The sequence below is a fragment of the Blennius ocellaris genome (genome assembly GCF_963422515.1).
Source record: "Blennius ocellaris genome assembly, chromosome: 1".
Lineage (NCBI taxonomy): Eukaryota > Metazoa > Chordata > Actinopteri > Blenniiformes > Blenniidae > Blennius > Blennius ocellaris.
This window is the reverse complement of record NC_137650.1, coordinates 29,682,178-29,748,954: the sequence shown is the minus strand read 5'-3', so window position 1 is coordinate 29,748,954 and position 66,777 is coordinate 29,682,178. Positions and strand designations below refer to the sequence as shown.

General features: G+C 41.0%; 6 protein-coding genes across 6 annotated transcripts in view; 4 read left to right on the top strand and 2 right to left on the bottom strand.

The window, feature by feature from the left end:
* The window catches only part of LOC308131310 (gastrin-releasing peptide receptor-like), a gene marked incomplete at both ends in the record, with an annotated part of 9,099 nt that extends 3,282 nt beyond the window's left edge, over nucleotides 1-5,817 (bottom strand). The window contains one exon of the mRNA XM_080498007.1: nucleotides 5,510-5,817. Coding sequence (XP_080354133.1) covers nucleotides 5,510-5,817 — 308 coding nt within the window. The remainder of the gene's footprint in view (nucleotides 1-5,509) is intronic.
* A 7,437-nt stretch (nucleotides 5,818-13,254) lies between these two features.
* Nucleotides 13,255-19,010, top strand: gpa33a (glycoprotein A33 (transmembrane), paralog a). The gene is made up of 7 exons (XM_080497467.1): nucleotides 13,255-13,423; nucleotides 14,664-14,830; nucleotides 14,913-15,129; nucleotides 15,714-15,878; nucleotides 16,408-16,524; nucleotides 16,643-16,769; nucleotides 17,464-19,010. The coding sequence occupies exons 1-7, from the start codon at nucleotides 13,372-13,374 to the stop codon at nucleotides 17,849-17,851; spliced, it is 1,233 nt and encodes a 410-aa protein (XP_080353593.1). The 5' UTR covers nucleotides 13,255-13,371; the 3' UTR covers nucleotides 17,852-19,010.
* Nucleotides 19,011-20,920: 1,910 nt separating this feature from the next.
* LOC308130207 (immunoglobulin-like domain-containing receptor 2) lies at nucleotides 20,921-34,719 on the top strand. The gene is made up of 10 exons (XM_080496428.1): nucleotides 20,921-21,016; nucleotides 23,668-24,048; nucleotides 26,364-26,483; nucleotides 29,486-29,542; nucleotides 31,337-31,483; nucleotides 31,600-31,767; nucleotides 31,967-32,095; nucleotides 32,450-32,795; nucleotides 32,879-33,593; nucleotides 34,633-34,719. The coding sequence occupies exons 1-10, from the start codon at nucleotides 20,962-20,964 to the stop codon at nucleotides 34,666-34,668; spliced, it is 2,154 nt and encodes a 717-aa protein (XP_080352554.1). The 5' UTR covers nucleotides 20,921-20,961; the 3' UTR covers nucleotides 34,669-34,719.
* A 4,545-nt stretch (nucleotides 34,720-39,264) lies between these two features.
* Nucleotides 39,265-46,627, top strand: ildr1a (immunoglobulin-like domain containing receptor 1a). Its single transcript, XM_080499455.1, has 9 exons — nucleotides 39,265-39,427; nucleotides 40,109-40,279; nucleotides 41,083-41,232; nucleotides 42,103-42,222; nucleotides 42,355-42,501; nucleotides 43,062-43,178; nucleotides 43,293-43,474; nucleotides 44,841-45,467; nucleotides 45,620-46,627. The coding sequence occupies exons 1-9, from the start codon at nucleotides 39,382-39,384 to the stop codon at nucleotides 45,656-45,658; spliced, it is 1,599 nt and encodes a 532-aa protein (XP_080355581.1). The 5' UTR covers nucleotides 39,265-39,381; the 3' UTR covers nucleotides 45,659-46,627.
* A 1,512-nt stretch (nucleotides 46,628-48,139) lies between these two features.
* On the top strand, nucleotides 48,140-60,561 carry tmem39a (transmembrane protein 39A). Its single transcript, XM_080497073.1, has 9 exons — nucleotides 48,140-48,323; nucleotides 51,842-52,058; nucleotides 52,749-52,971; nucleotides 53,568-53,651; nucleotides 53,749-53,903; nucleotides 54,560-54,917; nucleotides 55,039-55,226; nucleotides 55,315-55,435; nucleotides 56,766-60,561. The coding sequence occupies exons 2-9, from the start codon at nucleotides 51,946-51,948 to the stop codon at nucleotides 57,003-57,005; spliced, it is 1,482 nt and encodes a 493-aa protein (XP_080353199.1). The 5' UTR covers nucleotides 48,140-48,323; nucleotides 51,842-51,945; the 3' UTR covers nucleotides 57,006-60,561.
* An 84-nt stretch (nucleotides 60,562-60,645) lies between these two features.
* On the bottom strand, nucleotides 60,646-63,828 carry LOC308130662 (serine protease 23-like). Its single transcript, XM_080497086.1, has 2 exons — nucleotides 63,507-63,828; nucleotides 60,646-62,662 (listed from the first exon to the last, which is right to left on the bottom strand). Exons 1-2 carry the CDS (start codon nucleotides 63,533-63,535, stop codon nucleotides 61,483-61,485), a joined length of 1,209 nt encoding a protein of 402 aa, XP_080353212.1. The 5' UTR covers nucleotides 63,536-63,828; the 3' UTR covers nucleotides 60,646-61,482.
* Between the last annotated feature and the right edge of the window lie 2,949 nt (nucleotides 63,829-66,777).

Genomic DNA, 66,777 nt, shown 5'->3' with positions numbered 1-66,777 from the left:
ATTTTGTTGTTACAAATCATGCATTGTAGGCTAAAGGCAATGTCAGTAGTGTGCTAACATAAACAAAAACAATGCATCACAGGTCTCCGACATGAAAAAAATAATCTTCAAACATCTAACGCAGAGGAAAAACACATTAATTGAATACAGAAGCAAATGAAATATTGATATGATAAATCAAATATAGTCCATTCATTCTGTCCTTTTCAGCCTCAGAGGGGTTCTGCAGGAGGACTCAGTCAAAGTGGCTTCTGGAGCCTCTTTTCTTCTCATTCTGCTGTCCTGCATTATAAATAGCTCTGGATCAATTTCTTGTCCAATGGATGCAGGAAGCATACGTTTATAATTAGTAGAGTATATTATGTGACATACGCTGCACTTTAGAAAAAAAATTATTAATCAACAATCACCAGTCTTTCCATCATCCCACCATGACTGCAACAGCATGGACGGAGATCAAATTCTCAAAACAAATGTTATAATGCTCAAAAACTAAGTTTCAATTTAACAATAAACTAAAATCTCTGCATTAGACTGGTACCACTGTTCAAGCCAAGGGTAACAGAGTGTTTTTGTTTTGTCTCCTCAGGCTTAAATAAACGACAAACCCATTTAAGAGTGTGCAAACACATTTTTCCCTCATTACTGGGAAAATATAATTCCCCCATGTGTCATTTCAAACTTTACTGTCCTATATGTCCCATTTCCATATCCGGAGCATGAACTCAAAAAGACGAGAAATTATGTGTAAATCCATTTATTTGTGTTTCTGCTTCATCCAACTTAGAGTTGAGACGAGTTGTAGCTGATTCCAGCGGACAAGAGGGAGAGGCAATGTACAAAATGCCACTCTACCACAGGATAAACACTGAGAAATAGTCATTTACACACAATTTAGAGTCAACAACCATCTTTGGACTGGGGAACATGAAAACATGCAAACTCTACACTGAAAGGCCCAACAATGGCTCGATCCACCAACAATCATGCAAACTGCTAAAATTGTCATGATGCCAAATAAATGGATGCAAAATTGTTTTTTTTTTTTTGGAAGGGCGGTTTGGGTGTCTGAAGAAGATAAAAACAGATGGCTAATGAAAACAGAAGATGTAATGTTAATCGCCGCAGCAACAAAATGTCTAGATCACATTCTATTTTGAAAATGGCACACAAAATCAATGTCTGAGATGGCAGATGAGGCTTACTGAAGAAAATGAGGCTTATAAAAGATTGTCTGTGCCCACTGGCATAATCCTCTTCAAAAGACTCTCATCAGGACATTTGTTTGCACTGTTGCAATCAGGGAATCTGGATGATAAAACCCCAGTGATTGTGGAAAAAGGTCATCATGGACATTGTCAAAGTTCTGTCTGAGGATTTGCTCAATAACAGTGAGAAAGATAATGGTTGGATGTGTGAGGAGGTTGTAAAATGCCGCCTGTGAGACCTTTTCTGTGGTGCTGGAAACTAATGACGCCTCAGAACTCTGAGCGCTGAACCAATTTAATTGGAGCAGATGTCATAGAAATTATGAATGCTGCACTCTCAAGTGCAGAAATATAAGGGAACACGTCATTGCATCTCATTTCATGTCTGGGGAAAAAAAAGGCCCAGCAGATCATCCAAGGGAAGGGTGGAAGAGGAAGCGCCGATTGAAGGTCTGCCAGAGAGAGACTGTAAGACGTCGCGGTCAGTCTTCCATGATGATCGAAGTGGGAGCAGGAAAAATAGCTCAATCGATTGTGGAACAGGTGAAGGATGCAGATGCTGCTGGTCTGCGTCACACGGCTACTGAAAGGGTTATAACACAGTATTACCTCTTATAATCAGAGCCCTGTCCTCTTATTAACCTCTGTCCTCACATTCACCTCAGGTACTTTCGGTTTGAAGAACCGGCTCAAACCAGCTCTTGTTTACCCCAAAAACTTTACCTTTGCCATGACGTATGCATTGACTCATGTAGAGACCACTATCTGACTGTGACCAATCACAAGCATGAAATACCTTCTGAGACCAAATAAGGGGTCCGCCGAGGTCAAGAGGTCAGGCTCAGCTGTATAAATCTTATGCTCCGTCAAAGTACGAGGCTTCTATTCTGTACTCTTGTAGTGCATGTATGGTTGCCCTGAATGCATTCAGTACAATAAAGACTCCTGCAATTCATCCAGACAACGGTTTGACTCTTCTTCATAACCAAACGGACGCGCGGAATTGATGATAATTCCAACACTACCAAAACAGTTAAACTCACCTCCGCCAGGGAAGTAGGGTAAAAGGAGTGTTTTGTGAAGGGAGTGCAGCGAACTCTTGTTCTCAACCGTGTCTCCGGGAGACAACAAATTCTACCTGCAAGCCTCCAAGGAATCAGCTCAGCCACCCTTCACCAGTATTCACTCTAAGCTTCATGATAACGAAACAAAAAGTTTGAAAAGCACATTCGTGATTTTCAAGGACAATTCCAGTGATTAGGTTTTTGTCTCCGCCATACAGCTAAATTATCTGCAGCATAACTACACCACAGAAATGACGAGGCCACCGGTGACACGCGTTGGCAGGGGAACATGTATCAGGGTCAGTTTTCTTGCTCAGAAAACCGTACAAGTACGACAGCATACAGGCTTGGTGTGGCATTTCATCCAGCTTATGAACTCGTGGCTGAATTGCCAAGCAGAAGGCAGGGTGCAGTCGATGATGAACATTATTTTAACTCACCCATGATGATTACATGAGGTCAGTGGCGATAAGACTGTTCTGTTGAAGCACAAAGGAGAAACTGAAGTAAAAAAGAAAAAGAAAACAGCCACACACTGGGACTTGGAGAGGGAGGGAAGTAGCCACAGAGGTTGCAGGTCGGCCGTTTATTAATGCATCACAGGCGACAAGAAAATCTGCTTCTGCTTGTTCTTCTATTGTGTGAATAAAACGCTCAGCATTACCATTACAGTTAGAAGTTAAAGAAGGAGGAGCTTGCCTCTTCTTTCATCTATTTCTGTGTCTCAACAACAGGTGGAGGAAGAAGCAACAATCTAGTTTAAAAAAGGTTTCCACTTTTTTGAACCAATTTGATTTCTTAATTTTTTTTAACTAAAGAAGTGAAATAAATAAATCATATATCTTAATCATATTTGTGGACCCCTTGTGGCGATGGATGCTTTAGAACATGTGGGAGTTCCTTTTCATATTGTAATTTCTATCACTTCCGTGTGTTGGAGGTAGTTTGTATCATGGCATTTAGGAGCAGCTTCACTGTTTTTGATAAATGATCAAAGCAGGATAAGCAATATTCTTTTTATTCACAGTAACATCAGGCAATATTGATATTCAATGAAAAACAACTTGAGCATGAGTCTTGAATATGTCTTATTCCTGTCTGGAAGAAAACAATACATATTTCATTATGGGCTGTTGAATTTTGCATTCAAGACTCAAGGTGTTAATTGTTATGTACAGCATGTATAAACACATCAGTTGACAGCATGCAGTGAAACTCAAATCGCCTCTCACCTCCCGGCATGCAATGATGCATAAGAAATTTAGAAATTGTACAAATAAGGTGCAAAAAATAGAAATAATACCTATGAAAGAGGTAATGCAAATGTATGGTAAATAAATATGGACAATCAATGATGTTGACAGTTTATGTTGTGCTCACTGATGTATGTATTTTCTAATGACTGTTGTCGGCTCAGAATATATCAACAGACAAATACCACAAGAGGACTGTGTTAGTACGATTCTTATACAGTAAATGGATTTCACTTATTGAGCACTTTTTCCATGGTTGCTGTAACAGCCGCCAAAGTGCTTTATAATGTTTGCTAAATTCACACACCATGGAGGCGACTGCTGTGAAGCTGCTCCGTCCACAGTGGGAGCAGTTTAGGGTTCAGTGTGTTGCTAAAAGACATTTTGACATGCAAGAGTCAGACCTGCAACCTTCCAGTTGAGAGTCAATGTGCTCTACCAATTGAGCTACAGCGGCCAATACATCGCCTAAATACAAAACACACCACTCATACGAGGAATTCACATCTCTGTAACCAGAATATGCGCTGTGTGTGTGGCTTCACTTTGTTCAGCGTGGATAAGACAGAAAAAAACATATATTTAGATCAAAGAATTGCTCTGATGTTGTAAAAAGATAATATGATGTGTCTCCTAATGCTTAATATTTTAATATTGCATATTATCGTAATGAAATTTTGCTTACTGCCATGTTTTCATTCAAGGTTTGTAAAGTAAGCACGTCATCGAATCCTGTTTCACGTGTTTTAATCTCAAACTGAAATGGTATATTTTCAAAGCAGAAATTACTAACGCATCTAAATAATGGGAATGCTTGAGGCGTTGTGGCTGGCACTATTCCTCAAAGTGTCCCTGATTACAGATTAAAACCTATAAAAAATGTACCACATGGCTGGAAAGAGAACCAGCTCAATTATTGATTTTATTTTTCTAATCATGGAAAAGACAGCCAGAGGCACATATTCAAATGTAAAAAAAAATTAAAATTTACATTTAAAATTGTATGAAAGGATGAGATCTTATAGGGGCAGCCTGTGGGTGTAGTGGTAAAAGGCTCACTTCATATCAGGTAGGAAGAAGGTACTCAATTTTGCATCCAGGGTGTGTTTGGGGGGGCTTTTTGAGAGCGGTCTGGTTTGTGTGCTCTCCTGCATGCTTTGTTTTTTCTCTATACACTCGTCTACTCTCTGGGTTCAAAACTCAAAGGTGATTAATTGGTGCGTGTGTCAGTGAAGCAGTTTAGAAGGTGAATGGATTGACGGCTGGATGCACACGTTGACGCAATGTTCAGTCCGTTCCTCCCACCAATCCAGCCAATAGCATCAACCCTGAAACCTGCGCTTGTATCCATTTATGCTTGTTCCTTTAATGCGGACTCAATTCACTGAAACAAATGCACTTACTGCAAAACAAATGCACTTACTGCAAATATTACTCGTCCTATTCCAATTAAAGAAAAGAAATTGCTCGTTTTTTAATGTTTCCCATTAAACGTATTTATTATGATAATGAACTCAATGCAACATTAGTTAAAAACGCATAAACATACAGGTTATCCAAATATTATAAACAAATGAGGCTTTAAAATGTTTTATTTAGCCTAATGTATTGTATATCCTGACGACTGCAAACATTACTTTAACCAAGTTAAGCAAACCAAAGTTTTATTGTATTATGACAGGTATTTTTTGATTATTTTTATGGCTCAGGAGTTCGTTTATTGTTTCCCCACCAGCTGACAGCCCTGCACAGAATTAGCTCTGCCGCGCGTAAAATTCCACTGATCGATACGCAAGTTCATATATTTCGTGCATAAGACCGAACTTGCTGAAAACCTGCCCGTAAAATGCATGAAGAGATTGATGCAGGAGCCAATAAACAAAGCATCCCTGACTTTATTGCATTAAAATGTTGTTTGTTTTGTTTGATTTTTGTCTGTTTGTTTGTTTGTTTTTATTTAGAGAAAAGTTAAGTAGTGTCCTACCTGTCAGCAGAGAGGGCTGTGAGCGTGAATACAGACACACCAACAGATGTGAGCTGGATGAACGGGATGATTTTACAGCCGAGCCTCCCGAACAGCCACTCCTCCGTCAGGTAGCGGCTCGCATCCACCGGAGCGCAGGTCACCAGCAGTAGCACATCTCCGAGCGCAAGGCTGGACATGAACAGATTGGGCACATTGCGGATGGATTTGGCAGAACAAAACGTCCTGATGAGCGTGATGTTGCCGATCAGCCCCAAAACTATGATGATACAGTAAACAGAAGCGATGGCCAGCCCGGTGTACCACATGGTCCGCGCGCGCGCTCAGAAGAAGTGAAGGCGCCGCTGCGCGACGCGCCTGGTTACGTAGACGCTGCCTCTCTCCCACCGTCAACTCGGGGGGGTATTTTTGAAAGCTCCTCGGAGAAGCATCCCACGAAATGTGTGGATAAAGGGCTGAGTGGGGAGTCCCAGGGGTGGACGCTGCTCTGAATTATGAGCACCAATAAAAAACGATCAATTGTCCCATGTGTGTCTATTATATTGGCTTAAGGAAAACATGAGGGACGCAGAGCATTCTGCTGGCAAAGTATGGACAATTGGTTTTTAGTGAAACACCTGAAAAGAAAACATGCTAAAATACAAATTAATGGCTTTTTTTTCTGACTCAAATTTGATTAATGCTGCGAGTGTTTAGATGCATGTTCTCTCAATGTATGTGACTGTTTGATGGAAATGGGTCCAACATGGGTAGATTGGTAAATCATAAACGCTGTCTATATAATTACAGAACTTAAACAAAACAATTGTTTGTTTAACAAACAAAAAAAATCTGTATAATAAAAATGTCTCACTCCTCATTTAGGTCACAATGCTTTGTATCTAGTGTTACAGTGTTACATTTCTAGCGAAGTGTGTTACAGGTGTGAAACAAAATACACACCCAACACCTTTCTGCTTTATTTATTGATTTTTTTGATTAATAAAAAAAAAAAAAAAGCAATGTATGCCATCACCTTTGTAATCAGACTACATTTCCCCCCTCTATCACATCACAGTCTTTGTGAAGACTGTGAAGACCAGAGCAATGTATAAAAGCCTAACCATTGGCTTTTAGATCAGTGTCATCATCAAGCAGTTTAGTTTGTTGGAGTTTCTCCCGCATGGTCGAAGGAGTGGATTGTGGTAATACTGTAACATTTTTTAGTATTTAAAATAGAGCCTCAATGATGTTCAATGTGACTGGGGGAATAATATTGAGAGTAAGATCAATGAAAAAGTGTCTGACAATAAATAATTTGGATATGACCAGGGAGATGCACTGTGTTCTAATATGTATGCTTGTTCTATTTTATGATCCTTGACTTCTAAAAGAACAGATAAGGGGAAACTTTTGCCCCAAGTTAAACATTTTCCCATGTCAACTTGAGAAACAATGACAGGAAGTGATCCCTGCAACGTAGGGCAAGGTAAATATCTTTAAGCACTTCATTAGAGTGAGAAAGAAGTTTTCTCAGAAATATGTCCGATTTGTTGCTCATTATTTCCTCTGCAGGATATATTCAGTAGAAGGATGTGAGTGGATTTTAGGAGGTTCAACAGCTTCTGTGTCTTCATGAATTCTCTAGTCTTACCTTTGCTTCATATCATTTTTATCAGTCGTTCTGCTGTGCCAGAGCAACTGCATCAAAATTTAATTTTGATGGAATGACAAATAAAGTCTGTTTTTATCCTTTCCTGTTTTATTTTGAGAGTTAAGCCTACCTCTGTCGCTGCACATCTGTCCTCCCTGTATGCTTTTCATCTTCTCCTCAACTGATTTCCCTCCCCAGTGTATAGATACCCTGTTCCCTTATGTGTCTGTTTCCAGATCATCCAGTAACTTTCTTAATTTGTCCTCGTGTTTCTTCATGTTTTGGACTTTCTCATGTTTGGACTTCAGCTCATCTTTGGATTACTGTTTCTTTTGATCACCCTCTGTGTACTTTTGCCTGTTTATAAAAAAAAACGGACTTTGATAATAAACTCCTTGAGCCTTTCTTGCTGCATGAGTTTGCTTTTGGGTTCTGCTGTGAATTGTGACAATAACAGAGCAAACAACACAGAGAGAGACGGATATTCACACCCAATTCAGCAGCAAATGAAACAAGTTTTATCCCCAACAAAGCCCATTCAAACACAATTAGAGGACACGAACCCGAGTAGGAGAATTCTCGCTGAAAATGCTGACCTTCCCTTTATTAGATCAGAAACCAAATTATGTGAAATTTGAATTTTGAGCAACAGGTTTTCCTGGATGCAACATAAATGTAACACAAAGTCACTGAAGTTGATCCTTCGGAATCTATGAATTCATTAATTCTAATACCGCCATCCATCCATTGGTTTAAGCTGAGGCTGAGCCCAGCTCGGTAAAAAGGCAGACTCCATCCTAATAAGGTCAACAGCCCACCAATTCACCCAGCCAGACATGTCTTCGATGCCTTTATATTCTGTAAGAAGATCAGATAAAGACCCACTCATACACAGGAAGAACATGCAAACGTCGCACACACGCCCTATAATTACAAATATTATATCATGAACTATCGTTAATATTATCAGTAATCGCCAGGGTCCTGTCTGGGCCAAGATGGAATTGAACGGTGTCTCAACAATTTCTCCCATTTCGTTACTAAGCTCTTCAATTCCTGTGAGTTCACATCCTCAGATCCTTAACCCTGTGCTAAAACATTCCCTTAAAATTTGGTTTCAATTTAGGAAACATTTTCACATTACTTATCTTTCCTCATTCTCTCCTTTATCAAATAATCACCTCTTTTTACCGTCCCAAATTGACTCTGCATTTCAAACTTGGCATAAATCTGGTCTGATTTTTTTAAGAGACCTTTTCTTCAAAGGGAATTTAATGTCATTCGAAACGTTACAGAGGAAATATAATATTCCTAAATCAAATTTTTTCAGATATCTCCAAGTCAGAAGTTTCAATAACAAACACCTTAAACACCCACAATCATTTAATGAAAGTGTAATGGATGAAATACTAGCACTACATCCTTACACAAAAGGCAATATTTCAAAAATTTACATCAAAATTCAGAATATTAACCCACCATCTTGGGCCAAAACTAAACTATCCTGGGAACGGGACCTAGGTACTGAAATCACAGAGAAGTCTTGGCAACTTAGCTTAGGACGGATTCACAGCTCTTCTATTTGTATTAGACACAGCCTAATTCAATTTAAAGTGTTGCACCGCCTACATTACTCAAATGAAAAACTTTCCAAGTTCTACCCTAATGTTAGCCCTGCATGTTTAAGATGTAAACTAGGTCTGGCTACTTTGGGACACATGTTCTGGAATTGTGAATCTTTAAAAAGTTTCTGGTCAAGAATTTTTGAGGTCATTTCTCAGTTGTGCAGGAAGAAAATTCCACCTTCCCCTTTTGTGTCAATTTTTGGGATTCTTCCCCCTGGAATCACTGTTTCTAAATTACAAGGGAAAGCACTTGCTTTTGCAACCTTAATAGCGAGAAGAACCATTCTTCTTCAGTGGAAATCTGACAAACCTCCATCATTTTAGTGCCTTTGTTTCTTGTTGTTTTAACCTCTTATGTTTTGTTTATTGTTTTAAACATCTTATTGTTTTTATTGTTTTAAATGTTTTTATTTTGCGACTTATATTCTTATTTATTAACAATGTACAGCACTTTGTTTCAGCTGTGGCTGCTGAAAAGCGCTGTATAAATAAAGTTGATTGATTGATTTAACAACTGGATAAAGGAAATGCTCTCTGTGCTGCAGCTGGAGAAGCTGAGATATAGCAGAGAAAACTGTCCGGAAAAATTTTGGGTGATCTGGTCTCCTTTTTTTGACTACGTTAAAAATCTGAGTCTAAACTGAAGCTAATGTTATTGTCTAAATGATTAAAGGAGTTACATTTATTTTCATTTAACTTTTTGTTCTTTTGTTTTGCTTTTTTTTCAAGATTGTTTGTATTAGCATTTTACTTTTCTTTTGTCTGTGCTGTTGTGTATTTGTGACATGGGAGGGAGGGTGGGTGAGGGGGAATGATGATGTGTGTGTTCGTACTTGTAAAATGAGAAATCTATAAATAAAGTTTAAAAAAAATATATATATATTATCAGTAATCAGCAACTGCAGCTTTCATTGTCCATCATGGCCGCTGGCAGCTACAAATTGTGTGCTCAAGTCTTTTTTCAATCTGATGAAAATCTGTTGACTTCACGCATGTGGTGCAAAAGCGGTTTAGCTGATTTCATGGGGGACTGCATCATGTTCTCCTCCTGTGAGGCGCGTGAGACACTGTGTTGGTTGGATGAATATACCTGATCTCCTCTTAGCTCCACATCTGGCACACAGCATGTGTCTGAAGAAATGAATACCCGTAAGGACCCTTCATTTCCTCAAGATAATGGGACTTTTCATGTTGACAGAGAAATAACAGGCAGTCAGCAGACACTGAACCGGTGAAAACGGTTTGTGAAAGACCCCTCACACTGCATCGCATGGTCTTCACAGCGATCTCAGGCACAAACACAAAGAAACAGATAATCCATCAGGGTCTAATATGTCAGGGAAAAAGAAGTCCTCTAATCCCTGTCAGTCTCTGTGGTTAGTCGTAGACTGTCACTCAGTGTTACATGAAACAGCAAACGGAGTCTGTTGTGAGTTCTGAAGCATCACATGTAGGTGAGGACGAAAACGAGAACACAAAAGACTGAAGTGGTCACAGTGTTCAGTGCAGGCGAAAATAAGTGGGGATACTCACAACCAATGTACGCACACACAAACACAACATTACATTGATGGAAATAACAAGAGCAAAAAAAATCCCTCATCATTTGTGTTCTGCACCATTTCTAAAGAGGATTCCGGCGGAAATCACTATCGAGAAAGGTGATTATTTTCCAGAGAAATGATTGCACATGAAGTCCAAAATGTCACGAAAATATCAAGCAACGATGCTGTGATTCCTCCACTACAATCAGCCACTAAGTGCCTGACTGCATAACGAACACACATAGCACAATTATCTTTCATTGTAATCTCCAGTCTCCTGCCTGTTAACTGGAGGGTCACGTAATGCCACATTGGACTCCTTGCACACCTGCAGACGGTTGCACAGAATTCCGTGCCGTACGCAATAATTGCACTGAGAGTTGTAATTTCATTGGAGAGATAAATAGTCAACTAGAATGTTGGGTGATGAGATTAATCTCATTCATGATGAGTGCTTCATCTAAGCCACCAGTGAGTGAAGACACAGAAAGCTGCTGCTTTCAGCGTCAGATTACTTTTTCTTTTTAATCTTTAAAGAATAGGTCAACTTTTTCCAATTAGCATACCCATAGAGTACTGTTGAAGGTGGTGAAAGTGCACATCACTTTATGGTGGCGATTGTGTCAATAACATCACTTTTCTCCCACATCAAAGTTCATTATATTTTGTACTACAGTACATTATGACTGGGACTGAGCCAGGAATAGTGGAAATAGTAAATATATGTCCATTACTTGTCATCAGAGTAAACCTCTGTACCTTGAGCATATTTCATTCAATAATTTGTGATCACAAACTGTATTTTGACTGGTATTTTAATTTTTTTTGGAGTGCTGCAGGTATGGCGTTGAAGTGACAGTGGAAAGTCAGAACACACATCTTCTGCATTGGTAGAACCCAATGTTTCTCCCTCTTGTTAAAACCCTTTTTGTAACTCCCTGGGTAGCAGTTAAATCTAATTATGACAAGATTTAATGAGAAAAATAATTTTTAAGTCAAAATTCCTGAGATTTATGGGAAGTTCTACCACTGTACTGAAAATCTTTAAAAGTGTGTTAGTTTGACTTTGAGTTTAAAAGTACATGATTCTGGGATCTACAAGTCTGTGAAGGCATCAATATATCAAGTTACTTTGCTCATCACGAACAGAAAATTGGAAGAAAAAAAAAAAAATTAAATTGAGAAATGTGTCTATCATAATATAAGAGAATGGATCATTTTACATGTGGCCTTTTTTCCCCTTTACCTGCCATAACACAAAACACAAAGTGCAGAATAGAACAATCCGACTAGTACATCAAACACAATTAATAGAAAACGGCCTTGAATAAAATGAATTGCTCGTCTAATAACAGGAAGAAAAGGTATTTAGAAAATGAACTTCAGTGGATGACGTGTTTTATTGCTGTTCATGTTAAAGCGTGAAAGCATGTCCATACAACAGCAAGAACAACAGCCTGGCCAATATTCCAAAGAATATTCCAAAGACACGCCTCAACGTGTTGCTGCGCAATCAAAAAGGTTACCTGACAAAAGAGGATATTCAAGGAGCCAACGTCAGTTAGGTACGTTGAACTTTGCTAAATATATATTCAGTCCTGGGATATGTATTGCCATTGAATTCATGGAAGTGGTTAAGACCCCTCACATCCCGAGAAGCCAGAGCACGATTTTCAATACACTCCACACAAAGACAGGCGGCACAAGAGACAGCCAGAGGAATACTGCATTATGCTTGCTTGTCATATTTAATTAACTGGATCATGCACCTTTCAGTGCTGATGTTTTTGTTTGTTGTTTCACAAATTGCAGCCACTTGTCTTGCTGCATTATACATTTAAACAAAAGACTAAATTGGATTCATTGAAAGAAGAAGTAATACTCGGGAATAAAAGAAAAAAAAAAGCTTTTAACTAGGAAAAGTGAACACAAATAAAAATATTTCACAAACTTGTTCCATCTCACTAATTTAAACAAAATTAAAACTAATTTAAACTGAGTTTTCAGTCAGCTGGGTGAAAGGTCAACATCACATTTCACATAAGCATTAATGATCACAGCAGGGATTGATTCCGCCGCTGACTCTCAGTTTGGCCACATCATGCATGTAAGTGTCCACAAGAAAGGCCAAACAAAGTGAGGAGGAAGAGGAGTGTGGTTTCATGAGCTCTGGTGCAAACAGAGGAAATACATCTCTGACTGGTCATACGTCGGCTCCTCAACAGGGTCAGAAAACCACACTTTGTTATGGTTTAAAACATCTCATGTTGCAAATTATTCTCATTGAAGTCATTTTTACAATAAAGTTGGAAACCATCATCAGGCAGAAGAATGTGGATCCTGTGAAGTTCAGGGGAGGCTCAAACATGGTTAATTTGTGAATTGTCTTTAAAAAAAAACAAAAAGAAGAAGAAGAAGAAGAAAAAGAAAGTGTAGTTGATATTTGTGACTGTGTGTGTGTGTAGGCCCGCGCCTCTAGGCCACATCCACAGTCAAACCAGTCTGACCGGAATCAAAAGGCTTTTCTTTTAACTGGCGGCGCTTGCAAGTTTTTTTCTGCTCCTACCTGAAGTCTGTCAAACGTTTGGTTTACTCCTTTACCCCCCTCTTGTTTCCCTCTTACAAATAAAATTAAGAAATTGTGCGAAATTAATTATTCTCCTGCTGTGTGTTTGTGATCAAAAAAGACAAAGCTCAAGCGAAAGAAAAAAAAAGAAGTATGTTTTAAAGGAATAGATTTACTGTTTAAGACATAGCAACGAAAGTCTACAAGAGTAGATTCATTGAGTTGCTCTTCCTGGAAAAAAAAAAAAAAAAAGCAGGTTAAGACAAGTCCGGTGGGCGGAACAAAAATGTTACCTGCCAAGGGTGGCGGGGATTGGCGGAGAGAGCTGTCAATCAGCGCGTGACAGCGGACCCACCCACCGGGCTCATCACCGGGTTTCGACTCAAATGTTCACCGGGCGGCTCACCTTTTTTTTTTTTTTGGAAATACTCTGATAGAAAACAGCCGGAGCCACAAGAGTCCGTGAGTTTCATTTATAAAATAGAAAAAGAAACATGTTCACGATGGAGAGGAGGATGCCAGTCACCTTGACGCTGCTGTGTGCGGGTGAGTAATTTAATTCTCTCGTTGTGTTTCGTCTCTGCGCCCTGCGGAGCTCAGCTGCCACACCTGTTTACGCAGCTTCAGGTTCACCTTTGCATAAAGAGCAGGCCTGAAAAGGGCCTCCTCTCGCTGGTGATCCGTCTTGTCAGCTCACCTTCGAGTTGTTAATCGTCTAATTTCACACTGAAAGAATGTTATTTCAAAGACGAACATTGCTTTATATAAGGACTGTGCTTCGTCACTGACGCAGTGAAGGACGTTGTGGTTTGCGTTGAAATGTGCGTCTTCCGTGATTGTTACCCACACGGAGAAACTATTTAAAATGTTTTGTGATCAGGCTGTGTGATTGTGATTGTGGGGGTGGGATGTTACTCTTTAATATTTAGATTGGTAAGTATTAACTTTCTGTTCAGTTAGTTTAGGTATCTTTGTTTCATTAATTGGTTAAGTTCTACTCTGTTCTACTCTTAACATGGATCCTCAAATGAACAGACAGCCAGTGGATTGAGGCTAAGGTGTGTGCAATGGGCTCATGTTTAAATTTTTCCAGTTAAAAGACATTCTGCTAAGGCTTAAAAAGTCCACCCAGCTCTTAATATCTAGACAGTGGAGCAGTGGCTTGGTACTACAACAGTCATAGTTCTTGAGTCCCCCCCCCCCCCCTCCAATAATGAAAATAACAATAAATACATTTTTAAAAAGCCTCACGATCCTTCTGACTTTTTGGGTTTTAAGCAGGAGGTGTCAGAAAAGTTACCACAGGGATAACTGGCTTGTGGCGGCCAGGCGTTCATAGCAACGTCGCTTTTTGATCCTTCGATGGCGGCTCTTCCTATCATTGTGAAGCAGAATTCACCAAGCGTAGGATTGTTCACCCACTAATGGGGAACGTGAGCTGGGTTTAGACCGTCGTGAGACAGGTTGGTTTTACCCTACTGATGATGTGTTGTTGCAATAGTAATTAAGTCTCGTGAAAGATAAAAGATAAGTAGATAAATAAATACAGGCAGACCAGTGTTGAATTGTGCAAAGAAACTGTCGATACAAGGCAACTGGCCATTCCGCAGCTGGACAGCCTGAGGGAAGAAGCTCTTCTTGATCCTCTCTATGTTTTGTCTTCAGGCAGCCGTAACGACGCCCTGACAGCAGCACAGAGAACAGTCTATGCATCTATTTTCTGAATGAATGATAGGTGACCTCTTTTTATACAGTCCTGACTATTTTATTCTCCTTCAATGTCCAGTGTTGACGGGGGTCGGTGCCCTCAATGTGGTTATCCCTCAACAAGAATATGAGTTTGCCAGGGGGGACAACATCACGCTGCCCTGCACCTTCACATCCAAATTCAACCCGCCACCACAGGTCCTTATCACATGGTCGCTTGAGGGGATACAGGCTGGTGCTAAAGAGGTCAGTATCTCTTCAATTTCTAAATAAGGGGCACATTTCCATCTTTCAGTCTTCCTCTAATGCTGCCATTTTCCACCAACAGACCGTGATCCTCACCTACTACCATCTTTCAAAAATAACCGACATCAAACAGATCTATGAAGGTCGTGTTTCATTGGACGTTGACGTCGCAAAGGGAAGAGCCAACCTGAACCTGCAGTCCATCACGCTGGCAGACAACAAGAGGTTTGAGTGCCGAGTCCAGATCCCGCAGGACGACGAAGGAACGCCGTACGACACTGCACGTTTGATCGTTCTTGGTAATAAGTGGTTCAAACCCTTTAAAGAAATATGATGTTTATAAAGACCGGGATGATGTTTACGTCTTCACATAAGTTTGACAGTGAACGTTGAAAAGAAATGAGTCGTTATCATTTTAGAACACCAGTGTCTTTCAGTTACTGATTTCTTTAACTCTCTCGTAAAAAAAATAAAAAAATATTTTTAATTTCTACTTTCATATTCTGAAAATTATTGCATTTTTGAACCTAAAGTCTTGCAAGCAAATGTAAGCACAACCATTACAACTCACTCTATTAAGTTACATTTGTATGATCTCAAGTTTAACGCCGTCATCTCTCCACACTTTACATTAAAATATCTAGAAAAACGAGCAAACTCAACCCTCTACATTTGTACATTATTTTCATGAATGAGTTGTTTTTTCCTCTCACGGCTCAAATATTTAAGTAAAGACTTTAGTTAACATGCTTTTATCCTCGGTATGAACGGCTGCATGTATCAGCAGTGTGATTGACGTGTTTTCCATGCGTAAAGAAGATTGTATTTAAAACGTTCGCCGGCTGAGAAATGCATCACGGGTTGTCTTATTTACACTTTGTAGTGGCTCCGTCGACGCCCGTCTGTAACATTCAGGGCAAAGCGGAGTACGGCCAGAACATCAACTTGACCTGCCACTCGGAGGAAGGTTCCCCACCTCCGGAATATACCTGGGAAAGTTTTGACGTGCGAAACCAGCCCCGTCGTCAATTCCCTGGAGTCTCGCCCAGTAAGTACCACTGACTTTATTTATTTATTTTTTTAATCGTTAATTGATTATTCACCAAGCGTGGCTTTCATCTGGGTCACAAATTGATTAATTTCTTTTCTTATGTTTTCCAAAAGTGCTCAATATCACAATTCTTTTGTCACTGTCCCTATTTATTTATTTTTTTAATAATGTAACATTCACAGAAGTGAAAATCATGATGCCATGATGTGGAGACGTAACTTTTAATATTGGTGATATTTTGAAAAAGTCAATATTCTGTAGATTTGGAGGAAAATTCCTTGGATGAAAATCTACATTTGGACTTTACAACATTATAGCACCAAATTTGTGTGTAAACTACCTTACACAATCTGTTTATTTTCTATTTCTGCATCAATGCTTCGTTCTTGAAGACTCTCTTAAAAGGCCTCTTTAAAATCCTACTTGATTATTTTCAGTGTACTTTAGGACTTGCAGAAAATGAAATGACTAATGCCTGTAATAATACATGTGGACAGTTCATGTGGATTCCCAACTGTTTTTTCAGGGGGAGCCATTAGGCCTCTATTAAATATCTCCAGAGAAACGTCGGGATTCTTCGTGTGCACCTCAAAGAACAAGATCCGGTCTGCCACCTGCAACTTCACCCTCTCGGTTATGCCACGTAAATAAAAACACAGAAATAAAATTTTTCAACTTTAAAAACACTTTTTTTTTTTTACAGAAACTTATATGGATCCTTCTTTTGTTCTCTCTCGACTCGTGTTTTTTCAATCCTGCAGGGTCCATGAACATTGGTTCCACTGCAGGAATCATAGCTGGAGTTGTCGCCGCTCTAATTGCGGTCGTCGTCATCGTTTATTGTTGCTGCTGTCGAAAGAAGAAGGAAGACAAGGAATATGCCATGGGGTGATTATCTTGCAAACCACACACTTACTGTAAGGTTGACTGAGCTGGTCATATCAGACCTTTACTTTATAGGAAGAAGAGCTGCGTGCTGTCCACTAGTACCCTGACGGAAACGTTTTTTTTTTTTTCTCGTACAGTTCATTGTTGTCAAAGGAGAATTTGAAAAAGCAGAATTAATTAGGGATGCTTAACTTGCATAAATGGGACTGATAGCCACAAGTGTCTTTTTTAACAGAAGTTCTGATGAGAACCTCTTGACGCAGAAAGTCAAAGTTTTAACTTTTAGTTTAGTTTTACAGCCGTTTGATTAAACTATGTTATTCAAAGACACCGAATTCTACCAAATGAGAATATGAATCATCAAGTATCCTGGAGGTCATGTTACTCCATTTTAATAAAAAGGGATTTTTTTCAATTTCAGAGCCATTTACAAAGCTCAAAATCTAAGAGTTTAAAACGCAAGAAAGTAAAATTTTTCATACACTTGGTATTCAAATGTGTATTCAGCATTTTAATGCAACTGAAATATACCCAGACACACAGCGGTTGATGAGCGCGGGGCTCGAAACTGCATCCAAAGTGTCTCAGTCCACCACATCTATGAGTAAATCGTGTCTGCCTGTCGCGTATTTGGCGGAATGAATGCCGAGTGCTTCATAAAGTTCTCGCCGTCTATCGTGTGTTGAATTTCCAGAGTTCGTCAGGACGAGTACCACGACAAAGAAGCGGACGTAAACGGCGAGAACCGCCGGCCTGAGAGGGCGGAGAGCACACAGGACTACGAGAACTCGGAGGCGAGGGGCGCCAGCGACCGGCGCGACGAGTACGAGGACAAAAGCGAGCGCGACTACGACCGCGGCCGCGACCGCGACTACGAGGACCGCGGGCGCGGGTACGACGACCGCCGCAGCGACTACGATGACCGCGGCCGCGACTACGACGACCGCCGTAGCGACTACACCGACCGGCGTAGCGACTACGACGATCGCGCCAGTGACTACGACAACCGCCGCGAGCGCTACGATGACGACCGCCGCTATGAAGATGAGCGGCGCTACAATGACCGCAGAGATCAGGATTAGGCACGACTGAAAACCTGATCGCACGTCCAGTTATGCCGACGTTGACTCAAACGCCACCTAGTGCCTATATTTTTAAAAAAAGATTGCGATGTTATAATATATTTTCCCAATCAACTAAAATGCCCCTTCAATTAGGATTCTAAAAAGTTTCTTTTACAGGTAAATAGTTTTAAGTTTAACACGGCAGGAATCCTCGTGGGTCGTTAAAGTGAAAAGTAACGTACAGAATACTTCTTCATAAAACGGTGCCCAGGGTAAGTTCGCGTGCAAAAGCCGTTGTAAAGTTAGATTATTTGGCACATTTGGCTCCGCACACCAGCTGTTTAATTTGCACTTGAGTCGTCTGAGCTGAAATGCTCAGACTCATAAAGAACAATTTCCAGATTCCATTTTTCTACCTTTTTAATAAATTGGGGATTGCTGTCATATGAAAAAAAAAAAAAAGAAGAAGAACTTTACTGTGTAACCAGATTTCCTTGCTACATAAAAACAGGAAGTCGTGTGACCACATTTACTTCTGTAACTATAATTTGCCTGTAAACTGGTTTGGTCACATTCTCCCGTGACTCGCGTTCAAACACAAACTCAGTCAAAACAATGCAGCCGTTTTGATCGCTGAAGTTCTGAAATGAGCCGAGGAGCTCATAAATTGTTTCAGCTTCAGTTTTGTTTTTTTTTGTTTTTTTTTAAGAGTTTGTTTTGTCTCAATTTGTACTTTATTTGTTTTCTGTTTCCAAGTTTTCTCCACTTTTTTCACTAAAATGAATTTGCTTATAGACTTGCATCGTGTCTACTATTGTATATAGATGAAACTAGACCAGCTTCAATGGGGTTTTTAATTGCATCGTTCCATTTTAAAATCAGAACTTCTCATTCTTTCATCTTAACAATGTTAACACTGATATCCAACTTGTAATTTTTGTGTTTTGTTTCAATTTCTAAAAAATGTTTAACCTTTGTCTTTTAACATTTTAAGTCTCATTTGACCTTTTTGACCTTCAAACATGTTTTCTTGTATTCAATTATTACAGAAATGGGCTGTTTGTGTATTATTATTTTCACACATTTGTGGGCTTGGATTTGCGATTATCAGAACTGTTTGTGCTTGTGAGAGATGCTGAAACAATGTCTTAAACTGAAATAAAAACTTTGAGTAACATGGGTTTGATTCCTTGAACAATCACATTAACAGATAAAGAAATAAAGATAACAAAGGTCTGTAGCTCGTGAACACTAGATGGCGATACAGGGATGGAAACCAGTTGGCTGATTCCCCTACGACTGCACTGAACCTGGTACCAGTCTGCCAGTACAATTCCGAGTTAAAGCTGCATTATCATACAATTTTAAGCAAATGTGTATTCTTTATATTGGGAATACACAATATAAATATTGGGAATAAATATCTTATTTATTTTACATTCTGCATAATCGTCAGATTCTCCACTAACAACCAGACAAGGATTCAGTTGATGAAGCTGAAAGCCTATATAAGTTACTCAATTACATTTACACACATACAGAGATCTGGGTAAATAAATGCAAGAACTAAAGAAATATAATTGCTCTGATTTTGTTTATTAATTTGTATTATACGAGCTAAAACAATTCAAAATGTCAGTCAGCCGGCGGCTGACTTTTTCAACTGATCGCCAGCAGGTGGCAGCAGAGCTCTGTCATTTTACTGCTGGGGTTTGATAATTATGGACAGGTAAGGTTCAATACAGAACCACTCGCCGTGTACGTGCTGCCACCTAGTGGACGTGGCTGGTCATGGCGCACCCTTGTGTGAACTGAGGAAAAATGTTAACAACTTTAAAGTGTTGATGACTGATATATGGGGGTCAAAACAGAGAGTCTTAATTTTGGAGTGTTGAGCTCAATTAAGTTTATCATTGTGCTTTTTTTTATGTTTGAAATATTCGCATCTGGGGACTAATATGGGATTAATAAATAGTTCAGTTCAATCCATCTCTAATGCCCCACTTTTTGATTCAGAAATTCAATTTATAGCGCACGTCCTTATACACATATTATCTTTTTAGTTCGTAATTTGCTTCTTACGTGTTGTGATACTCGGGCTGGCAGAAGCTCACCTGCTTCCTTTTGCCCTTGTTTTAGACTTTATTTGGCCTCCAGCCTTCCTTCCCTACATCTCCACCACCGCCCATTGTCTGTGGATGCAGAGCTCTGCGAGCCAGTCTGCAGCATCAAGTCACGTCACCAGTAGCGGATGGGAGGACGTCAAGCATGTCAAAATAAGACCATTCACAAAAAATCTGCAAACAATCTATTGGCAGTGGAAGCAACAGGGACAATGTCTGGCTGTATTATGTTTTGTAGTCACCAGACAGCCACTGATTTGTTGACTAAAAGACGACAGACTGATAATGACCGATTTTATTTGTTCAAGGTTTGAAACACACAAACCAGATTTCATTGAAATTTTCTTAAAAAAAAAATAAAAAATTCAGCATTAATGCTCCATAAAAAGCAAAGACGAGTATCAGAAGAGTGAATATATAGATGTAAGTTTGAATTCAAAAATCACCAATCGTTTTAATGCTAATTATTGTGGGAGAACTTTGAATAGTTGAATCCTTCCAAATCGCGTGCCACACAATTACCCTTCAAAATGCTGTTCAAAACATTTACTTGCACAAACTTTGCTTTGTTATTTATGTTATACAATTTGAAAGATGCGTGTGCTTTGGTTAAAATAATTCCCGCTTGTACATGGATAAAAATATTTAAAATAGATCAAAATGGAGTGGTTTTTATGTAGTTTGTGTTTTGAGAATCAAAATTAGAACATCCTTCAACTTTGTTTTAAAATATATCATGACAATTAATCAATTATATTTATTATTGAAATTACGTATCAACCTTTTAAATTTGACCTACAATGCGATACAGCGACGCCTGAGCTCTTATTTTGAAAGGTCGTATCCGGAGGCAGTTACTTTATACTCCGGTGAACTTGACTGCTGGTTCAGGCGTCCCGGCGCCTCCGTCCCGTTATGTGTCCGTTAAACCGTCCGACGGAGATGAAGCGAAAGAGAAAAGCAGACGACGTTCACCAGAAAACACCTTTAAAACTCGTCTGCAGCATGTTGACGGTGTTTTGGAGCCAGAAATGGTGGATTTTCACGGTTTGCGTAGCAGGTAGGTGGAACAGGTTGTTGTTGACTTCAGGTTCGAGTTTAGAATAACGGAAATGTTCCTGCTGATCTGGTCCACCTTATTTATCAAGTTCTAACCTGTTCCTTCACACTTGATGGTTAATCGCTCTCTTTTTTAAATGTGCTAGTTGATGTTTAACTTGCTTCTTTTTTTTTCCTGCTTTGTGCCCGGTGGGCTGACAGATTGGATTTAGTCATGTGTGAATAATCCCACCAGAAGCTTTGGGGGAGTTTGGGATTAGGATGTGTAATTTCAGACAAATTTAACTGGATCTCAGAGTAAAAGGAGTTTTTCCCTCCTGGTTTAGTTTTGAGAGTCAAAATACAACACGAGTAGTTTGAGTCACTTGTTCTTTATAATCAAATTTGAGTCCAAATATATGTGTATAGTATACGTCTGTATAATTCTACAACATTCCACATCCATTGATACAATATGATTTATTAATCATATCACTGAATGATTTACTGTCTCATAATAAATCTATAAATGTGTATAGACTCAATTCTATAAAAAAGTTTGAAAACTGTAAACAAGTACAAAAAATATTTAAGGCTTCTTTGTTAACTATATTAAAACTGCTAGATCCACCCTCCTCTACAAGATTTGTTAATTTGTTTGAAAACTGGGAAATCTTTTCTGCAGTAACAACATTCCAGGTGTTGTTCTTGTGTAATTCTCAATGAAACGTGTCATAAATCTAAATTAGAATTAAGAATTAACGCATTTCTCCAACATTTCAAGCACTTTTGTCAGCATTTATATGTGAAAACAATATACATGCTTGTGGGTCGGTTTGGTTATATACAATATATTCCCAGATCTCTGTGTAAATTAACAATGGATGTTTTCCTAACAGACTTCACTCCCGTCACTGTACAGCCAACATCCAAAACAAGGATCCGTCCTTCGCTCCCTCCTCCACTTTCAATTTCTCCTGCAAAAACTAATAAACCCAGAATCACTGCACACAGCCTGTGATCCCAGGAAGACCAACCCTGAGGGGCTTTTTTTGTTGTTGTTGTTTTTTTTAGCTCCACTTCTTGAAAGTCTGAGTAACGATCACCATGAGGGATTTCTGTTTTAGTGGGCTTGGTTTGAAACAATACTGCAAAATCGAAGACTTTTTATAGTGAACCGACGAAGGACTGAGAAAATAACAATGCAATGAAAACATTCAAGTAAAGTAAAAGCATAAAACTGATTTTCAACAATGTGTGTGGTCAAGCGTCTATAAAATGCAGGTACATTAACACTTAAACAGACCTGAATCAGCAAACACTGTTAGTGTATTTCAGTTTACACTAACGTCGTTATGAGAATATGAGGATTACACCATGAATCATAGAGGTGAGATTAGAAAATGTTTAATCTCTCAAATCCAACTCGACGGCTCAAATGTAAAATAGTTCTTGACTTCTCTGAGGAGTCTGTTGTTGGTTCATTCATCGTCAATTAGATAAGATGATTCTAAAAAAAAAAAAAATAGAAATGTAATTGTGTGTCTACAAATAGAGCAAATGTAAGCATGGCATTATGTTCACTGTAGCTTGTTGGTATTTTAATGAAGTCATGCTGACATAGCTGTGGAGGATCCTCACCTCACCCCGGGGGCGAGGAGAGACAGCTCAGTCACACCTTCCGTTGCTTGGCCCGGACCGCGGCAGATGTTGGTGGGTGTGTTCAGTTTTTCAACACGGTCATTCCTTAGCAGTGCGTTGCTCCTGAGCTCCCGCTCATCATGTGACCAAGAGTCCCGCAGCCCTCGGGAGCTCCAAAACAAGTTGAGGTCAAGTCGAGCTCCACAGCCGGACTTCAGCGTGCAGCTCAAAGAGTCTGACCTTCATTGGTCTTCTCAAATGGAATAATGTTAATTTTCATATCTGCTGGCAGGAAAAATTAATAATATGTTCTGGGATTCTGAATTGTTGGATGTTCTATGAATTACAGAAAGAGTTTCGATGCGAAATGTTGGGAACACGTTGGTTATTCACAACATGAATTAATCCAGACGACACATGTGGATCTTTACAGCTCAGAATTAAGTTTTCTTTTTTTTCTTTTGAGCATTCTTTTAGCAGTACAATGGCTTAAGGTGAAATAAGTTCACTTCTGGCCTGTGGGTGGAGGTACTCATTAGAGGCTTTCACATCAGTCTGGAAGTTTTATAAATGTTCTCACTGCCTACTGATACATGTACAATTACTTACAGTGTTGTTACAGTGTGAGGCTTTGCATTTGTTTCTCCCTCAGGCTGATCTCCTGCCTCGCTGTTGTAGCTGTAGTTGTCGTAACTCACGGCCATTAAAAAGTATTTGTGATGCGGTATTTTAAAGCCTTTAAACGGCTTGATAGCAATGACCTATAGCTGGTTAGTCATCAGCCCAGTATGATCAATAGTCGCTGTTCATTGCGTGCTTCTGATGTTTGAAACACTCTATTCCAGGAAAAAAAAAAAAATACCAACTTACATTCAGACCCATGGAGATATGAATGTCTTTACAGTGTGCAAGTTACCCTCATTCCGACATACTGCCTCGGTATCATTGTCTCGAGTCATCGATCGTGTTCTTGACACCAAATCAATCACTTTAACGTCTATAATAATGCTTCGTTTTTGTCTCCCGGCGCAGGTGTCTTCCCTCCGTCTTGCTCTGCTATCCACGTGTTTGTGAGAGACGAGAAGAGGTTCGCCGTGCTGTTCCAGCCGGTGGTCCTGCCGTGCCAGTACAACAGCGTGTCCACACAAACCGCCGTGGTGCAGTGGGTGTACAAGTCCTACTGCCGGGACCGCACGCGGGACTCCTTCAGCTTCCCCGACGGAGGCCTCGGCGGCGGCGGCGGGATGACCGGTGGCGGCGGCGGATCCGGCGGGAGCTACGAGACGGGAATGACCGCGAGTTACCTGGACTGCTCCGACAGCGGCAGGACGGTCCGGACCGTGGCCGCCATCTCCGGTTCGTCGGTCACGCTGTCGGAGTACTACAAGAACAGAGACATCTCCATCATCAACAGTAAGACCTGCTGCCCACCCCCCCACACACACACACACACCCCCGGTTGCGTTTCTCCTCCGATTTCTTCAAATGGCTTTTTATCACATCAGGCCAACACATACTTTCGGGGGTTACAGGCTGAATCGGAGCTTCAAGCAGAACTCTGGCTCACCTGCTTACAGTTAGTAGCTGGACAAACATAAAAGCGCAGTGTCGGAGGCATGTGAGGTCTGAAGCAGTTCATTTTTTTGTATCAAATGTGGAAAAACTTTTTTTTTTTTTTTAAACATCTCCATAACTCACTGATCCACGTTTTCATTTCTGCTTCCAAATGTGCCATATTTTTTATCGAGACACTGCATCGAGTCACCTTAACCCACATATTCTTTATTGTTTGTTGAAATAGTCAGGTGTACATACACAGACTAAACGCAGACTAGTGGTTTATGACTGTAATTTAGTTTAACGTTATTTAACGTTTATATCGGTTAGAGTTTACAAAACAAGTACACGGTTGAGTATCCACGCCAAAAAGCTTATTTTTGCTCTAAAACTCCCTCTCTTCTGTGCTCACATGACTTTACTGTACTCCCCTCATGTCTCTCAAGGATCAAGTAGAGGACACTACTGTTCCTACATATATTGATGTGTGTGTGCGGTAGTTGCATGTATGTGTGTGTGTGTGGGTGCGTGTGCATGGTTAAATAGAAAGAGGTAGTCTTGTTTGCCGGCTTCAGATTCATGGAGCTCTAACTCTTTGCCAAAGAATCAACCTTCTCTTCACACGCCAGCGCCGCAGACAAAAGCCACGGTTTTCATGCTGTCCTCTCATTCATCCTGACCTCTCACTCCTTCCCTCTGATGTTCCTCAGTGTCCCACTTTTAGGTCCCCCCCCCCCATCTCTGCACATCCCACCATCCAACCACTCATTCTTCCTCTATAAGACTGTGTTTGAATTGTGTTTTTTTTTTTTACTGCATCTGGACTTGAAGCAGGTCAGTGTGGTGTTGCAAGTGTACACAAAGATGAAAGTTTTGACCGTGTTGCCTTTGGAGACGCCCAGTCATCCATACTCATGTAATCCTATTCGGGATCATGTGGAGTTTTGAGTCGGCGCCCAGCATGCCGCTGGTCAGAGGTTGTCCTGCTCGTCACGTGGCTGAAAAACAATTAAACCAAATGCGGGTACAAGACGCAATCTGCGGAAATTTGGCCAACATCAAAAATGAGCAGAGGAGAGTTTAATTAAGAAAACAGAGACGACGTGTGCGATGCATGAATAGAGGTGTCACTTTGGTGAACGTGAGCCGTTTGAGCCTGGATCTCCTCCTCATGGAGCGAACAGGAAAAGGAAGTGAATTATACAAACCCACTTCCCGTCGGCTGTATTTCTATGCCTGACCCTCCTGCGGCCCGGCATTGTCTTGCGTGTTTTAATCTGGTACCAAGCTACTTTTAAACTATAGTACTACATTCACGTGGAATGCAATCCATCGGGAACGTTCTAGCTTATAGCCCAAAAATAAGAAAATAAATCATGAAATGCATGTTTTTTGAAGAGACTGACAAAGTTGAATCAACTGGGTTTACATGACAACTAACTGCACAGTTACCAAAACTCATTAATTGAGAAAACAGTTTGAAACCAGTGGATCAAGGTCAGATCAAATCTTCTTTATTCCAATGTCTTTATCGGTGTGATTTTTTTAAAGGTCATGTTTAAGAACATGGGTAGCCTACACTGATGATTTATCGTCGCTCTGTTGTACAACTTTGGGAGGTAGTTTAACTTTCTGGGAGTCGGGCCTTATATTGAGGGTTGCTGTACTCCCAGAATGAAAGCAAATCTTTACAGCGATGCTCTGGGATTTCTGATTAACCACAAGTCTATTTTCTAAACTTGCCCCTGAAAAATACCTCAAAATTGTGTTCTTCTGTAAAATGGATAAGTCTGACTGGATAAGATAAGAAATCACTCCCTTCTCACCCCGAGACAGTCCCCAGTTGGACTGAGTCTTTCTATGTAGTAGTTGCCCAATTAGAGGTTTACTGTCATTTTTAACACTCGAATTTTTTTTTTTTTGTCCCTGGTCCATAGATGTTCAGGACGGAGTGCCTATGCTTGATAGAATAGGACATTTTGTATTTAGAATAGATACCGACTGGATGTATAGATATAAACATAATAATGTATAGATGCACCATTTATATGTTTTGAAAGAAGTTCCATAAATATTAATCAAACGTTTGTCGTCTTCTTTCTTTCACAGCAGCTGGACACATGTCAGCTTTGGCCTCTCGTATGAAATTTCTTCCTGTTTGTGTCACGCAGAGGCAGACCTGCGTATAGGAGAGGTGCAGTGGGGAGACAGCGGCGTGTACATCTGCAAAGTGGTTATATCTGATGATCTGGAGGGACAGAGTGAAGCCTCAGTGGAGCTCCTGGTTCTTGGTAAGCCGTCACAACTTTCCTCAATGTTTGAAGTCAAGATACTCCGCAATGGGAGGTCAGACAACCTGGCACCTTTCATTTATTTGGGTGTTTTTTTTTTCTTTCTATAATTGGATTAACCTGATAGAAACAGCGGTGCGACTGACCCTGGATGTCCCACCAAACACACAGCCAAAGACTGAAAAGCAGGTCTGACTAATGCTTTGTGTTTACTTAATCTTAAACACAAAGACACACGTCATTTACTGTAAATTACATTTCCTTACAAGCCGTCATTATGTAAGCAGGTCGTTAATCATGGCCAACGTCACAGTACCGTCTCATTAAGAGCTGATTTATAATGAGCAGTGGTACATTGTGGAAAAGTTCTGCCTAATCGGTGTCCATGGCGACTCCAGGCGCCGTATGTGACGATACCCGAACAAGGTTTTGACACACCGTCGCTGATGAATAACTTGTTTGACATTTGTTTGTATGTGTTTCATTTAAAACGCATCAGTGATGTGGTGACGGTCTGCTTACCTTCAGCTCCAAATGTCACTGCAGAAACTGCTGAGAGGCTATGTTGGCGCTTTGTGGCTGAACTTTTGTCTGGCTGGCCGTTGGAGACTTATGTGTGCGCGTGCGCACACACACACACACACTGAGGAACTGAGCAATTAGCTTTTACAGTGTGAGTAGAATGAGTTCCGTTGCTGCCTCTGTTGGATGGGATTATGCTCCAGGCAGTCGTCCAGATTCTGCTGCATTGTTTTATTTTTCTTTACTGTATTTAACTTTCAATGAGAAACCCTAACGCACCGTGCATTTCCTGGTCTGAGTGTAGCTAATATGGCATGTGAGGCACTTGTCGTGTTTCCATAACAACAGTTGGGGCCGTGGCAAATGGCTCTGGGGGTCTTTTGTCTTTTTCGCAAACGGTTTCGCAAGCAAAGAGGACAGGGAAGATTTAATGATGTGGAGGAGGGACGACCAAGCACAGTGATACAATAGATGGAGGGTGATGCAGTGTGAGGCACTCGACTCGAGGAACTGTGAGAAAGAATCCCGCATTTTTGCAGTGCCGTGCATTGCTCAGGAGCTCTGTGTTGCATGGCACAAAACCTGAAAAATGACTCAAATGTACACAAGAAGAGGAATCTGCCAAGCAGAGTGCTTTTAATTCATATACGACCTATTGTCATCCACGGTTATATTCCCTGGGAGCTTTCTTCAAACGCTTCAAGAAAAGTTTGGGTTTTGCATGTTTCTGCAAACAGTTTCTGGTTTACCATGAACAGAACATTGTCGATCTTTTGCAATGATCCAAATGATAGTTTTAGAACCTTTTATGTAGAATAGTCTTTGTTCCCATATTCAAAGCAGAGACAGCCCAGGCTGAGTGACAACATGACATTTTCTGGACTGGAGATTTTATGCTTTATATCTGCCCAAGCACATATAAAAGTATTAATTTTAATATTACACAGAATGTTTACACTGTTGTGTAGATGTGCTCACTTGCTTTGTCTGGAACGTGGCCTTGGCTGTGTTTTTACGGTAGGTCTGCGTCAGGATCGACGACCTATTCCCTAAAATGTGTGTGTGTGTGTGTGTGTGTGTGTGTGTGTGTGTGTGTGTGTGTGTGTGTGTGTGTGTGTGTGTGTGTGTGTGTGTGTGTGTGTGTGTGGGAGTAGTTCGCTTGGTGTATGTGGCGGTGTGCAAACATCCCTCACGTGGATCCCCATGCTGTGTCAGCATATTTGACAGTAAATCTCTGTGACTCACCAGGTAGATGAAATCTCACAAGTGAGCTCCCTTCAGCTGCTTGAGCTTGAGATAGACAAAGCTACAGATAAGCAAAAAAATTTTTTTAATTATAGCTCCTGTCTGAAATGACCATAAAACATCTGTTTATGGAGAGTCCAGTGTAGTTAATGGAGGGATAGAGCCACAGAAGATAAAACTGGTTTCTTTCTGTTCCCATATGCAGAAAAGAACAAGTTTAGCCTCCGAGAAAGACATTGAGGTATGTGCTCTGTCAGCCACAGTCAGGGCAACACCATCTATCGTTTCTCCAGCACCACCCTTCTCTTTTCAGCAATCACAGAATCAGTGAAACAGCCATATCTCACAGTCTTCTTCTGGCCTTTTCAACTTTTCGCCGTGCTCTACAAAGCTTGTTCATGTGGACAAATGCACCCAAATCAAGCACGGTTATGCACATTTCTTTGCACTTGCTTCTTACACACCAACCCCTTATCTGTCCACTATGTTTGTGTTTCTTCCAGTGCGTTCACCTCCCTAAAGCTGCGTTAAAAGACAGATTCAAGAGACAAAGGCAAAACTCTTATGAGACACAAAAACATCTGTTCTTCATTCATTTTATTTCTGTTGATTGTGAGTGCTATTTGTTAGGCTTGGGATTGTGGTTACTGTTATTTATTTTTCTATAGAAATATTTGATTTAGTCATAAAACACATTTAAAATAAAAAAAAATGCATGAACTTAGATTCAGTCGACCGGGCATCTGGCAGTTGACATATAAAGCAGCTTTAACACAAATAAAGTGTAATTATTCAGCAAAACAATGCAAATAACATTATAAAAACACTTTTACGCATCACTTTTGTCATCAGTAAAATTTGCTCAAAGAAATGCAGGATCACTGAACAGGAATCAGAGGAACAGGTTGAAGCAGGTTTTGTTGGCCCTGAAAGTTCTTCTCGCCTGTAATATTTTCCTGGTGAGATGAAGAATCTGCTCATCTGTTGCTCTGATATGGAGACTCTCTGGAAGGAGCCCAGAATGTCCTACCATGCATGCTTCTCTTGACCTCTTGATCTTTTTTATCTATCTTTCTCTGTTATTTGCTCAGCGAGTGTCTTAATTCTCTCTCAATGCATGCCGCAGCACCAATAACGCCCTTTCAATCAATCATTTCATTTTATATCGACTCCATTCCCTCTCCTCTCCTCTCCTCTCCTCTCCTCTCCTCTCCTCTCCTCTCCTCTCCCTGCAGGTTTCTCAGGTGTGCCAGAAGATCTCCTACCAGACTTTGATTTGAGGATTATGCCAGGTAGGGGCATAATGTACTTTCACCTTCACCTGCTTGCCTGTTTTCTTTCATTCATACTAACCTTACTGTCCTGTCCTGTCCTGTCCTGGCTGTATGCAGCAGTTTGGTTGCTGCTAGAGGCTTACATCTATGTTGTTTGAGTATACTGTTAAATTTTGAGGTGACTCTTTTTTTAGCACTTCTATTAGCAGGTGATTGAGCTTAGAAGACACTTTACTGTAACAGAGCTGTTACAGTAAAGTGTCTTCTAAGTTCAATCAGTTTTGTGTTTTTTTTACCCGACAGACTGGTACACACCCATCAAATAATGAGCTGGTCGTTTCTCCCACGAGAAACAGTCATTATGGTCATTATAGTTATTTATGGTTGTGGTCAACGTGTCATATCACACCATTTCAACACGAACCACGAAAAAGACAGCTGTCAACAGGGAGGTAGCTTTATTTATATCACGTCAAAGTCTTTGTGTGGATTTTTGGAAGTAACTTCTTTAATGGCTTGGGATGATTCACTCCTAAATGATTGAGTTTATCTCTGGTGTTCCTGGTGCAATAGTAACAGTTGTTATTCACAACGCCCATAATAATCTGTGTGTGTGTGTGTGTGTGTGTGTGTGTGTGTGTGTGTGTGTGTGTGTGTGTGTGTGTGTGTGTGTGTGTGTGTGTAAGAAGTTCTTGGTTGCACACAGGATCACATTACAGGCTATTTTGTTGTCACAGCCAGATCTACAGTGTCTCTTACGCAGTGTAATCTGCCCCTTTTCCTTCCTGTACAAGAACAGATATCCTGCATGTGTGTGTCTCTGTATGTGTGTGTGTTTTATCTGTGTGTGTCTGAGGGTAAGTTTTGCCCTTGGTTTTACATTGTTTAAAATTTCCTTATCTGCCCCCTCCTTCCCTTTCCTTTGTTTTGTCCCCATAGACAGATGTATTGTCTCTTTCACCACGTTGTTGGAGCAATATGTGTTACAAATCTTATCTCGTTATTCGTCATATGCTATTCAAGGTTTCTCTCAGTCAGATATGTCAGGTTCCGTGAAGAAATGCTACGTCCTTAGAATAGAAGAAAATGACATTGAGACTATATCTGAAGGCGTGGTTCACTTAACCAGCTTTTTTCAACACATCCAGTGTTGGATGTTTGCAATTTGTCTTTGTGTTCTGTTCATCCAAAAATCCTGTTTCTGAAGGATATATGTCCCATTGGAATTTAAATCTCTTTTTAGCTCACACTTGTTTATAAAATGTTACCTCTTATTTCCTGTGATGGTATAATGGCAGTTTATAGAGGCAAACCGTCAGTCAGGGATAGACTTCTTGTATTTGCTCTGCTAAGCAGTAAATCCGAAATAGTCACGAAAACCGATTCAAGTGTTTTTTATTTGTTTGTTTTTCTTGCTTATTTTTTCCTATTTTCTTTGGTGGGACTCCACAGAGTTGACACACTATTATGTATTAGATAATTATCATCATATACCATAAGACTTAACATTCTGTGGGATTTACGCTATAACGAACCTTGTAATCATCCGAGTTATTTAAGGGCAATTTAAAGTCACTAATTAACTATAACTGCGTGGGAGGACACCGGCAGAAAATCCATACACATACATGGAAACATGCCGACTCTACACAAAAAGATTCCCTATGAAGTGAGAATGCTAACTGCCACTCCACTAAGTGAGTGAAATTTCAGTTTAACTGCATGGAGATCAAATCAAACTGCAATTGTGATGAATGGTGTGAGTTTTAATTTACATGTCGGACTCTGTTGTCTTTTTGTGTATTTCTGCAGAGTGGGTGTTTGTCGTGGCGGTGGTGCTCGGCAGTGTTTTATTCCTGCTGCTGGTTGGAGTTTGCTGGTGTCAGTGTTGTCCTCACTCCTGCTGCTGCTATGTTAGCTGCTGGTGCTGCCCCGACACATGCTGCTGCCCCCGACATTGTAAGTTTACACATCATGTCAGCGGCACAAAAGATTGAGCTCCAACAGAGTGTTACAGTTTTGTTTTTTTCCTTTTTCCTAAAGTAGAAATTAAACTGTTGCTTCTTTTTTTTTAGTGTATGAAGCTGGAAAGGGAATAAAAACGGGCACTTCCACCCCTCAGACACCTGCCTACCCTCCCTACTTTGTCACTGGTGTCCCCAGCATGGTCCCTATTGCCCCTCCGTCTCTGGTGGATAAGATGTCCTCTGTCCCACCCTCCGACGGCAGCCTTCTAACTGCAGGTGGGTTTTTTTTTTGCTGTCAATAGTTTTACCTTTATTAACCGACCTTATCAGAGGAGAGTAAAACAATGGGCCTCTTGCAGATCAATGAATGTATTTAATGTTTAAGTACTGTTGTTATATTTGCAAAAACGCCTGTGCGGTAAATCCAATAAACACGGAAGTTCTCCTTGGTGATGAGTCAAGTGTGTATCTCCAGTGCCAATGCAAGCTGTAGGGCTTCCCTACCGCGTGCCCTCACCTCAGGATCAGGACTCTCTCAGGGTGCTACAGTATGTAGAGAAACAACTGGCTCACTTCAACCCCAGCAGGTCCACCAGCCACCAGTGTAAGATTCCTCACCTCCCTCCGTGGCTTTCCTCTACTCCCTGAAGCATGCTGGTGATGACGCTGTCTCCACTTTGGTCGCGGCTTCTCGGCTTTTTATCCTCTTGTCTTGGCATGCCACTCTGCTCTCCAACTCTCTGCCTTCTGAATCTGAATACTTCTATAGTTTGGATGTCATAATATAGTAGCAGGTAATTATATCTAAACACCTGAAAGACCATGTTTTAGTCCGACGCTTTGTGTGGTTTCTTCTTTTCTTTTTGTATTCAGTATTTTGATTTGGAAGGAAACATTTCTTGTCATCTAGTTTCAAGCACTGAATCACGTTACTGATCACTTCTTTGGACTTTTTCAGCTTGTAGCATGTCTGAGCTGAGTTCCCTCCACGATGGAGAAACTGGCTTCCGTCAGACATACCGAAACGTCCAGAAGAAAGCCCTGCCGGCCATCCCTGATCAGCACAGTCAGCCTGAACCACAGCAACACCGGGAAAACCGCAGCCCCGAGCCGCAGCGTTACCATGGCAGTCCGCCATCACCCCGCCGTCACCGCGAGGAGCCTGACTCAGATCCTCGCCGCTGCCAGGACGAACCTCTTCCTCCACGCCGACACAGTGATGACCCTCCGCCCTCTTCCCAGCCGCGCAGGCCCGGCCGGAATCAGAGGCAGCAGAACCACAGTGACGAGGAAACCCACAGCAGGTACCTACATTTCTAGATACGCAAACACGGCACATTTAGAGACACAAGGTCGACACGCTCTATGATCCTGTGTTGTGTTGCAGGTGGAACCCTCGATCAGAACATCTGCATAGGAAGACGTATCGCAACGCAGAACGAACGGGCTCCCTGGACGAGCTGGAGGAGTTTGCTGCATATTACAAGCAGAAGAGGGGGAGAGGAGCAGAGAGGAGAGAAGACGATAGGGGAGAATACGAGATGGAGCTTCAGGATTTCAGCCGATACCCTTCCTACCGCAACGGTCCTCCGCAGCATTACCACAGTCACGAAAATGACAGCAGTGACCATGAAGAGCAATCCAGACGGAGCAAAAACAAAGCACACAACATAAGCCCAATTCCCTCCCCCACAAAGAGGAGGGGCACCTGGGACAACGATCGTAATCCCCCCCCTCCTCCCGCCGTTGGTCCACCATCAACCTCTTCTCAAGAGAAAGACTACGATGCCACGTTCCTGAACAGTCTGCTGGATCGTAAGGCGAAGTTGCGAGGGTTTAGCCAAGGCAAGAGTGGAGGTCGAGGTGAGGAAGACTCGGACACGCCCTCTAAAGGCAGCTCCAAAAAGAGCAGCGGGGAGTCAAGTCGACACTGCAGCCACTCTCCGAGCAACAGACCGGAGGTCGACTCACCGCTCCATCACTCAGACACAGAGCGAAACAGAACTGACAGGCCTTCTCCCCGGCCGCTCGCGGTCAACACCCGACCTGCTCATTCCCTCAGCAGTCGCAGGGACGACCCCAGAGACAAGTCCCGGAAAGTGGTGAGTATCACTACTACCTCAACCTGAAATTCCTTTATACCTTTCAAGGAGGCCTTAATAGCCACAAATTGAGCCGAGTTTCTTTATCAACTTTTCCTGGAACAGTTTGAACAAAGAACGTGTCGAACAGTTGAACTATAAATCTAAAAACTTCATTGGGATGAAAAAAAATTATTTTATTTTAAACTACAGACAAAAGGTAAGAACATTTGTATCCCTCTCCTGCACCAGTACTTCTTGGCCATAAATGTTATACAATTGGATGGCGTCATTAGTTTACTACTAAAGGATGCCACGTTTGTATATTTAATTTGATTTAAGTTGCTAAACGTCTTATTTTAACAATCATCTTTTAAAAGTACCAGTTAAACTGAAAATATTTGAAAATTATAGTTTTTGGAATGAAGAAATATGTTAGGAAACTCAAATTTAATTTCCTTGCAATTTCTGCTGTATTTACATGCTCTCGTAAAGAGCTTTAATTAGGCTTATATTGTTATTTGGTTGTCTGTATCTTTGCTGTTTACAGAATTATGTGAGAAAAAGATGCATAAAGCCTCCTTTGAATGTGTTGTTCTAATAAATAGAGAATACCTAACTTATATATTTTAATGTGGTCTTTATGGTGTATGAAATTTTGGATAAAAGGGTTTTATAGGTCGACAGTAAGTCTTGTTGTTGTACTTTTAACAGGTCAGGTTCAGAAGCTACCACAGTGAAAACTAGGTAGAATACTCTGTTTTGTATCCTACTACCTCCTGTAACCATCATAACTTATTGTCTCCCCACTGACAAACCTGGGCCAAAATGGGCTTCAACATTAAAGACCTTCTCTACAAAGTAAACAGTGAACTCACGGTCAGATCTGCCATTTAATTTAAACATTAAAAGGTTGAAATACAGTTTTGTCCCAGGTTCCACTTCACCACGATAACCCTGTTTGCCTAATGTCTGCTGTCGCCCGACAGTCTCACTCTGCTGAACAAGCAAATTTTTTGTTGTTGTTTTTTTTAAACATCCTCTCCTTTTTCCTTCACAGGGAACTCTTCTCAGCCGAGATTCACTCATCGTGTGATGGACTTCTAGTAACAGAGACTAAAATCTTTGTGTGGACAGTTCTGACATGGAAACTGTAAAAAGATGCTTTACGATCAAATGTACAGAAGGGGCTGGACAACTGCGAGCAACACGAGAGCGAGATGGGTTTAGAAGAGGGCAAGAGACAGGCCTCTCCTGTCATTTCTCCTTTCTGCTGGGACTTTTCCCCCTGTGGCGTCACTGAGAGATGAAGTCACCGGCCGTGTCGTACAGTCCGTATCTCAGCTGGACTAACACTCCACTAATGTGAGCAGGCTGTGTGACCTGGACTGTCCCTCCCTGCAGGATGCTCTTAGTGTCCCCCTTGTCCCTGTAGAAAAAGGCTCTGGAGCGTGACTCTCCTGCCTCACGCCTCCAGCACAATGATCCCATTCTTTTCTATTTTGACGAGATATGCGACTTAAAGACGCGTGGTTGTAGAATAGACGGTAGACGACAGTAACGGTACAGTAAGAGTCCTACTGTGGCCGCGGTTCTGAAACCACACACACACACTGTGTCAGTGACTGACACATGAGCTCTGCAAGGCTGAATGGTTTTGGAAGCAGGAACCGAAATGTTTTTTTTAATTATGGAGCGCAATGAAGTTTGGCCTTTGTATGTTGTTTTTTTTAAGTGACATGAGATGGAGACGGTGACGCAGTGGTTAGCTCTTGCCTCACCACAAGAAGGTCGTGGGTTCAAATACAGGGCCTTTCTGTGTGGAGTTTGCATGTTTTCCCTGTGTGTGGGTTTCCTCTGGTTCCCCAATGGTCCCAAAAACAAGGACAGTACAAGGACAAACTTGTAAAAGAGACTATTAATCTCATTGTGGTTCTCCTGACTAAATAAAGGCTCCAAACTAATCTGGTTGAAAAATAGAAATGTGCATATTTAACAGTTTTCAAGTCATTTCTACAGACACTTCAAAATATGGCCACACAGTGTGTGTGTGTGTGTGTGTGTGTGTGTGTGTGTGTGTGTGTGTGTGTGTGTGTGTGTGTGTGTGTGTGTGTGCGCGTGTGTGTGTGGGGGGGGTTCTCAAGGTACTCTGGTTTCGTGACACATTCAAATTCCTTCAGGTTTGACTGTGTTCTTGCCCTGCGATGAACTGGTGACCTCGCCAGCGTGCATAGAAAATTCAAGCAAGGATTAACTTTAAAGAACTAAACTTTTGTTTTATGAACTAACTCGCCCACTTCACCTCTGACCGTTGCATTAGCATGGTTTTCTCACTCTGTATTGGCGTAGAGCTTTTTATCTGCGTTCTCAAAGAGAAGAAACATGAGATTATATGTATTTTCTGGTGTCTAATAAGATTTTGACGTGCCACTTGCCTTTAAAAGATTTTTTTTTGTACGACGGTGTGAATAATTTTTTTTTTTTACCTGTAAACTCAAACTGTTTATGCGTGCTGTGTAATGTGACTGTGATTTGTAAATGGTCCTGTTTGTCTATGCTTTCAAGTACAACAAGATAAAGTGTCTTTGATTCAGTGAAGGGGAGTCAGCATGTGCGTGTTGTTGCTGCTGCTGCTGCTGAGTCGACAGCTAAACAGCTACTGAGTGTGTTAAACGACAGCAACATAAACACACACCACCGGCCTGCTACTTATCACATCAGTCCTTTGTTATTTACCTTGCCCTAACAACAAACTGTATGAAATAGTTCCTGATTCAATGTTAAATCAATTTTAATTATAATCCCAGTGCTTTATTCTCTTCTGGGTTTTTTTACTGAAAAGTGTGTGTGAGAACGAAAGAGAGAGCGAGAGAGAGAGAGATGACTCTCAACTTTTCAGTCAAGGAGACAATGTGTGATTGAGAATGACTCATGTCTTTGTTCATTGTTGTAATCACAGACTGCCTGTCTTGACTCCACAGCTGCGTCACAACTCACATATATATCAGTTCTCGTCCACATAGAGAATCTGTAACAACACTTTACTTTCTCGAAGGTTTTTGAAAATATGGACTCAATGTGGGGGTGAGATGGCGCCAAGGTGGCAAATATAATATAAACACCACGCTCGGCGGTGTTTATCTTTCTCGCAGCCAATAAACCCAACAGAAGAACACAAACGTTTTGTTTTCATGCTGCTCTTAAATACATTTTAAAGGGATATGTTTATTTGTTAGCCACTGAGGTATAGTGGTTAGCCCTGTTCCCTTCACTTTGATTAAACCCTGGTTTAATTCTGGGCTCAGAACCTTTCTGAGTTTGCATGTTTCCCTGTGCATGTGCAGGTTTTCTCTAGCTACTTCAGCTTTGTCCAAAACAGAATAGATAGGATATGTTAATTGGTAAGACTCAAATGCCTATAGTGTGGCTGTTAGCTGTGTGATAACACTCTCTATCTATCCTTAACGATTTGAAACTTCTTACATTTTAATCTATAAACAGTGGTTATCCAATAATACATAACAAGATACTGTATTTTGCAGGAGGGGGAGATTCTTTTAAAATTTTAATTCCTGCTCTTGAGAAACATCTTGAATGGAAGACTTATTACCTTTAACTGATATTTGAACACCTCCTCCACCAATGAAGATATAATTGACAGTGAGGAAAGCGCTCCCCCTGTGGGTCTCGTTTTATAGGTTGCATGCTTTTGCAGGGAGCGTTCAGTTAAAACAACGGCTGCTCGCAGTTGGACAGTAAGTGAGGAATGTTGTTGGGCAGCTCTCGTGTTTACAGGAGCATCAGCAGCGGAGGAAATGACATCAGCATCCAACAGAGAATAACACGTTCAAGTTTGTGCTTTCCTGATTGCTTTAATGAACTTTAATCAATATAATGGATGGGCCAAACATTCTGGTGTTCCAGTCAAATTCAGCTTATTTAATGAAATTTATTTCTATTTATTTATAAGGGAAATTTGACAAAACTGCAAATCAATGTATCCTCTCAGCAATATATTCTTATAAATAACCAAGCTATGCTGCTGGTTTCGTGGTCAATATTTCTAATTTACAGAAATAGTTACAGTGAATGAATGATTTGAATGAATGAACTCTATTAATTCTGAATGTAAAATAAAATATCAAACAAAACAAACAAATTCTTTTTATTTCTATTTTCTATTTATCCTGTTTTTAACATAATTATCTGAAAGACAATATAGGTTTCTATTGTTGTGCAGACACTGTCAATGTTAAAGTTACAATATTCTCTCAGATAAAAGCCCCCATCTTCATTAGTTTGAACATTTGAATGGTATTTGGTATGATATGATTTTGGCCTTACTCATTGTGCTGAGTCATTCCTCAACGTCAATGAATTTCAATAACTTTGACTTTGTTTGTGCTCTGCCTCTTCAATGTCATGAAGTCTCTCAGGTTCAGAATTGTACTTTTTTCTTCTGTGCGGCATTATAGGACAATGTTTGTTATAAAAATATTCAAATGCATTTATGAATATGAAAGAAAGAAAGAAAGAAAGAAAGAAAGAAAGAAAGAAAGAAAGAAAGAAAGAAAGAAAGAAAGAAATCTTATTTGATACAGTTATCATTTGCAGAGTCCTCCTCTGTTAAATAAAACTGTTAATGTTCATTAAATTTTTATTGAATGCAGTTCAGTACTAAAAATATGCAAGTTTGAAATATCCTTCCAAGGACCGGATATGACTCCTAAAGTGGGTTCATCACCATAAGTCATCAAAACTATTGTTTCCTACTAATTAAAATCTATACTTTACTTTTACTTTTGTTCTTGTTTCTTCTATTCCTAACATATGTTGCGCTTTAAGGACTCGGCAGAATAAGAAGCTCAGAGTGGATTGCAGCAGATGTTTTCAGTAAAGTCCTGTGAGTGGCTGTAGGTGCAGGGTGGCGTTCATGAGAAAGAGAAAAAAAAAAACATATTTCAGGAATTGACGAATTTGAAAAGATACTCTGAACTATAATGGAGCTTAGGCTGACATCTAGCGGCTTTAGGACAGAATTGCTTATTCCATGTTGCCTCATATCAGGTGTTTTATTCCTGCAATCGTGTCTGCTTTACACATTCTGCATCTGTTCACTCACGTTTATTTATATATTTATTTATTTATCTATTTATTTATTTATTTATTCATTTTATTTTTTTTTTGCTAAGCTGCATGACAGACAGCTGAGACAATTTGTCCTCGGTCAAAATGCATTAATTTTATACAAGCCTACTTGTGTACCCTACTGACCCAAAACTGGTGTCCCACTGTGGCCATGAAGCCACAAAAAGAGGTTATTGACTTATTAAAGTGAAAGAGTGACGATTCATCCTCATGCACAAATAATAAATAAATAAAAACAGCCTATTTCTTTTTACATGATCATGACAAAAATGGAAACAAACAAACAAAAAAAGGAAATACGTAGGAAAAATGCATTTTACCAAAATATCAAGAGAAAAATCCCCTCCTCCATCTGAATAATTTGTCTGCCGGACTTCTGTACGCCTGCTTACGTTGTACGTCAGGATACTCACCTGTTTACGCGGTGCGCGAGGACGAGCGCACCTGTTTCGGGGCGTGGCCACTGATGAGCTCCGTGAAGCTCAGACTGCATCAACCACAGAGATGAGACGCTCCTGCTGAAGCAACGGAGTGAAACCATGAGGAGTCCTGTCTAGTTTCACGTTACAACACAGTGTTGCTGTCTTGCTTCTTCGCACTTTGTGTTTTTTCTGTCGCGTGACTCGGGGTTTCTGTGTCGTCCTGGGAGCGTTCGGTCATCATGTGGAGACGATATGTCCCACTGCTCCTGCTGTCGTTTCTGGAAGGTAATTTGCTTTTCATTTACATACCGGCTTCTCGATGACTTAAAACTTCTGGATGTTGTTGTTCTTTCAGAAAGAAAAAAAAAAGCTTTATTTTTAATATCGTCGGCGAAACCAGCTGGAACTGAAGTCTCGATCACGTGGCTTTTTTGTGTGGACAAAAATAAGCATTGAAAACATTGCTATATCATTTCCACCTGTTAGATATAAGGCTTTTTTATTTAGATTTTTCAAATGTAATCAATTCCCATATCTTTCAAACAATGTTAAACGTTGCTGGTGTCTTTGGCAAATTGTTTATATAGTTAGCATATCTTTATCCGGGGAATTGAAGAACATTTTCCAGTCGTTTTACATCAACTGAGCGAGTTTCATTCCACCCTTTCAAGCTGCGGTTGGTAGTTTCACAGTCGGCCATCTCGTGGGTCTTTCTCTGTATCACCTGTTTTTCTTGTTCAACCACTTTGCTGTGTGTTAAAGGAAGTACACACACACACACACACACACACACACACACACACACACACACACACACACACACACTGTCATTCAAACCACTCTTTTTTCCGGGTCATTGATAATAAATGTTTCCTATAAATTCCTGACAATTCTTCAATCTGTAAGAATCTAATAACCTCCTACATACACATACCTCACATTATCGCTGTTGTTATTTCCCCACAGTGTCGGTGTGTATTCAGGTGAATGTTCCTGAGCAGGTGCGCAGTACAGCGCTGTTCGGCCGAGTCATCCTCCGCTGTGATTTCTCCACCTCTGCAAACCTCCAAGATGTCATTCTCACCTGGAGGTTCAAGTCCTTCTGCAAGGATCCGGTGCTGGATTACTACTCCACAGGTCTGAAGTCTTACTGATGCCGCTTCTCATTGACTCCTCACAAGCTGTAGTGTTGCCGTGACTACTTGCAAGGTTATGGTTGTCTTCTCATAAGTGAGAAATATTTGAATGCTGTTGACAATCAAGTCATTTTGAATCCAGTTTAAACTTGAAGATTAAAACCAATATGTGAGCCAAACTGGAGCGTTTGCATAGATGTGCATATTTATTTTGTATGGTTTTTCCAGAATTCTAATAATTATAATTTTCCATTTGTGATTTTCATTGGATGTAAAATGTGTTACAGAGGGGGGGTGCACATTTCTCATTTTGTGTATTTGTAGATTAGCATTAAATAACATTGTTTTATTATTGGACTTACTGGAACAGCACTGTATGGAGTTACTCACATATTGAAGGTGTTTTCCTTAGACTTCTTACTACACAATCACAGTTATACAATTAGTTTTGCCGTTTGCTATGATCATTGTAATGCACCTCATAAAAGCCACAGGAAATCAACGGAAATGCCACATGTATGTCAGTATTTTCCCATAATTCTTCAATACCTGGCAATTTTTTCAAGAGGTTTGATGTGCTCATCTGATAATTAGATGACAAGGTGCTTTTTTTTAATTCAGGTATTGATAATGATCTGTTGACATTGTTATTATGGGTACCGGTAGTTTAAAACACAAACAGCACAGATCCAGTGTGAGCAGTTTTTGCACAGGCAGGTCTTGATGTTTTGACAATTGTAAGCAGCCACGCTGGAATTTACTACATTAATACATAATAATAATATAATAAAAATGCTTTTCCAGCGTACCAGTCTGCCCTGCAGTTGGGACAAGACCCATCAAACGACTGTCCAGATCGTCAGCGGACACTTCGGACCGTGATTCAGAAAAGGGGGAGCAGTGAGCCCATACTGGGACCGGAGTACCGGGAACGCAAGATCACCATCCAAAACAGTGAGTTCTTATTTTTCAAATGCCACTTTTTTGTTCCTAACTTTTCTGCTGCTCTGGTTTGGGTTAGGGGGTGGTCAGTTTGAAAAGGAGGCACCCAAGACGGAAGGGAACAAATAAACAAGTTGACATCAGACGGGAAGCTAATCCACCTGATGTCGACTTGAGTAGGGAAGGAGGCTCAGATCGGGACCTCATAGTTCTACTACTAGAGATCCTGCAGGAATGTGTAGAAAGCAAGGGAACAAAGTGAAGAGAGGGTGCAGACTCCAGGAGAAAGACATAATATTATTGACATAAAATGGATATGAATATGAATGTTTGGATAAAGGGAAAATGATGAGAAGATGGTACTGTTGAGGTCTCCCGGTAATCTAAACCTTCTGATCTAAACAGCTTAACTAGAAAATGGTCCAGAGGAAAAAAAACATCAAAATATTATAATCCCATTTGACTTTATGTTCAGATAATTTGTCTGTAAAGTGCCAAGGGTCAAATATAAGAACCTCTCCTCCATCTGCGTTCAGGGAAAGAAAAGTACGTCTTTGTTCAGGCCTCATGTATGTTTGCAACAGGCTTTTATTTTGACTAACTCAATGGGATCATCTGGTTTCATAGATAACTTGCTATACGATAAAACGCAAATCTACTGAAGCTAATGTGGTTTTTCTTCAAAGATTTCCTACTACAGGAAGCATGTATAATGTGACAGCTATGGGTCCTGACACAGAACCCTGCAGAACTCCATGATAAACATTCTGAGTTGAAGGGTCATAATTATCATAAACACCAGAACATCAATCCAATTGGATTGTTTGAAATAAAGGTAATCTGAATAGTGTCAATTTGGCCTGTTTTTGTGTGTCTGTACAGGTGCGGACCTGGTGATCAATGAGGTGATGTGGTGGGACAACGGGGTGTATTTTTGCGACGTTGACGCTGCAGGAGACACCACCGGAGACTCCGACAAAGAAATTAAGCTCATCGTCTATCGTAAGAAACACAAGCAAAACGCGGGATTGGTGCTATGCAGCCTTTGCTGTGAATCTTTATTCACTGATGTCTTATACTGGAGATTTTTTTCCCTCTCTCTCTCTCTCTCACACACTCTCTCTCTCTTTACAGACTGGTTAACAGTGTTGGGCATCATCCTGGGCGCGTTGCTTCTCATCCTCCTGTTGTGTGTCTGCTGCTGCCAGTGCTGCCCTCAGATATGCTGCTGCTACGTTCGCTGTCCCTGCTGTCCGCAGAAGTGCTGCTGCCCTGAAAAAAGTATGTATCGGTGCTTTCCGGTCCTGCTCAGATCCTCCGACAACCAAATCGGTATCGTTTGGAGGACCGGTGGTCATATTTAATTACTCTGCCTACATGTACGGTTTGTGAGGTATTTCACACCCTCCAAAAAAAGAAGAAAAAAAGAAATCATGTATAAAGCTCCTCTGCTACGCATGTTTGTTCAGCTGCTCATTAGATTTTGCCACAGTGGTTTGTAGATTTGCACGATTATAAAGTAAAATGTTAAATATGTAAAATACAGTAAACCAAATGATAAAAAGAAATTGGGAAACACTTCATCAAATAAATCATGATGGTTTAAAAACATCTGTCCATTTAGTCATATTTTACAAGGATAATACAAGTGATATTGAATAATTCTTCAAATGCTCACGGTTGTTTCTTCCATCCGAATGATAGCTATTAGTTTGTTAGAAGTGTACGTGTTTCACTGTTGTTAATTTAGGGCCCTGATCATCAATTTTTAACAACCTACATATAAAGAATCGATGCCGTTAGAAGACTGTTCTGTATTAAGAAGTGTTGCCATTTCTCAGTGGTGATGCAGCATCGTATGATGAAGGAGGCTCAGAGGGCCATGAACCCCTGGTTAGGAGGACAACCTCTATATGCACCAATGACGGCCTCCTCCCAGAACCCGCTGCTCTATGCAGGTACTCAAACACAAAAACAACACATGCACATTACATACGCGAAAGATTCGGCTCATTGCAGACCCATCAACTTTTATACTTGTCATCAAAAGTAAATCATCCTCCTGTGTCTAGGGTCCGTTTCAGGGAAAGGCATGCCTTTAAAGCCAATGCCCCTCCCGCCACCTCACTCTTCAGCGTACAGCATGCCCCCTCCCAGTGTCAACGGCTACCACCCTCCATCACACAATGCTCAGATGCTTGACTACCTGGAGAGTCAGGTGAAAGGGATGGACATGGCCAGCCCTCTGCTGCAGGTAGGTTTTCAGGTTTTTATATTATTTGAGTTCACCTATTCAAACACATTCTCACCGATGGCATGAGCTGCCACGCAAGCCACTCCATTGGGAGAATTTTTAGTGTTTTGCGCAAGGGAACCAACCTGTGGCCTTGCGGTTGAAAGGATAAGCTGCTGTACCAACTGTATGACAACCGCCTCTGTGTAGACAGAGGGTGACACATAATACACATATAAACCCTTGCTGCAGGCATTTCAGTTTAGTTCAGTATCATAGCATTTGCTTGGAGGGATGGAATGTGTCTTTCCCAGTGCGGTTGCTTTGGTTCAGGGATGGGTCGCATTATTACCAGCTTAGCCTGAAAATCCACTTGAACTATGCTTGGAATTAGGGTTTTTTTTTGCCATAGGTGGGAAGTAACCAAGTACTTTAGTGGAGAGCAAATAAGTATTTTGGGATAACGTTTTACTTTTATTGCATATGTTTGAACAAAATGACTGTACTTTCTTGTATTTATTTCTTTTTCATTTGAGCATCATCCAGAATGGCATTGAGTAGATCAACTTAACAGACAGCAAGTTATTCACATTGAAAGTGGAAAGATTAAAGAAATAATTACATTCCAAGACTTTCCGTTTCCGTTCAAAGTGAAAGTTTTTAATTGGAATACATAGTGTAGTTTTTTTTGTTTTTAGTAAAACCCAGCCAATTTGTTACATTGTATGTCTTTTGAATAGTTTCTCAATCAAAAAGTGTATTCATTTTAAATCATGATTTGTGACATTGCTGAAAGACAGTATTATAATAACAATAGTCATAATGTGTGTGTAGCTATGTGCATACATGTTCATGTGCATAAAAGACATAGTGTATCAGTGAAGTTAAAATGGGTATTCAGAAGCTGTATTTTTTACTTTTACTAGGGTGACAAAGATTAATTGATAAGTTTATCAAACGCAGGATGTGACAACTTTTGCCAACTCTGGTTTATGCCCAATCAGAACTGCTTTGTGAAAAACTATTAACTTTGATTTGTTATGGATTTTAAAATTCTGACGATTGTCACAATTTTTGAACAATCATTTCCACACCATGATATGATGGTAATGCTGTTGAAAAATACCTGGAAATGAAAATCTGACAAATTGTTGTCGAAGGTAAACACGAGTCATCTTGATCTCAAAGTTTTTTGCCCTAAGCATGAATTGATTATGTTGATGTTGTGAACTGCAGCATCTCTTAGGCCATAAGAGCTACAACTGCATTTAGATTTTCTTCACTGATGAACAGAATTACTTTAAGATGTTTGTCCCTCTTTGAAGTATTTTAGTTTCAGTTTTCAGTTGTTTATGAATGCCATCTCCTGTCATTTTCTTCCGATCAGTCCCAGCCACCTCCACCTCCACACATGCAGCACATGCAGCACATGCCCCCTCCTGCCCAGCACATGCCAGTCAATGTGGCATTTTCTCCTGGCCCTCCCAGCATGATCTCTGCCCTTGATGAGGGCCCGACAGAGCGCCGCATCATTACACTTCCACCGATACGGGAGCAACAGGGAGGCAGATTTCCACCTCCTGCCCCCAAGACACGCCCCCCGAGCTCCAGTGAGAGCGGCCGTAGTGGGTACAGCCGAACTGGCCCGCGAGGATCTGCGGGGAGACGTCGTCCCTCTCCAACCAGATCTCGGGGTTTTTCCCGCAGCCACAGCCAAGACTCGTTGGACGGGCGGAGTTACAACGGGCCAAGGGGAGGCATGGACCACCCTCGCTCCCGTTCCAGGGATGACTTGTTTGACAGTAGATCCAGAGGAAACTACTCTCCACCGGCATCACGATATTCAAGGAGAGGTTCGTGGAGTTCAGATGAGGATGTCAGCAGTAGGAGAGGAGGAGGAAGGAGAGGAGGAGGAGGAGGAGGAGGAGGTGGTGGGTGGGGTGAAAAGCCTCCCAGCTACACCGAATACGAGCCTGGACAGAAACCAGGACCGCGGAGGAATGAACGCTACTCTGTAAGACAATCCCTGCTTTAGCTTATCAACATATACAACTACACTTTTACACATTTACACCACACCCAATCCAAAACGATCATAACCTCACTCATTTGAGTAAAAACTCTGATTTCCACTGAATGAATCTAAAGTTAGTGTGTCTCTCTCAGGACAAGAGTTCTCGTGGTGGCACCAGCGTCGTCATCTGAACCCTCCGGTTGTGAAACTTCCTGTGACTTCCGTTACAGAAAACAGGCACACCTCATTAGCCTTGCTTATTGGGCTACTGGTAAACCTATTCTAAAAAGCCACCATTTGTATCTGATGAAAAGATTATTGCACAATACCTCTGGTATCCTTTTAAAATGGGAGCGTGGAAGATCGAGACATGTGGAAGAATCCTCAGTTACAAAGTGTGCAGGTGGTTGGGGAAATACTTAATGTCAATAATGGACCGAATGAGACACCTTTCCAGCGCTCCAATTCAGGAGGGCCTTAACTCTGACTGCAGAACAGATTTTAGGGTAATAGTCCCCTCTGGTGGCGTCTCCGTGTCAATAGAATGTCCCAAAACTATTTATACTTAAAATGATGTTGCATCTGTTAACCGGCCTGAAGTTTTTTTCCACTTGAATCTTCATTGAGTTGGGATGCAGTTAAGCTTTCATACCATAACATCATAATAATGAAGTGCATAAGAAGTGACTCTCAGGGCCATTAAATGAAATTAAGTTCTTATTAATAGCCTCGAGCTTATGAACCTACAGAGATATCTAAAACTGGATGAATCCTATGTGAATCTTTATGTTGATGTTTTTTTTTTAATCTCTTCTGAAAATTGTTTGATTACTGGTTGTTTTATTTTTTTATATATATATATATATATATCCTGAATCCGTTGAAGGGGCTATAATGGATTTGTTGCGCCTATGTTTTAAAATAAAAAGTGTGAACTAGAAACTGCTGTTATAATATAATAAATTGTATCTGATAGAAATGTACTAACAAGTGCTTATTAATAGCTGTAAACAGTGTATAAATACATTCTCGATAACCGTGATGAAACATGACGTTTTTACAGTTGACAAATATAGAAAATATATGTTGTGTTGCTTTTTTTTTTTTTTGGTGTACTTTTCCTGCAACTATAATCCTGTTTTTAAAAGAAGGCTTTTATCACATAGATATTGAATTGTTTGTAAGCTGTACAGTCAGTTTGTGTTTATTGAAATTATTGTGAATAAACTTGATCCTTTGGGTATCATGTCAGTGTTGTACTTATCCCAAACGTGAAGAGACAGACAACTGCACACACTCACATTCACACCTCAGGGCAATTTAGCATCACCAATTAACCTCACATGCATGTTTTTTTGACTATTAAAGCAAACGAGATTACAGAGAGGAAACCTACACACAAAAGATAAATACATTTACATGCAAAACATCTACTGATTGTAAGGAAATAGACGTGACAATTGTTAAAATGGTCATTAAGAGGATTTCAGAGCCACTAACATACATCTGTAATTTATCATTCCGAATTTGTAAATTTCCAGTTAAAAATAGCCAAAGTTGAGCTACTGTACACGGCTGGGGATAGACACCGCCTCACCAATTACTGCCTGTTTCTTTGCTTCAATAATTCTCCAAAATTCTAGAAAATATATTAATTAACAGAATAGATACATTCTTAGACAAATGTATAATACTTTCTGACAGTCAATATGCATTTAGGCAAACAGTTCAGTGGAATTGCTCCGGGTGAAAAGTTACTTAATGGACAGGAAACAACTTCGGAAGCTGGGACAGCGTTCATCGTCGAGCTTGGACATTGCTTGTAGTGTCCTCCAGGGGTCAGTATTGGATCCAAAGCTCTTTTTGTATACTGTTACATGTAAATGACATTAACAATATAATAAAGGTTAAACAAAAATATATATATATTTTTGCGGATGACACAAATATTATTCTTTTCAGGGTGTGATTGAGTGAAATGTGCAAACTAAAAAAAAAATTGGTTTAACATAAATCATCATTAAACTAAAAACTAAACTAAACTAAAGGTAGATGGAGTGCACGAGAGAGTTCATGAAAGTAAATGCATTGGTGCTATAATTGATGATCAAATAAATTGGAAACCGTGAGATTGTAGAATAGATTGAAAGGGGGATCATACAAGAAGCATGACCCAGTTCAAAAAGCTGCAAAAAACTTTTTTTTTTCCTCCAAAGTACAGGGAGGAAGATGGACTTCGGCACAGGGATTATAATGATTTATTATTTGCTATATATATTTACTTTTTTTTATTAATTTGGAGATATTTGTTTTTTGTTTTCTTCATTGACCAAAAAACAAATAAACCAACAACCAAACATATACATAAAACAATACAATACAATACAAAGTTCTGAATGAAAAACAGCAGAAGGGAGATAAACATCAAGTTTGTACTGAACTTCAAAACAGACTGTGTAACGAGGTGCAGCGGTCCAGTAGATGATTTATTGAGTTAAACTTTAATAAATTGAAAGTTTTTTGAACCTCAGACCAAACTGCGACTGTGCGGTACGCTCTGTTCGGGTCGCGCACCGATGACGTCAAGGAGAGGAGGTGCGGATCTGCCACGTCGGTTCTCTGTGCAGCGAATTTACACTGTTGCTCCTCCAGCCCCGGGGCTAACTTTTGGGGTTGTTTTATGGTCCCAGTCGGAGGGAAAGCGACCCCGCGGGATCGTAGCTCGTCGCCACATCGGTGCGGTCCGGGATATCGAAGCTGAAAGGCGGAGAAAATGCTGGCTGCTGTTGGGACTCGTCACACAACTGACTGATGCATCCTCGTCCAGTTCAGCCCCCCGCATGTTGTCGATGTTGTGTGAGTAACGACGGCTTTAAATAGCTTTTTTTTTTAAACTCTCTGGGTTTCTTCTAACATCGTCGCGGGTCCCCAAGCCCTTTTCCTTCCACCCCCTTGAAGTGAGCTTCTAAGTTTCCGCAGTGTAGAAATGACAGCGCTGCCAGATGTCATGATTCAGACGTGCAGCTTCGGTTGCATGTCTTAGCAAGTCGCTGCTCCGGGGGGGAAAACAAAAAAAAATGAAACACACACTTCGGAACTGAATGATCCTCAAGGATGGCAACAGCAGACTTCAACTAACACACAAAACATCAACTCTGCTCGTTTAAAAGGGAGAAACGTGTTGCACCTTCATGAATTGACACCATCCCGCAGTCCCACCAATTGCAGCGCGTTGCTCCATCCCGCAGTTCCTGTTTTCACTTTCTGCTGTAGTCTGGTGTGTTTCTGTTGCATGTGGCTTAATAACCCCTCTTCCCTTTTCTCATTTTTTCCCCTTTTTGTTTGAAAAAAACAAAGGCTGCTTAAAATTGTTAAAAACTGCTGTTACACACTATCCGAGATACTTTCAATACATTTTCACTTTCTGAGAATGGTTAATTTTAAAGCTACTGACCAGATAAGGGAGAGAACCATATACGATTTAATATCTGGTGCTGTTTACATTCATTAATGCACTTAATATCATGCTCTGCATGTATAATGATCATAAGCTTTTATTATGTAGGATTTTTTCTACTGTAAAGTGCTTGGCAGATTGAAATAATGAAGTAAAATGGGTTCATTAAATAAATGTGTGTTTTAAGAAGACAAAAAGTCAATAGTTGCATAAAAGCCAATAGAAATAAGCAGCGTATGTGTTCTAATAAAGTTAATCTCATAATTGATTTAAAACAACTTTTTTTTTTTTTTTTTACCTACTTCACCAAGTGTTGGACCACGGCCAGGAAAGAATACATCTTTGATGCACGGTAATGCTCATCGGAGAGGGTGTAAAAGTTATAAATCAGAATCTAACAGGCATGTTTCTGAACATGTTTTTTTAAAAGGGAAGCAAGTATCAACAAAAACATGCACATTTTCACAGTTTGGTTTCTGTCTTCCTTGTTCTTCACACTTGACGACAATGAGTGGACATATCCACAAGATCCAGTTGTGTTGTCGCAGGTACACATCTAAAACACCAGTACAATGAGGCTCCCCAGCCAGGATACATTTTACCACCGTTTTGCTGTAAGACTGATGTTGCCCTCAGCTCATAGACACCCCGAAGTTGGATGTAAGATGGTATAATGGATGGAGGAGTGGGTTTTTCAGTGAAGTCTTTGTTATATGTCACATGACGGCAACAAAAAAACAAACCACAATATCTTGAATATGAACCCGAACATGTGACATTTCCCACATCTGTTAATGAATACAAGGATGGATTCTGTTTGAAACTGAGAGTAAAGACAATAAAGAACTTTGGAAGTTTGAGCTAAACTTAGTATGAGCTCCGTGTTCACACACCTTATTCAAATCATTAGATTGTTATCAATTTATTTAAATCATGTGTGCCTGAGTACTTTGATATCTGTAAAAGTCAGAGTCAGGGTTTTCCCATATAGGAAAAGTTATTTTTTTGTTTATTTTTCATCGGTGGAGAGAAAGTAAGTGTCCTCACTTGAAACTGCAAAACATAACAAATCTTTGGTGAGATGACTTTTTGTTCCCTTTTAACCAAAACTAACGATTGATAAGCTGAATATATTTTGACTGTTATTGTAAAAGCGGTAAATTGGAGTTTTGAAACTTTTCAGGTACCTGTTACTATAACTAGAGGGTTTTTTTTTTTGTTTGTTTTTTTTTCTAGCTAATTGATACCATTGAATGTTTTAGATATTGTTAAACAGAAGACAGAGGGGGGGGGGGGGGGGGGGGGGGGAACAAGTTTTGCAACATTCAGAAAGCGTTCTGTTCACTGAAAGGATCTTTTTAATTTTGTGCAAACACTAAACTTTTAGTGAAATGCCGCAAAACAGCCCGTGTTGTGAGACGACACAGTGGTTTGGCCTAAAATACATCACAAGCAGAAAGAAAGAGCCGCTCTCGCCGGGTTTGAAAACAGAGATCCTACCGATTACCAAGCATGTCATCATCTCTGCGTTAGCCGTTACCGTTCAGATGTCTTTGTTAAGCAGGAGTTTCGTGTCATCAAGAGAAACTCAGGCGTAATTATTAACGCAGTAGTTCATGCCATTGTAGGAATGTTTTTTTTCTGCTGATTCACATGCGTGAAAGGGAGGAGACATTGTTAATGTTGTTGTTTACACGTGCTTTGTGTTGCTTTGACAATGTAACGAGTGCTAAAACTGTAAAAAGCCTATTTATCAACATTGTATAAGTGAGACCAGTACACCAACAATATGCCTGTTTATGATGAGGATGTTTTTCCAATGATTGCTGCTCTATTTTGACTCTTTTCGAATACGTTTGTGTTTGTTATGAGCTGTTGTGAAGCCTTACACTTCAGTTATTTGCTCTTTTTGACACTTTGGCACTGAATTGTCTTACTGACGCCTTCAGGCCATTAGTTTTCTACAGGAAGTTCAAGCAACAGCCTGTTCAGTTGGTGCACATGTCACTGATATTCATATCATATAGTTTGACAGTTGCCAGGAGTCTTGCCAACAGGAAGGTTTAGGTGTGATCCTCTGATGTGAAATCAAGTCAGTTGGTGTATAGTTCTTTTTGTTTTTGTTTTTTGGTCCACCACTACTCTGTAGTTTAACTCTTCATGATTTAACTTCATAAAACTTAATTTTCTAGTGTCAATGAGGTGTTATAATTTGAGAGGCTGTAGTTCAAGTATTTGAGGACTTCTTCCCTCGGCAGCAAATACTGCATCTACTTCTCTATTCTGGTTTGCTTCATGTAAAACTAGTTCATGCATGTCTGCACCTGTGTTCATCTTCTTCAGCACTTTATCAAACTTAAAGTCACGGGGGGCTTGAGGTGATACCAAGTGACTGGGCCGAGCCGGGATGCAGCCAGTGTATCACTGAGAAAACACACAGTCACACACTCAATTTCACATCTACAGGATATCTAGAGGGAACTACTTACCTGTGTGGAGACTTTGGGTGGAAAAAGCCGACTACCCAAAAGGAAACCTCCACACACACTGAGAGAACATGCAAACTGCACAGAAGAGCCATTTCGTACAGTGAATGAGACAATATGTTCAAGTTTTTCCAGGTCGTAAAATTAGTTAAGGAATATAAAACCTAGGACTCATTGAAACATGATGCATCTGTGCAGTGTTGGAATAATCTTCTCCTAATTACCTCCGCCACCGTTTACTTAATTAATGCACGGCGTAAATCCCACAGGACAGAATTATGCTAATTGCACATCACTTTGTGGCACCGTGTCGTTGATTAGTCCTCAGGTTTGTTGATTCTCTGCTGCACTTGGAATGTCTTCCTCACGTGTCTGTCGTCTGTTTAAATTGCCATGTGAACGTTTCTCTCCCGTGCTGGTTTGTCCCACAGTGGTCCGGCTGTACATGGTGGCTTATTGAGAAGAAGGGGAGGAATCCCAGTGGCTTTTGCTCGGTGGGCGCCGTCCGTGGTAACCGCCACGGTAACCGGCGACCATGCCAGGGGGTCGCAGGGGTCCCACCAGACAGCAGATAAGTCGCTCCGCTCTGCCGTCCCTGCAGACTTTGGTTGGAGGGAACCTTGGTAATGGTACAGGCCTCAGAAGCAGGTACACAAACAAACAACACAATGCAACAATCAAATCGTCCTGTGCTTATTTTCATGTTTTACTTTTTTACATGTTCAAAATGATTATTAATTCATGAAATATTACACGTGTACATATTTGTATATATTATCCTCCATGTGGTTGCATCATCCCGTGGTTCATTCGATGTTGCTTCACTTTAAAATTCAACCTAATTGTTCAGCATGCAGTTGTAATATTAATCGCATAAAACCCTCGTGAAGAGCGACTACGAGCATGCTCGAGCTGTAGGCGGCAGTGTAACCAGAAGCGTGAAGCCACGCCAACCAATCAGAGTCCTTGACAGAACACGACAACGGCACAGACGATTTCCTGTTCCTTCAGTGATTATGAGGCTGGGATCGTTTGTTTGGACCAATAGAGAACCCCGCCTCCCCCTGAGTATCTCCATGCAAACATAATGACGGGTATAATCATTTTCGATGACTTGTAGCTTTATTTACGTGTCAGTGTTTTGCTACATCTTTTGCTACAGGCCCTAAATCCTTAAACAGTCAGGATGGCTTGATAAATATGTTCGATATTGCGCCTTATGGGCACTACTGTGTCTCCACAACCTTCCCGTTGATTAAGATTTGTTAGTATTTAAGAAAAAAGAAATTAAAAATGTATCTGTTTACTGAGTGTCTTTCTTTGTGTCTTTCCTCCCAGAAGCAGTAACTCGGTGGGTCTGTCCGCCCCGCCCATCTCCGCCCTCATAACTCCAGAGCCGGTCCGTCACTCCCGGATCCCCGAGCTGCCGTTGGACAGCAGCCTGCTGTTTGAGTTCCTGCTCTTTCTTTATCTGCTGGTGGCCTTGTTTGTCCAGTACATCAACATCTACAGGACAGTGTGGTGGTACCCATACAGCCACCCTGCTGCCTCTACCTCGCTTGTAAGAGCAAATAAAGACACATTTTTGACTTGTTTTCACCAGTACGGTCGGTGCCAGGGCCGTGTGAATGTGCGACATGGGCATGGGGGGACAGAGTCGGCTGACTTTATGAGTTTCTGGGATTGATTTTAGTTTTTTTCTCCCGTCAGTTGGTTCTGGCTCAGATTGTCAAAACGTCATTTTCCTGAGCAACTGTTAGCAGTATACTACCATACTATTTATCTTACTGCTCGTCCACAACCAACCTGTTTGTTGTGCTTGTCGTGTAGTATATATATCAGAGATGTGGAAACAAATACGCCTTTTTTTTTTAAGTTAATCGGCTTTGCTTTGTTTGCATATAGTTCTTTTTCTTTCAAATGTTGTTACTACCGCTTTATTTTTATTTTTCTTGTTTAGTTCTTTCCCTCCCGAGTAGTTTCAGGCTGAAGCCTTGTTAAAATATATCAAGTTTTTGTTGGAACTTGAACCATTTGTTTTTCCGTGGCAGACTCAAATAACAATTTATGTTTCAAGCTTCTAATGTCACTCATTTATAATTCAAATGTAAAGCTATAAAAGGTATTTTTTTTCCCCCCCACTTCTTTTCACTGCAGAACTTCCATCTAATGGACTACCACGTTGCTATATTCATCACAGTTATGTTGGCCAGAAGGCTTGTCTGGACAATTGTATCAGAGGTAAATGCTCTCATCTGTTCATAAAGAACGGGCCATTCCTGGTGGTGGTGATCAGTCTGCGGTAACTGTGAGTGATTCTTCTGTCCGCCTCCCGCAGGTGTCCCAGAGCAGCGGTGGATCGTTGTTCCGCTACGTGGTTTTAATTGCAGCTCGGCTCAGCCTGCTGACCCTGTGCGGCTGGGTGCTCTGCTGGACGCTCGTCAACCTCTTCAAGAACCACTCTGTGCTCAACCTCCTCTTTCTGGGATACCCGTGAGTGTTTGTACTGAGAACTGCTGTGAATGGCTGATCGCAGGATTACAACTGGCCTTTCAAAACTGCTCTTTTGTTCCTGCATGGTGAAGAACGTGTGTTGGTCACATGAAAACCAAAAAATATATATATTTAAAACATTTTTTTAGACGTTTCCACCTCAGCAAACCCAAAGTGTAAACAGTCTTGTAACGCAGCCTTGTAAAGCCGGGGCTGCTTGGTCATCCAGTCTGATGCACAGCAACGCTTCAATTTACACATATCAGAGGTGTGACCAGATGTGTGACTTGCACAAATGTCTTTTTTTTCCTCCAAATGTGTAAAAAAAAAGAAACAGCCACAACAATGACAGTAACGCCTGCTTGTCAGCAAAACACAATTCTTTTAAAATTTTACATGCATTTTTGTACTTTGGGTCTGTGGCATCAGATTGATGCAGATAAATACAGTTCATTTCAGGTTGTTTTGTTTTAAATCAACTGGTGCCTGTAGCAGTATTGTTTGTGCCATTGTTGTTATAGACCCACCCTCCACAAATATCTAACAACTTGAAACATTGCATGATGGGGTTTTTTTCCCCCTCACATCATTTAAACCCCGAACACTTTGCTGTTATTTATTTGTTCTTCTTGTTCACTCACCGTCCTCCACGCCAGGTTTGGTGTGTATGTTCCGCTCTGCTGCTTCCATCAGGAAGGCGGGAAAGGCCAAACGGCGGCAGCCGAATGCGATTACCCACCCGACCACCAGCAGACCGACCTCGCAGAGAGCCCCTTCTTCCGGCCGCGCGACTTCCTCTACCTGTTGCGAGAGAACCTCAGAGAACAGTTTTCCAGCCCTCCGCACATGCCCACACACACCTGCCCGCCACACACGCACTCGCACACGCCAGAGCTGATTCGAGCTGAGGTGGAGGAGCTGAAGAGTGACTTCAACCGGCGAATCAAAGAAGTGCTGTTCAACTCACTTTTTAGCGCCTACTACGTCGCCTTCCTGCCTCTCTGCTTTGTTAAGGTTGGTACCTGCAGCCCTCCGTGCCTCATCCGGTGCCTCAATGTTGATTTATTTAAATGTTCAAGGTGCCACAGCATCTTCTTGCTCACTCTCTGCTTTCCATGTCGCTGTACGTCGCCAGAGCACCCAGTACTACGACATGCGTTGGTCCTGCGAGCACCTGATCATGGTGTGGATCAATGCGTTTGTGATGCTGATGAGCCAGATCCTTCCCCCCAGCTACTGCGACCTGCTCCACCGCTCGGCGGCTCACCTGGGCCGCTGGCAGAAACTGGAGCACGGCTCGTACAGTAACGCTCCTCAGCATGTGTGAGTGGCCTTCAGCACACCCATCGCCTCAAATTCTGGCATTTTTAATCGGTTTCTGTGTAACTTGTGTGTGTTTATGCTTTTGCAGGTGGTCAGAAAGCACCATTTGGCCTCAGGGGGTGTTGGTACGACACAGTCGAAGCCTGTATAAAGCAGTCGGAACCTATAACGTTGCTCTTCCCTCTGATGTTTCCCACGCCAGATTTTATGTGAGTATTTTTTTTTTTAACTTCGATCAAACTCATCAAGAATTACACTTGGGGAAATAAAAATTGGGGGTAAAAAAAATACACCTTTGCAATGTAATGCTATAAATTTGTGAATTTTTTCACTGCAGTCCCTTTAATGCGGAAACTCCACTTCCTCACCCAAGATAGAAATGACTGATACTGAGTCTTCCAATTGTTTAATTGGTTGTCATCGGAATGCTAATGATCAGAGTGACGTCTAAGGTTGAGATGATTTTGGACACGTGCAGAGGATAATAATTACACAATGTTGGACGTGGCCATGCCGAGCAGGAGGAAAAGAGGAAGATCTCTGAAAATGTTGATGGCTGTAGTGAAGCAGAAATGTTTGGTCTTACAGTCGAGGGAGCAGGTGAACACGGTGAGAGAAGCGAGGACCCGACAGGCGAATATGACGGCCTGAAATGGAAACAAATCTTGCTAACAGACAAATATTAAGTTTACGTCGACGTTTCCGTCGCAGTGCATTTGTATTTTTGTTTTGTCGGCTCATGCTGCACCTGGTGTTTCCACACAGCTGGCCTCGGGCTGCGCTTCGGATTTATAAATATAACTACAAATGGGTGCCATTGAGATGGTCACATGTAAAGTGCAGTAGGTTGTGGTCGGCCATCTTGGCTTTTACATTATTGTTATGCTGAAAAGACTGGCCGCAGTCAAACAAAAGTAATTCATTGACCACATCTTGACCTTGTTGTAAATTTCATGAGCACTTTGCATTCTTCTTTCATGAAGGCAGCACAATTGTATTGGGCCTCTTCAGGTTTAACAATAGTTGAAATTAAAGTTGATGTACTTTGAAGAGAAACTAATGTTACAGTGAAATGATACTTCCTGCACGTTTTACTTATTATTAAAACTTTAAAAGAAATGAACAAGTTATGGATTAGATGGAACGTACACAACACGCATTGTGATATCTTTCTTCCAGTGCGTCATACTTTAATTCTTTGATTTACAGTACAACTTCTGTATTTGACACAGCTTTACTTACAATTTCGGATATTTTTGTTTCCAATGTATGGTCATTGTTTTCCTTATGTCGTTTACGGGGATTGACTGGTGAAAACTCCATCAAAATACATTTCCATAAATGCTATGAACTATAGGAAAAGTGAATTGGAATATTCTGTTATTGGGAAGGATGGTCTGTTTTTATTCGAATACAAAAAGAAACTGGAGATAAAGATTGAAGTTCCTCTAATTGGTTACTCAAAATTAGGTTTCTTCAATATTAATAATTACGCCACTTAATTACAACTCCTTTTTTTTGTGTGCGTGTGTGTTCCAGTTCCTGTTCCACAAACCATTGCGGATCCTGAACCTGCTAATCTGGATCGAGTCCAGTGTTGTTTTGTACCAGTTATACTCTCTGCTGCGCTCTGAGCGCTGGAACCACACGTTGTCCCTGGGCCTTATCCTTTTCTGCAACTATTACGTTCTCTTTAAACTACTCCGAGACCGCATCGTGCTGGGAAAAGCCTATTCCTATCCTTTGCCCTCCAACAGTTTGGGGCTGAAGTCGCAGTGAAGGCTCTGCCCAGCGGCCCCTCGCCTACGGACTCTGGATGTGGGAGTAAAGTGGAAGACGCTCGGAGGTTTAAGGGACAGACTGTGAACTCATAATTGTTTTGATACGGTTCTATTTTTAATGCAATGTTTATATATACCTATTTAAAAGAAATTTTTTTATTTTGTATACTATTTCAAGTTACACCGGGCATTACCACGCTGACGACATTCGCATGACGTTGTGTTAATGTTGTTGCTTGGCAACAGGGAGGACGAGGAGTGCCAGGGAGTGACTTTCACCAAAGATAGTTTAGGTGCAGGTGGCCAATCGCAGCGTGGACCTGCCCTCTTTGCCGGCAGTAAAACCAGACGAGCAGTTCAGAGGAAGCAGAGAAGGAGTGCCTGAGACCCCCGATTGTCCCAATTTTCTGTTTAATCCTCGAGTCTTCAACTAGTTGCTGTTGGGCTGGCAGGATTAGATCATTGCTTCAGCAGTGATTTAGTACATAATGCCAACCTTTTCTCACTTAAGATGGTTTGTCGGAGTGAGTTTGTTCTAGTTTGAGCGGATCATCCTTTCATAAGACCACAGGCCGAAGCGGTTTGTCTGCCAAGCCTTGTTTAATTGAATTAAAAACAAAAGGGCAGAAAAAAGAAGAAAAAAAATTACTGTTATAATGAGCTGTTGTAGCTTCATTTGGTTGCCTTTCGAGTTAATAAATGTGTTTGTGCCACACCAGAAAACTAAAAGTTGAAGGATTTTATTCAAATGGATTTGGGGAAACACTTGATGCATTTCAATCCACTGACCTAATAGAGAATGTTGCATGATGCTTATTCGCCGCATTAATGTCTTTAAGAACATAATCTGCTTGTTTCACGTCACCACATTGGTTTGTACAAAAAAACTCATTTCAAGAAGCGTAAGGGTTAACACACCATTTACACCTTGATGTGCAAATTCAGAATCACACCTGTGCCTGGCCTGTTTGTGCCCAATTCCAAGATATTGTCATATCAGTTTGGGTTTTTTTTTTGTTTAGTTTTTTTGTGGTATGTAACCAAAGCAAATTGCTGATATGGAGAAAGTCCACGATGAAACAAATTACAACCATCTCAAAGCTTGGAATCTAAATTTAAAAAAAATCCCAATTCGTAATAATCAAAAAAAACAAATAGTTTGAGCCTTTCACTTTTTAACCCTGTGAACCTGTGAAATTCTCTTGCTCGTTTCACAGCCCTGAGACTCCCATGACAAGAAAAAAATAAAACGACATGCTATAATCAGAAGCTGCAAGAGACCACTTGTGTTTTGTCAAGTGAAATTCGTCTGGCGTTTAAAGATTATTGTTGGCATGTCCTTTCAAAGAGAACAATATCATGGTAGAAATACTAAAAGATGTGTGTAATTGCTGTTTAAATAATATTTAGATTCTCCCCATTTTCTATTGTTAGTGTAATTTATCATCCACAGTGTCCACAGCTTTATGGTAATTTGTTTGTCAATCAAACTAGATTCCTATCAATAGGCTTGTATTTCAACAGGGTGAAGTACTGAAACTCTAATAGTAATTTGGGACATTATGAGACACATCAGTCTTCTTGATATTGGACTGAAACTGTTCTTTTTCCACCCGCCAGTCTCCACTTGTAAAAACATGATTGTACTTGAGTCAATGGAGTTGGATGCAGACCCACCACGGATTTGATTTGAGTTGTGTCACAAGTCATGCATATCTAATCAAAATGACGGGTCGGGGCAGCGTCCCATTCACTCTGTGTGGTGAAATTGAGGGTTTTCTAGTGGCTTCAGACAGTTAATGCAATGCTGCAACCCCCTAATCATAAGCCATATTAATACTGAAATGATTCTAACCAATGTCATATTTACACCTGAGGTGGTTCGATGACGAAATCTGCAGTGTTGCATCGCAAACATTTTTTAGTAAACTACCTGCTATTGCAGTGTCATCGGCGTCTACTGCCCAGGATGAATTCATGATTAAAGCATCTCGTACAAGCTCACTTCAAATATTTGATTTGTGGGTTTAAAGTCAAACAATTACAGGTCATGTTGATCTCTAGATTTTCTTTTTGTTTTTGTTTTTGCAGGGTTGTTGTTAAAAGCCTTGCTGCAAAAGGACATCCAGACTCTTAAACTGTATTGGCACAAAGGGTTATATTAAGTTGGGCAATTTTCTCTGTGAAATGAAAGCATATCACAAAAAAAAAAAAAAAATCACAATTCTATATTTCTTTTGATATCCTCCTTTAGCAGTCACATCATCACATTTTCATTAGGGTTTAATTTAAAAGCGGATGTTTCATATTGGCATTTCCACAGGTTATGAATGGAAAGATCAGTGAGTGACGACAGCTCGGAGAATGTGTCGCCGCATCGCCAGTTCATGTATTCTCAGTTACCAAAAATTTGTGTTACAAACAAGCTACCTTGCATGTTGTTGCCTTTTTTTTGTTTGCGTTGCTCTCCAAAAGCATATCTTTGGTCTCGGGTGCTCCAGTTCCAGCAGTGGCTCCAGTCTGCAGTCGGGTGCGTGAATTCGGGGCAGTATTAAGGATAAATGTCATGACTGTCAAGTATTCACAGATTTACAACATGAACACGAATAATTGTTTGAGAATGTTTCCTGAGCATTTGTGGTTTCCATTGACTACTTCTGTTTTCACATGGGAGTATTATCGAATTAAACTACTTTGAATTAAACCGGTGTGTGTATCTGGATCACAACTTTTAAAAAATGTGTGTCGGTTTGTACTCGGACCGAGAGTGAGCTCTATGCTGCTTATGTTCCGTTTGTTTTTTAATTTTTCCATTTGAATGTAGCGGATACTGCAAACAGAACTGTTTTTGTTCACTCGAATTGTTGTAGTTCTCAAAACAAGTCTGATGAATTCCTATGCATGGTCTCATGTGTTCAGGTTGGTAGCGTCTCAAAGCAGTTGACTCGGTCATGGAGGTGGTTATATGTCTCCTGATAGGTGTTTATTCGCTCATCCGAGTGGCTTCAGGCTGGTCTGGTTCACCTGGTTCAATTGCTTTGAGAAACCTTTGTTTGGAGCTCATTCGAGAAATGTCCGTTTTGAAAGGTTGAATTTTATCTGATCACAAAAATAAGACATTTCGGGGTTTCTGTAAGTCTTTCTCTGAATCAATTCTCACTTGTTTTTTCTTGAAATTAACTATCTGTCTTTCTTTTGTTTGGTTAGACATGTTAAATAAAACATGAGGGTGAAAGGAAAAGAAAAAAAAAATATTTTGAAATATTTTGAATTGATCACTTGATGCCATTGCTAAGAAGTGTACCGTAATGCCCTCAAACCCAAGGCGAATTGATAATAGAGGGGACAAAATTTGTTGTTTTGGGCTCGTTTACAAGAGATAAACAGATCCTTTTTTTGCTATTGAAATTGTGCCATACCCCAGGATCTGGTTTCAATCTTGGTTGAACCTGTTGCTCTGTGTTGTTGCTGGAGAAGTCATAGGAGCTGGTCCTCATATATCGGCTTTATACAGTGTTCATCCCCCCGCCCAGCATTTCTTACTATTCTTTTTGACATCTGAAATAAAGAAAATGTTTAAACCAATATTTGTGTATGTTTTATGCATGAGCGGAATGAGAAGAAATATTGGGACACAGTTGCTTTTTTCAAAGAATATATTTCATTGAGTTCGCCACAATATTCATTCCCAGAAATGTCACAAATAAGAGAAAGTAAAAGTGCTTATAAGCCTAAACTAAATTGGCTGAACGCTCCGCGTGGACACCTGCAGTGTTTTCTGTGGCCCGCCAGGTGGCGCCAAAGCAATAAAGAACGAGTTCACGAACAAGCTGCAACTTCTCGATCATCAGTCTGTATTACAAGTTGATTAATCCTCCCAAACTAACTTTTAATGTTGCTTTAAGTCATGCTGCTTGTTGATAACTTGCGGTGTCCACTGAGCAGAGATACATGGAAGTTTGCATAGAAACAATTGTCATCTTTGGTCGCTGGTGTGTACATTCATCCACAAACATAATTCTCAGTAGAAACTCTTTTGACAGTGCAATCTTTAGTATGAGCTCAGAAGAAGAGTATGGTGTTTAGAGAAAGTCTTCTCTCGGTCCTTCATTAGTTCACGTTTCTGTTCCAAACTGCTCAAAGACGACAGGTTTATTGGGATAAATGCTTCCAGGAGAGAAACTTTCAAAAATGGACTGCCGATGTATAATGGGAACTAAAGTGTCATTTCTCGATTGGCATCTGCTTTGCTTCATTGAACTGACAGTGGTGCGTGTGCGAACAGGGACAACAAAAACAATGTTGATATTTATATAAATGTCAGTGCTACGAGTTGTGGGGTGAAAAGTGTGGGTTTGTTTGGACCCAGTACTCCAGAGGAGGGGGAGGGGCCTCAAGGGTTTTTATATTTTTGTATTTTTGTATTTTTTTTTTGTAGCCTCACCCCATTTGGTCCTTGTCTGTCTCATTTGTCTTCAGCCCTCTCTGCAGTCCACAAAGTTTCCTTTAATCCAATAGCAGATCTGAGCATATTTAAGAGGCGTGATTCTCACCGCGACGTTGAATTCCTGAGACGCCCCTTGTCGCTCTACCCACTGGTGCCCAGAAAACACGCCTATCACCTTGCGCTCCCAGCGCCGCCGCCGCCCGTCCCACATCCGGGCGTAGACTCCTGAGCCGCTGGCCCCGGGTTGAGCGTCGCAGTGCTGGTACAACAGGTCTGAAGTTTCCTCACCAGCCAGACAGAATCGATACACCAACTGCCCCGGACGATCGTTATCATATCCCGAGAAGTGGACCCGTCGACCAGGCAGCCTCTGAGCAGGAGGGCTGACTCCCAACTTCATATGGCGGCGTTTGTGGGGTTTCTTGAGTTCCAGCAAAGCATAGTCATAGTCCATTCCGATCTCGTTGGCGTTACCTTTAATCCACCCTTTAGGAACGTGGGTGCGTTTGGCTCTGATCCACTGGAACTTCATTTTGTCGTCTGTCGGTGGTGCGTAGAGGCCGGGGCCTCCTTCGACGTGGTTGGTGAAGTTAGACACAAGGAACTGGGAGGACTGGGCATCTCGTTGCTTTGGCTTCAAAAAGCCAACCCGGAGCCTCTGCGCTCCTTTCACGTAGTTTTTACCGTCGTGAACACAATGAGCCGCTGTGAGAACATGGCGGTCTCCCACCAGCGTGCCAGAACAGCCTGTGGACAGTTTGACTGCCACCGAAAAAGGATACTTGAGCAGGAAATTCTGCCCGGCAATGCTGAAACGCCCGTCGTGGCCAAAGATCTGTCGCTTTCTTCTGACATGAGATCGCTGAGGTTTACCAGAAGACCCAGCGGGGGAATAGGCTGGACTGGTGTCAGAACTGGGGTTGTAGCCGTAGATCCCAATCGCGGTCTCAGTCAGTTGACCATCAGAGTGAAGAGTCTCGTAGGCCAGATGTTGCCGCAGGTCCCAGTAGCTCGGACGAGGCGCTTTCTTGTGGCATTCTGGGTCACAGGGAGAGTTGACGTCCAGACGGGCCGGAGACGAGAAGTGAGGGGCTGGCCGGGCCTCCGTCTGCTGGGGGAGCACCACTGGGACCCGCTGGAGCATCCATTGAGGTCGGGAAGAGCAGAAAACAGGCGGAAGGAAAAGAAGAAGGACGAGGGAGGTAAACCTGGAGGAGGGAGGACAACGGGTAAATGACTTTGCTAACACACAGTGATTACCTGTATCGGATTCAATATATCTTCAAAACGCGTGATTCCATGTGACCGGATGTCTGCAGCCCTCGGCAAATACCGTATCCTCATTCCTAACGGGAGCATCATGCACTTATAATTACATGCATGGGAGCGGAGGGCAAATTTTTCAATGGGAGAGTTTAAAAAAAAAATCTGAGCTGGAATTTGGCAGCTATACAATTTTACTGTTTTCAATGCTGCAGATATGACAAACAGGGCAAAGATCAGGCCTTACTAGATGATGGAAAATTCCTCGAGTGGCCCTTAGGGATTTGGTTCAAGCTTGCAATAATGGCTGAATAACAAATTTGCTGCAGTGAGGATACTTTCCTGGCAAATAGAGTGAAACAAGACACTGCCTTGTATTTTTAAAAACACACCCTCCTCACACTGTTTTCTTCTTGATCTATAAATACAATACAATACTGTCAAGGTGAGGCAGTGTTAAATTGCCTAAACATTTCTAATTCTGAGGAAATTATAATTATCACTTCCACAAAGTTCATCACGAACATTTCAGTTGGTCTTGGGACTCTGTGTGGAGTTTGCACGTTCGTTCTGTGTGCTCGGATTTCCTTCAGTCCAAAAACTGGGATTTCAGGTTAATAGGTGACCCTAAACTGGATTAAGAGGTAGGAAAGATGGATGGAATTCAGTCAGAATTGTTTCACTCGATGTTTTCAGAACAGTCCGTATGTTTTTGTTTTTTTTTAAGTTTGGCTGCTCAATGCGTAACTGTGGCGCTTTTACGCACAATGTGACACTGAGGTGACTTACCAGGGGAGCGCAGCCCGGGTGGAGCGCATGATCCGACGTCTGCAGGTGACCGGTCAAGCGGATGGAAACTGAGGGAAAACCCCCTCAAAAGAGGACGCGAGTCCCGATCAAAGTCAAACGTGTGTGGAAGAAAGAAAGAAAAAAAACCCAACTCCTGCTGCAAAATCACAGCGGTCGTCTTTTCGGATCTCCCCCTCACGAACGGTCTACTGTATTTGATCCGTGGCTGTTTGGAGTCGTCCGACAAAAGCAGCGGAGCAGGGAGAGTCGGGGCATTGTGCGCTGCTGGAGGAAGAGGAGGAGGAGGAGGCGCTCCCGTGTGCCGGAGCTCACACACTCACATCCGCAGAAGAGGAGGACACTGTTGTGTTCACGCACAACGCTGGTGCTGCTGCTGCTGATGCGTTTCTCCACAGCCTGGTCACGTGATCGATCACATCATTGCTTCAGGTCACCAAGGTCTGGCAATTCAGTATCACGTTGAACTTCACCCGACTGCAACAACACCGGGATGACGTTTTTGGTTTTTAATATATAAATCCAAATGTTGGCAAAATGTTAGTAATTTTATTATCTCTTAGTATAGAAAAATCAGAAAATGTGAACATTATGCCCAACGGGAATAAAGACCGGGTGAGGCTTATTACTATATCAATCTGGGGTTTTTCTTTTAAAAGGATCCTTTATGCTTTACATTTGACTTACAGAAGTGCTTATATGCTTGATATGCCATTTCACAGAAATAAACCTCAAGATGACATGCTCAGTTTATTCCCTTGAAAAAGACCCCCATGCATGTTTAGAAATAAGCTCAACTTCATTACTGTATATTGTTGGGCTTGTATAATGTTGATCCCATTCTGGATTTTCAGGAGGAACCTCAAACAATTCTTCTTGTGCTGCACAACAAAACTCCAGCGATTTCTTTTATTCTTGTTGTTTTGGGGTTTTGCCTTTTTTTACAACCTGGCAACCCAAACTTTGTCCTATAAAAAATAAATACGTGGTTATAGGAACTACAACATAGTTTTCTGTAATTACAACATCAAGACTTCAAACCTCCTCCAGTTCGCCACAGCTGCTCCACGCTTAAAGCCACTTGGTGTTTTCTTATCAACAGGACAGATTGTACAGCTGGAAGAATCTGTGCGCTGCCGGTCTCTAAACTGATCTTATGAGGAGAGGAAATGTTAATGTGCAGAGACTGAAAAGGGGACCAAGGGATGTGGAGTTGTGTTTATGTTTGTTGGTGTTTGAGAGAAAGCACGTACCGTGTGACCTCACCACAATTACTGGCCCACATTAATTCTTTGGATGGTTCAACACAATTAGATTCCTTTCCTCTTCCCTCTGTCCATGCACGGATCCTTGAAGCTACTCATTAAATAACTATGCAGTGCTCATAAATTAGTGTTTTGCCCAAACAAACATTTTGCACTGTTAAATGACCTGCGCTCACGACTCTCTGCATGATTCACTTGGGGCGAAAAATTTTTATAAATAAGTGTCACTCCTATCACGTCCTTCAGCTGCGCTTTTCCTCTCTCAAGCTTGACATTTACTGTCAAAGGCCGCCTCGTTTCAACCGTGAACTGCTGGCTCTCTGGAATTGGTTCAGTGGGCAGAGAATGGCACTTGATGCCAAAGTTGGAAGTTTTCTTTCCACATGAGCCACCCATGCAGAAAATGTGCAAGCTGTTAGCAGATATTGGGGCTAAGGCTGTGGATTCATTAAGAACCACTGCAACCAGAAAGACAGGGGGAAAGAAAAAGAAATAGAAAAGGAACAGTGTGGGTGGTATGTCGAGGAGCAGGCAGTCAATCTCCACCCATCCCAGCTATGCTCAAGAAATGTGTTTATACAAGGGTTTTGTAATCAAATAATTATCAGCACATTCCTGCAGAGTACATGCAACACAAAGAATTGATATGCAGAACATGCAGCCAGTACCATTAACTGCATAATGGAAACACTATCGGGTTACCTATTGAGGAGAGTTGTAAGAAATGGTTGACTAAAAGTTAATTTGTTGCAGAAGACGGGGGGGAACGGCTGGCTGCACTCCAAGCAAATGTTAAAAACCAACACTTTTTCAATGCTGTGTTTCTGCTTACTGCAAATATTTGAACTCGTTTCGGTCAAATACAGGTCACACAACCATTGGGTGGCGTTATGGATGACTTTAGAAATGAGTACATGTTTGACCACACGGAAGGTGAACACAGGGCGAGGCAGTTGAATACATATTTTATTCTTCAGCTAAATGGTGAATGGAACACTTGTATTGCACATTTTTACTGCTTCTGCAGTCTCAAAGTGCTTTACACTGTTTGTCGCATTCACATTAATGGTCTGCATTCTGATGCTCAACCAGCATGAAATACAGAGCTTCTGTGTTTTCATATCAGCGTCGACATATGGAGAGGGAACGATACATTGGGAAGACGACCTGCTTTGTTAATACAGCCATTAACAGTGTAAAGGTGTGTTTAACCATCATGCATCAGTATGAATATCTGTATTCATTTGGGTTCATCCCTGCTGTTCAACTGTTCAGCATTTTGGCTGTGGCTGTGTGTGTGTCATGCATTTTGGGGAGAAAGTGTGTCTTGGCAAACTTTGGAAACGTATATAATGGAACCCTATGAACAATCTTCTTCAGTCACAAAAGACCAAAATGTTTTCTTCCCATAAATCAATTTAGAAAATATTCTAGGTTAAAATGTTAAACCTTTTTTTTTTTCTGCATCAACCTTTAAGAACTTTATTCCTGCAAAAACATTCAGTTGTTTTCATAAACGTAACCCTTTAAATCCAGGTTGAATACCTGATGTCACTGTTGGTTGAGATATTTTCCATGTAACGCGGTCTTGAACATGTGAAAGATTCGTGAAATTATTAACTCTGACATATAATTATTTTATTTGTCTTGCATAATACATAATATTTAACATTGAACATTTTTTTCCTTGGGGCAGTTCTCCCTTTCTCGAACAGCGTTTTCATGATGAATTGATGTCAATTTTTGCAAGAAATAAATTGATAGCTACACAAAATTATTTTCTGCTCTTTATTATTGTTTCATTGATAAGTTCTGCAATATTAATAACACAACTGACTTGTTTCGAAACAAAGATTAGATTTTTCTGAGTATTAAATTATAAATAGTACGATAGTACACAGAGATTTGTGCCAAATGTAGAGAGTAAAAGGATGAATTTGTCATAGAATGGTAACCAGTGCCACAAGGCACAGAGAAGCATCTAACTT

Coding starts and splice junctions, on each gene's coding strand:
- ildr1a (XM_080499455.1), top strand. CDS start 39,382: ATGTGGAGACGATATGTCCCACTGCTCCTGCTGTCGTTTCTGGAAG. Junction 39,428..40,108: donor CCTGCTGTCGTTTCTGGAAG/GTAATTTGCTTT, acceptor ATTTCCCCACAG/TGTCGGTGTGTATTCAGGTG. Junction 42,502..43,061: donor GTGCTGCTGCCCTGAAAAAA/GTATGTATCGGT, acceptor GCCATTTCTCAG/TGGTGATGCAGCATCGTATG.
- LOC308130207 (XM_080496428.1), top strand. CDS start 20,962: ATGTTGACGGTGTTTTGGAGCCAGAAATGGTGGATTTTCACGGTTTGC. Junction 32,796..32,878: donor GACGAGGAAACCCACAGCAG/GTACCTACATTT, acceptor GTTGTGTTGCAG/GTGGAACCCTCGATCAGAAC. Junction 33,594..34,632: donor GAGACAAGTCCCGGAAAGTG/GTGAGTATCACT, acceptor TTTCCTTCACAG/GGAACTCTTCTCAGCCGAGA.
- tmem39a (XM_080497073.1), top strand. CDS start 51,946: ATGCCAGGGGGTCGCAGGGGTCCCACCAGACAGCAGATAAGTCGCTCC. Junction 53,904..54,559: donor CTCCTCTTTCTGGGATACCC/GTGAGTGTTTGT, acceptor CCTCCACGCCAG/GTTTGGTGTGTATGTTCCGC. Junction 55,227..55,314: donor AGTAACGCTCCTCAGCATGT/GTGAGTGGCCTT, acceptor ATGCTTTTGCAG/GTGGTCAGAAAGCACCATTT.
- gpa33a (XM_080497467.1), top strand. CDS start 13,372: ATGTTCACGATGGAGAGGAGGATGCCAGTCACCTTGACGCTGCTGTGT. Junction 14,831..14,912: donor TACAGGCTGGTGCTAAAGAG/GTCAGTATCTCT, acceptor TTCCACCAACAG/ACCGTGATCCTCACCTACTA. Junction 15,130..15,713: donor TGCACGTTTGATCGTTCTTG/GTAATAAGTGGT, acceptor TACACTTTGTAG/TGGCTCCGTCGACGCCCGTC.
- LOC308130662 (XM_080497086.1), bottom strand. CDS start 63,535: ATGCGCTCCACCCGGGCTGCGCTCCCCTG. Junction 62,663..63,506: donor ACCCGGGCTGCGCTCCCCTG/GTAAGTCACCTC, acceptor TCCCTCCTCCAG/GTTTACCTCCCTCGTCCTTC.